A 72,089-nucleotide genomic window follows, 5' to 3' on the forward strand; every position below is an offset into this window, starting at 1 on the left:
TAACATCATTAGATGTTGATATTTGGTTGATTTTAGGTTGTGTTGGAAAGTGATCAAAATCCAACATTGAGACAATATCTTAATCCAACATCAAGTTGACACCAGATACCGACATTTATTCGTCAGGTATGGTCATTAAAATCCAACGTCTGATAGTCGTCATAGTGGTAACATCCAAACAAGGTCGAGCTGTAACATAATGACATTGATTTTTGGTTGATATTAGGTTGGAAAGTGACCAAAATACAACATCGAGACAATATCTTAAACCAACATCATGTTCACACCATATACTGACATTTATTGTCAGGTATGGCAACCAAAAATTCAACGTCTGATAGACGTCATATCGGTAACATCCATCCACACAGCGTTAAGCTGTAACATCATTAGACATTGATATTTGGTTGTTTTTAGGTTGTGTTGGAGAGTGCTCAAAATCCAACGTCAAGCCAACACCTTAAACCAATGTCATTTTGACGTCAAATACTGACATTTATTCGTCAGGTATGGCAACCAAAATCCAATGTCTGATAGACATCATAGTGGTAACGTCAACACAGTGTCAAGCTGTAACATCATTAGACGTTGATATTCGGTTGACTTTCGGTTGAACGTTGTAGATTTTCCAATTTGTCCAAACAAAACGCGACGTCCCCCGTTCATTACTATTAACATCAGTTTGATATTAAGCCATATTTCCAACATGCTGACACTGTTTGGCCAATCACAACACACTTGATCAACCAGCCAATAAGAGCACTTTGGGCTTTTCAGGGGCGGAGCTTTGGAGAAATTGACTACCAATCAGAGCATTTCAGGCCACGTCCACACACATGTATATGTGTGATCAGTTTAAAAAAATAGTCTACACATGCTTGGTTTAGGGTGGCACGGTGGCTTAGTGGTTAGCACTGTCGCCTGACAGCAAGAAGGTTACTGGTTTGAGTCCCGATTGGGCCAGTTGGCATTTCTCTGTGGAGTTTGCATGTTCTCCCAGTGTTGGTGTGGGTTTCCCATTGCTGGGTTGTGGCTGGAAGGGCACCCACTGTGTAAAACATATGCTGGAATAGTTGGCAGTTCATTCCACTGTGGCAACCCCTGATAAATAACTAAGCTGAAAGAAAAATGAATGAATCAATTGTATGCATTCATATGAATTTTTGGCAGTAAGGAAAATACTTATGTTTCCTCGTGAAATCAAGCTGCTTGAACATGTTTTATGTATCTTAGAACGCCTAAGGAACAAGACGGCATCGTATTTCCTCTTTAACAATCATTAATAATTTATAATGCACGACCATAATAGACAGCATGCTATTTATGTCTTATGAACTTGATTCTAAACATCTAAATATCACGTAAATGTGGACGTCACTGGTGGATCATCCCCTCTGTGTGTGTGTGTGTGTGTGTGTGTGTTCTTCCTCCATCCTCTGTCAGTTTGATCCGTCTTCTAAAATATTCAATGCATCCGTCTGTATTGAGAATCAGCCGGAGGAGAACAAACTGTTTTTAGCCTGTAAACACGCTTACATAACAAAAGAGGTAAATGGAGCACACAGGATCTCTACATGAATTGTTTACTGAAGCCGTAACGCGCAGGACATCAATGAATATAAAGATGCAGTTACAACAAAGGTGCACCTGCGCACATATACACACACACGCGCACACACACACACGCACACACACGCACACACACATATATTTGAATAGAGTTAGACGGCAATACTGCTTCTGTACAGAGGAGGAAAGACAACATCAGAGAAGCCTGGACCTAACACAAAGTACATGAAGTAAGAAAACAAAACACAATTTGACATAGGGAGGGACGGTAGGAAAAGCAGAAATACACAGTACAGTAATAACAAGAAATTGAAAAAGAGAAATGCTCCAAGTTCATTAGTAGAAAAGTGTCAAATTTGTAGAAGAAAAGCACTAAGACCTGCCTCTATACTGCACATCGTGTGCGAACAAACTGAAACACAACATAAAAATGAGATTGTATTTGCATGACACCGACATTGGATTCATTTAAAGCTACCTGCAGAGTACTATGACAACTGAACTGATGGATAATTAATTACAGGGGGGAAATGAGCTGCACGATTTTTAGGAAATATTGAATAGCAAAAATGTACATTTTTCAATACTAACTTGTGCCTTTGGATGATGATGGATGTTTGGATGGATGGATGGATGGATGGATGGATGGATACTCTAGACAGATGGATTGATGATGGATACTGTAGATGGATGAATGGATGGATCATCCTGTGTATAGATGGATAGGTGGATCCTGTTGATGGATAGAGGGATGTGGATAATGTGGATAATGTGGATGGATGGACAGATGGACGGAAGGACAGACGGATGGATGGATGCTGTCTATGAATGGATGAGTGGATGGATGGGTGGATGGATGGAGGGATGATGGATGGATGGATAAATCCTGTAGATGGATGGATGGATCCTGTGGATGGATGGATGGATGGATGGATGGATGGATGGATGGATGGACGGGTGAATAAATACTGTAGATCGATGAATTGATGGGTGGATAGATCCTGTAGAATGGATGAATGGATGAATGGATGGATGGATGGATGGATGGATGGACAGACAGATACTGTAGATGGATGGATGGATGGATCCTGTGTATAGATGGATGGATATATCCTGTTGATGGATGGATGGATGGATGGATGGATGGATAGATGGATGGACGGATGAATAAATACTGTAAATCGATGAATGGATGGGTGGATAGATCCTGTAGATGGATGGATGGATGGATGGATAGATAGATCCTGTAGACGGGTGGGTCGATGGATTAATGGATGGATGGATGGACAGACAGATACTGTAGATGGATGGATGGATGGATGGATCCTGTAGATGGATGGATGGATGGATGGATGGATGGATGGATCCTGTAGATGGATGAATGGATGGTTGGTTGGATGTATTGGTTGGATGGATGGATAGATCATGTAGATGGGTGGATGGATGGATGGATAAATGGATGGATGGGTAAATGGACAGATGGATGGATGGAAAACCAAACCGGAAACAAACAAATGTGAACTAAATGGGAACCACTTAGAATTATAAGTGGAGCATTCGGACAAAATAAAGTCAAAACCAGTTACAAAAAGAACCTAAAGATGAGATTGTGTGAGACAAAAAAAAGATCATTGAGAAAACACAAGATGAGAAAAGGGGAGAACATTGTGACACAAAAGTCAGCTGAGGTGAGATTAGAGGCATTGATTATAGTAACAGTCTCAGTCAGCATCCTGATGACGCTGAACTCTCTCTGCATGTGCGTGCGTGTGTGTGTGTGTGTGTGTGTGTGTGTGTGTGTTTACGCTCTGAGAGAGGTCTTGAATCAGGCTGTGAATGGTAGTCCTCCACCCACAGCACAGAGGATTTCTGAATGAACGAGTCTCCTTCCTACAGGCTCCTGACACTCTGCCAAACACACACTCACTGAGCTGCCAGCCACGCAGAACCACAGCCAACCCTGCCCAAAACACACACGTCACTTCCCATCAAAACACACACACACGCCTGTCACTTCCCATCAAAACACACACTGTTAGACATGAACTCTCCTGCTCTGCTTCTCTCCTGGTGGTGACTCATCATCCGCCAGACACTTCAGATCAACATGACCGTCTGCAGCACATGCTTGCAGCTAATAGTAACTTATTATCAATATGCTTTGAAGAATCAATCGCTTTCTTGGCACAAGGTTAGATACCCCAATAGCAAAGAATTCTGGCCCAGATTTGGCATAAAGCTGGCAGAGCAGGCATTCGTCCGGAATACCAGAATACAAGGGTGGTAAACAGGTTCGTGACAAGTAAATGATAAGTAAAGAATTTTCCATTTTGAGTGAACTGTCCCTTTAAATACCCGGATGATGCACTTATTGCACTGATACACAATGTGTGTAATGTTATGCACTTCATGCACTCAACAGTGGGTTCAATTACATTGTTTATTCGTATTTAAGCAAGCAAAATTGCAGCAAAGACTCATTGGAAATACAGCTTAACAAGTTTTTAAATGATTTATGAAGGAATTCAAATGCTTTGATTTGTTATTTCATCTTCATTCACAAGTAGCAGGGTATTTACAGCTTCTGCTAAATGACTAAATGTAAATGTATTGTATATTTCTGTTCGTTTGCATCCCATTCCTTTATGCCCCCACCTAAAATTATTTTCTTAATCCCTTATTACCGCGGCGGCGCCACACATGGCGGTAGTGGTCACTTTGGCGTAGCATATTTCAGGTGATAAATCCACTAGGGGGTGCTCTCTACAAATTTATGTGAAACTGAAATACATTGCTCATGGCATGTTCATTGTATACTTCAGAGACATATCCTTCTTGTACATGTCCACAGGAAGGTGGAGATTGTTGTACATATCAACTCGCAATCCACTGACCTAAACCCAACTAATAGTGTTTTCAAAATCAAACATAAGACAAAAGTCCACTGCATCCACATAGTTTTTTCTTGATTTTACATTGCTTATACTTTTTTAAGAGACTGGCTGTTTCTCAATTCTAAGAACGCAAGGAACGGACTTGTGTTCTTCTGGAGACCGGTCTTGCCAGGTGTCCTCGGAAGAACGAACTCAGGAGACCGCGAGAACAGAGAACGCGTCCTTTGAGATTGAGATGCTGCGTTCTTCCTGATGGTCACATGACCTTTACGTTTTTTAAATGGTAAATTATTTAAACATTACATCCTTCATACAACGATTTATAGTTTTTCCCCTTTTCAAAATATATACTTTGCATACAAACATTATAAATCTTTGTTGCACAATATGAATTTCAGCAAACAAACACCCTTAATGTGTTTATTCCTTTATTAAGATGTCCATGGTAATGTTTACTTTAACCGTTTCATTGAGGGAAAATCCTGAGGTAAATAAGTGATATCTCTGAACTTTAATAATAAATCTAAATAAAATGCTGCGCTTCCCACCTCCAGTCGCAATGACTTCTGGGACTTCCAGAGCGAGTTCGCTGCTCAAGTCTGCATCGGTGCGTCCTCGATATCAAGATCACATCCGGGAAGTTTCACGCGTCCTCCGTACTTGCGGTCTTGAGTATTGGAACTGAACTTGGGCAGCTGATGATGACGTTGCATGAGAACACGAAAACGCATATTGAGAAACAGCCACTGTGTTTCGCTGGACTCGAACCAGAGCACTCTGCATCCCAAGTTCAACACCATACAAGGTGAGCTACCGAGCAAACTGACCGCACCAGAAAAGTTGTCGGTATATTAGTGGCGCAAATATATTCAATTATGAATAATAGACACCATTAACTGTTAATTATCAGAGGTGACCACAGAGGAATGAACCGCCAACTACTCCAGCATGTGTTTTACACAGCGGATGCCCTTCCAGCTGCAACCCAGTACTGGGAAACACCCATACACATTCACACACACACACACTACGGCCAATTTAGTTTCATCATGTAACATGTCTCTGTAAATATCATTAATGTGAAAAGGAACAAAAGTTGTTGTCATCATACTGCCCCCTAGTGTTATTACTACCAAGAAAGTTTAAGTAAGTTTTTGCAGATTCACAAAATCGTAGGCTGAGTATGTATGCAGGGCTTTAAAGCAAAGTATATTTGCTCTTCAGTGATCGTCTATTATCATAAAGTCACAATCAAACTCAAGAGCCTCCACTTCACATGAAAACAGGAGGTCATGATGAGTGTTTAGCAGGCATCTTTACCAAGATCCTTTTGCCGATGAAACATCTAATCAAAGAGGCGTCTGTGTGCTTTTCAAGGAAAATGATCATAGTTTGCACATGAATAGAGTGCTTTGGGGTGCATACTTGTTCAGCTACGCTGGTTCTGGAAGTATTTTTCCTTTAGGAAAAGTATTGGTTAAAGCAGTGGTTCTCAAACTGTGGTGCGTGTACCACAAGTAATACGCAGGCTTCCTTATAGTGGTAGGAATTGGTGAATAATTAAAAGTAAAAATTATGAACACACTTTTAACCCTTTTAAGTGAAGTTTCCCAAACTAATTTCGAGAGGAGCACGTGATAGAATTGACTACAGCTGATCCTTATCACTAATCACTAACTAGCCAATCGGATCACTCTAAATTTAATATAAATATCCAGCCTAAACTTCATTCCTCATCTTCGTTTTTGGAAAAAAAAAAACCATCCTTCCCTTCTCCCTTCTCCCTCCTCCTCAGTTCGGGCGTCACAAGAAATGCTTTTGTAAGGGATCACCAATCTTGATGTCAAACTGAATGATAAAATGAATTCAAGATTATGCATGAAACCAATAATTTTGAGTTTGTACGCCACACAATAACCTTGATTTGCCTGGAGTGTATGTGTGCGTGCATATGTGTGTGTGTGGCCGGTTTTGCGTATGTTGTCTCAGTGACGCACGAGTCAGGTGGCGTGTCTTCAAACGGGCGGAGCTGTCCGCGGTGCTGAGGCAGATCCAGAGCCAAACTCGCTCAAACACACACCGAGAGATGCGCAACACACTCACGACTCCCATTTAAAGCAGACCTCAAGCAAAGGTAAGCGGGTTTTCATATTTAAACACTCCTTTATGCATTTTTGCATCTCTAGTTATCAATGTTATCTCATTACACTCGCGTATATGGATTGTTTAATAAGCAACCTGCTGCGCGCAACCGAGAGATGCGCGTTCGCCAGCAGGAACAGACAAGCACGCGTATTTTAAAAAGTTCTGAATTCATTAAAGTCGTAAACTTCGCAATTGAATATGAAAATCTCAACAGCTCATAAAGCTTGTGTTCATTTTAATTCGACAAAGATGTGATGTTTCAATTATACGCACATTTTAAAAGCAATTCTGATGTTAAAGTTCTACATACTGTATTTGCACTTGAATATCGAGCTTGTGCATCGGAGAGATTTCAAGTAAGCAGATTGCCGTGCCCCGGGCTCCTCGTCGTCTCCGTTTGACGGCACTTTGCGGTTCAACAGCAGTGCGGATCATCGCGCGGTTTCCCGTAGCAACGGGGTATGACTCATTTAGTCGCGGTAGCAATTTAGAAACTAATGAGATTTTCAGCGCAGGGTGCGCGCGCACGCACTGAGTGCTCCGTAAACACTCATCAACAGGCTTTCAACAGATGTCAGAAAATCAGAGAGAGAGGGGGGGGGGGGGGGGGTATACAAACAGGAATAGAGAAAGGAGTGTAGACTGTAATGGGAGATTTAGCCTTGTAAACAATGGTAATGTAATGGTAGCTCTTTGTTACCCTATAACCGATAAACAGTAGACTGGAACAATTCTGTAATCATTTACTCACAGTAACGTCAGCTTACTTTCCTGCTTTGCATAACAAAACAATAAAACAAAAGGAAAAATCAGTATTATGAATGTTTTGTCCATGTACTGAAATTCAGTGAGGCTTAAAACAGTGGAGAGTAAAAGGATCATATCTTTACGAGAAAAACTTTTAACAAAAATTCAAGGTTAAGAATAAAACATAATTTGTGGTTGGGATGCATATGAATAGTCTATGTTTTGAACATAGGTGTGTTTGTGTACATTGAAAGTCAATGGGGTCCAAAACAATGACTAAAAAACATATTGAGTTAAATAAAGAAATATGCAATTTCAATTCGTCCATCTTAAAGTCAAAAACTGAAAAGTCAAATAAATCACCTTAAATTGCCTGAAATGCATGTGTGTGTACACTGAATGTGAATGGGGGCCAAAACAACAAAGACATAAAAGACATTAAAAAAACATGTGATGAGAAAAACTGAATAATAACAAAATTTAAGATTAACCATAAAAGCATAATTTTGGGGTTGCATGCGAAATAAATAGTTTTGATTTTGCATGTGTGTGTGTGTGTGTGTGTGTGTACACTGAAAATCAATGGGGTCCAAAACAACAAATATAAAAAGTACATAAATAAATAAAAAAAAATCTAAAATATCAATTCACCCATCTTGAAGCAAAATTGTTATTGAACCATAAAACAATTTATTTTGAGTTTGCATGCCAGATAAATGACCTTGACTTGCCTGGAACGCACATGAGTGTGTACACTGAAAGTCAATGGGGTCCAAAACAACAAAAACATAATATATAATTAAATGTAAAAAAATAATAAATGTATAAAATATCAATCCACCCTTCTTAAAGTCATAAACTGAATTTAAAAAAAAAAAATCTAATTTAACCACAAAACTTTTAATTTTGAGTTTGCAAGCCAAAAGAATCACCTTGATTTGCCTGGAATGCATGTGCAAAGCCAATAGGGTCCAAAACAACAAAGACATTCAAAAACATGTGATGAGAAAAACTGAATAATAACGAAATTTAAGATTAAGCATAAAAGCATAATCTTGGGGTTGCATGCCAAATAAATAGTCTTGATTTTGCTCGTGCGTGTGTTTGTGTACATTGAAAATCAATGGGGTCCAAAACAACGAATATAAAATATATATTATATAATTAAATAAAGAATATTCACCCATCTTGAAGTCAAAAACTGAAATGCAAAATTGTTATTTACCCACAAAACTTTTCTTTTTGAGTTTGCATGCTGAATAAATCACCTTGATTTGCCTGGAGTGTGTGTATATTGTAAGTCAAGGGGGTCCAAAATAATGAAGACATTAAAAATGAAACCATTTTTTGAGTTTGCATGCCAACTAAATCACTTTGTGTGGAGTTTATGTGTTTGTTTGTACTTTGTACACTAGAAGTCAATGGGGTCCAAAACATTGAGGGGCGAAAAATCATTGATCTAAAGTAAAAAAAACAAAAAAACAAAGTACAACAATAAAACTAATAGAGTTGCATGCCAAACAAAATACCCAGATTTGCCTGGAATGTATGTATGTTTGTGTTTGAGTGTGTGTTTTTGTGTGAGTGTGCCTTTTTGTGTGTGCGCATGTGTCGGAGGCAACATTGCGAATGCTCCCACGCGCAAACATGTGTTGCTTAACAAACTATTGTAACCATGCACACTCGTCGTAACTGAGTTTGTTAATGCAGAAAGAGCCTAATGTTAAACCAGTTCAAGCTATGTGTTTGTTTACATGTGTTTGTGTGTGTATACACTGATGTCAATGGGGTCCAAAACAAGAGGCATGAAAACATTAAGACAGATCTTTGAAATAAAATCCAATTTTCAAATGACAAACTAATAAATGTAAAAAAAAAAATCAAAAAAGCAAACAAACTTGAGTGTGAATATAAATGTCATAAAGGGCGTCACAGTGCACTGTTGCTTCACAGCAAGAAGGTCGCTGGTTCGAGTCCCAGTTGGACCAGTTGGCAATTCTGTGTGAAGTTTGCATGTTGTTTACTCCGGGTGCTCCGGTTTCCCCCACAGTCCAAACACATGCGCTATAGGGGAATTGGATGAACTAAATTGGCCGTAGTGTATGAGTTTGAGTGTGTATGGGTGTTTCCCAGTACTGGGTTGCAGCTGGAAGGGCATCCACTGTGTAAAACAAATGCTGGAATAGTTTGCAGTTCATTCCACTGTGGTGAAACCTGATGAATAAGAAACTAAGCTGAAGAAAAATTAATGACTGACCAAAATGGGTTAAATGGCCCCTTTCCACCTTAGTTTTTTACCCTTAAAGTGCACAAACTAGCCATTTTATCACCTTTTAAAAGGACCACCGCCCAAGAGACAGCTTCAGCACATGTTTTTCTCTCTCATGTAAATCTGTCTGACTGACCATCTCTCCCTCCCGCTCTCAGGTGAAGCATGTCGTCATCCTCGTCGTCATCTCGATGCTGCGCAGCAGGCGTATTCCTCGTCCCCTCGCTGCTTCTTCTGCCCCTACTTCTCTCCCTGATACACCTAGCACAAGGAGCCACACTGAGAGAGCATCGCCTTAGTGGAACTGAACCCGTTTCTTATGGACCCCCATCCCAATTGCGCCCTCCTCCCAGCGCAGAGATGCTCCGAGCTCTACGATACATCCAAAGCCTCAGCGAGAGGACTCCAGCAGATCCTGACCAATCAGATCAAGACGCAGAAGATGACATGGAGAGCGTGCGTTCAATGCTTAAAATGGCATCTCCAACTCGAAGGGAAGAGAAGGACAACACTCAGGAGTTGCTTCAAGCCGTGCTTACGACTCTACAGCAAACCGAAGAACACATGAAAACACCACAGAAGGTCATTGCCGCTCCGAGATACCACCAGTTCGCAAGACCAAAACAACAAGTGAAGGTGGACACAGATGATGGGAACTATGGGAGAAACTCGTGGGCTGAAAACCGGAGACGCTACAGAGAGTATCCAATCATGTTTGAGGACGATCAGCCGCTTAAACGGACCAATGAGAACGCAGAAGAGCAGTATACGCCACAAAAGCTGGCGACCCTACAGTCTGTGTTCGAGGAGCTGAGTGGAATCGCTTCATCTAAAACCAACACCAAACGAAGTGATGATGATGAAGATGATGAAGATTTATACAGGCAAAGGAAGATGGTCTTGGAGGACATCATGGGAACTGATGATTGGACGCCTCTGGAGGAGCAAATGGAGAGCGAGGAGGAAGAAAGAGAGAGGCACGGATTCACACGCAACCTTGAGGATGATGATGAAGATGATGATGGGAAGAGATCCCTTCAATCTGATTGGCTGCAGACACAAAGGGAGGAGGAGGAGCCTGAGGACATGGCGAAGCTTGTGGATTATTACCTTCTGCAAATGCTGGAAAAGAAAGAGCAGGAGCAGCAGAAAAGACAAGAGGAGGATGAGGAGGAGGAGGTTGAGAAAAAAGATGAGGAGGAAGAAAACGTGGAGGAGAGGGAAGTCAAACCCGTGCAGTCTTTATCGGAGATACTCAAAATCTCACAGAAGCTCAGAATTCCTCCGGAGGAACTTCTTCAGCTTCTTCGAAACGAAAACAGGAAGGATTTACCAGGACGTACGGGTTATGCTCACAAAACATTCCCTTCAGCGCCACATCGTCGGCCAATAGAAACGTCAGACATCGCTCAGGACATCCTGAGCATCCTCGAGCTGGCAAGTGCAGCGCAACAAAACCAAAGACCAACGCAAGCAAGAAATGAACGTTATTATGAAAGGCAAACAAGCAGGGATGATTACGACGACACCGCCGGCGAGGAAGATGAGTTAGCTAACTATCTGGCAACCGAAATGCAGAGACACACACGTATGGCGCCACTTCGTGACGAAGATCAACCAGTAAACCTTCAAAACTACTATGAAAAACCACCAGCGGAGCACGAAAACGCGGCTACAGGAATAGACAACAGCACAATGATGAAAATCCTGCGGCTTTTGGATCCGGAAAGCGACGACGCTGACGAAACAGACTCTGATGCTGGAGAAAAAGTCCCTGAAATGTAGATAACTCATGTAGAGGGTGAAATAAGTATTGAACTTGTCATCGTTTTACTTAGAAAACATATTTCTGAAGGTGCTGTTTACTTGAAGTTGTCACCAGATGTCAGTAACAACTAAAGCAATCCATACATACAATGAAATCAAAACTAATTGGTATAGAAGTTAAGTTATGTTTAGTAAAATGAAATAGCGAAGTAAAAAAGTATTGAACACATGAAGAACGGAAGGTGTAATATGCCATGGAAAGACCAGACAGCAGCTGAAATCTCTCAGTAGTCAGTGTAAATTTATATTATCTGCTTCAGAAATTACCAGAAGATGAAGATGAAACCAGGCTGGACATTTCAGGAAGACAATGATCCAAAACACAGCCAAGAAAACTCTTGAATGCTTTCAGAGCTTCTAGAACGTTCCAGGCAATCACCTGACCTGAATATATTAGAAAATAAGAATTAGAGATCAAAACTCACATCACAGTCAATATTTTTAGACAAAAATATATAAATAAATCACACCTGAGCAATGAGTGTAGTTTCATTCTCCATTCAAGAGCCATCTTGAAGCTGTCCTTACCAAAAAAAGCCTTAGTGTATAAGTGTATGTGTGTGTGTGTGAATGAGTGTGTATAGGTATTTCCCAGTACTGGGTTGCAGCTGGAAGGCCAGCTCTTGCATAAAACATATGCAGGAATAGTTGGTGGTTCATTCCACTGTGGTGACCCCTAAAATAGAGACTAACCCGAAGGAAAATGAATGAATAAGTTCAGTACTTTCTCCTTGCGTCATTGCATTATTACACACAATTATCACACATAATATGAAGAGTTCAGATGAGAAAACCTCTAAATGCTGTCTGAAATTTTAATAATAATATTAATAATAATAATAATAACTCCTTACATTTATATAACGGTTTCCTGGGCACTCAAAGCGCTTTACTCACATTGGGGGAATCTCATCTACCATCAGTGTGCAGCATCCACCTGAATGACGCGACGGCAGCCATTTTGCGCCAGACCGCACACCACACGCCAAAATTATAGAGGAAAATATAAAAATATAGAGAAAATGTTCCTCTATAATGAGCATTTTTATCAGGCTCCTGTGTGTATGTTCAGTAATATCACTTTTATGGCACTTTTATTTTCATTTTATGCTCTTTAAAATGAAATATGTCAACATAAACAAAGAAGGCTGAGAAAAATCCGACGGCACTTAGAGGTTTTTGCATCTCAACTCTTTATATATTAGTTTTGTTTCATTTCTTTTTGGATTTTTACCAAAAAAAAATCTGTCAATCATGTCAACAGCACCTACAGTAAAATATTCACTAAGAAAAATCATGACGTGTTCAGCACTCATTTTACCCGCCATATATTTACTGTTTGAAGTTCTGTCATGAAATAAAGTATTTTGAAACAACTATATTCCTCGGTTGCGTTTAGTCAATGTAGTGCTCCAGCGTGTATATATGAATATATAAACCTATTTTAGTAAACCCAGCGAGTTTGTTTCTCCTGGTTAGCGACTCGAGCATTACCTCTTCAACAGATGAACACACAGGACTTTTTTTCCCGCTAGTTCTGCTTTCAGTCCTTCAGTTTCTTGTGCGTGTGATGAGGTCATGTGTGACGTGGCAGAGGTAAATAAAGCATTTGTTCACACCATGCTCCTCTGTTTGTGTCATGTTTCTGTGCAAACTTGGCATGCACGACATGAAATCTTCATCAATCTGTTATTATTTTTTTCTTAAAGAGACAGTACAATTTAAAAAATGAAAGTTCTGCCATCATTTGCTCACCTTCAGGTCATTGAAAGCCATACACATTTGTTTGTTTGTTTTTCCTGCTGAACAGCATGTTTGGTTGTCAGTAACTAAACGCATCTCATCACACAGTTACTGCGTATATAATTACTATGGGAGAAGAGTTGGGTAAGGTAAAAAACTAATAATGAAAATGATTAATAACTGATTACATCATTAAATTGTATTTAAATTACTTTTATAATTCTAATTTGTCTGAAAACTTTTTAATTTGAGCTAAATTAATTTAATTGCTTAATACTTCCTAAAAAAATCTTAAAATCTTCTTAAATCTTAATACTACATAAACCCCTATAAGTGTTGAAAAACTCTTTTAATTCTTTAAATCTGAGTCAAAAGGGGCCTTTTAGCTTGATTTAAAGAATAATACTCGAGAAATAATCATTTTAATATAAATATCGCCTGAATATAAACAGTAATCAACTGATTTCTCATTCAATTTGCTTAATTTTTCTAAGCATGTACAATAAATGTCTTGATATTTGTAATCTTCTTTATTTAAAAAAAATGTAATTATTCTGCTAAATATACACTCACCGGACACTTTATTAGGTACCCCTTAGTAGTACCAGGTTTGACACACTTTTGCCTTCAGAACGGCCTTTATCCTTTGTGGCATAGATTCAACAAGATACTGGAAATATTCATCAGAGATTTTGGTCCATATTGACATGATAGCATCACACAGTTGCAGCAGTTTTGTCAGCGGCACATCCATGATGTGAATCTCTTGTTCCTCCACATCCCAAAAATGCTCTATTCAATTATGATCTGGTGACTTTAGAGGCCATTTGAGTACAGTGAACTCATTGTCATGTTCAAGAAATTAGTCTGAGATGATTCACGCTTTATGACATGGTGCATTATCCTGCTGGAAGTAGCCATAAGAAGATGAGTTCACTGTGGTCATAAAGGGATGGAGATGGTCAGCAACAATACTCAGGTAGGCTGTGGTGTTGACAATGCTCAATTGGTACTAATAGACCCAAAGTGTGCCAAGAAAATATCCCCCACACCATAACACCACTAGCCTGAATCGTTGATACAAGGCAGTATGGAACATTTTTTTCAATCGTTATTGTCCAAGTTTGGTGAGTCTGTGTGAATTGTAGCCTCAGTTTCCTGTTCTTAGTTGACAGGAGCGGCACCCGGTGTGGTCTTCTGCTGCTGTAGCCCATCTGCCTCAAGGTTGGACGTGTTTTGTGTTCAGAGATGCTCTTCTGCAGACCTCGGTTGTAACGAGTGCTTATTTGAGTTACTGTTGCCTTTCTATCAGCTGGAACCAGTCTGGCCATTCTCCTCTGGCATCAACAAGGCATTTGTGCCCACAGAACTGCCCCTAACTGGATATTTCCTCTTTTTCTGACCATTCTCTGTAAACCCTAGAGATGGTTGTGTGTGAAAATCCAGTAGAACAGCAGTTTCTGAAATATTCAGACCAGCCCATCTGGCACCAACAACCATGCCACGTTCAAAGTCACTTAAATCCCCTTCAAAACAGCTTTCTTCCCCATTCTGATGCTCAGTTTGAACTGCAGAAGATCGTTTTGACCATGTCTACATGCCAGAATGCATTGAGTTGCTGCCATGTGATTGGCAGTTAACTCAATTTGTGTTAACGAGCAGTTGGTCAGGTGTACCTAATAAAGTGGCCGGTGAGTGTAGTAGTATAAAAAGAAATCAATTACTCTGCTTCTCTAAATTTATTCATACAAACTGTTGAATTTATGCACAGGATTTAGGGAAAGTAAATTATAATATTAATTATATTATTAAATTTGACATTGTTGGGTGAACTTTCCCTTTAAATGAAAACATACAGGGTTCGGGTTCGCAATAATTATTGGCAAATTAAAATGAGTTGGGCATTTATATTTATTACTGACATTTATAAGTGAACTGCAACTTTATTTTGACTAAAATATGAATATTTGATAACAAAAAAAACATTCAATTTAGGTCAATACATTGAACAGCACCTGCAAAACCTTTTTTATACTGTCATTTTGAGATAGAAACAAGACAGTTCATGATCTGTCCGAGAGTTTTTGACTGATTGTCAGCATGTAGAGGAATACAAATGAGCTCTACTGTCATCTTTGATCAATTTAATGCATCCTTACTAAATTAAACAAGTAATTTCCTCTAAATAAAAGACCTTTCTATAAGATGTCCTTGTTAGTCATGTTCAATGTCCTTACTATAGTAGAAAATGCAATTAATTATGCATCATTACTCTAATGTATAAATCTAGCCCTCATTCTAACCCTAACCACGTTACGTTACCACAAGTACATGCCATTAATTAATTTCACTCAGGAGTAAATGAATAGTTACACTTTAACAAGGACACCTTTAAGTGAAGTGTAAGGAAAAGAAGTCTTACAGTGGCTTAGTGGTTAGTACTGTCGCCTCACAGCAAGAAGGTCACTGGTTCGAGTCCCAGCTGGTCCATTGCTGAAAGAAATATCCATGTAGTCACTCTCCAAATATTCTGTTTTGTAACTGTGTCTTATCTTATTGTAAGTTGTCCCTGTACTAGGCGCCTTGACGTTGCGCCTTGACATTCTTGAGCACTGGATAAAATTGTTCTGCCTAACTGAGCTGAATATTTGCACGTATTCATAACCCATGTAACCCTGAGTATGATGTATAAAAGCTGGGAATACCCCAGTCTTCTTTAGAAGAGAGCAATAAACTGTTGGATTCACATCTCTCAGTTGTTGTTGCCTTCCTGGAGCTCCAGCTTACTGAGGAAACACACAGACGGTCTGCAATTTATCCCAACAACTTGGTGACCCCCGACGTGATGAAGCTGATCAGGTAAGACATGAATTTGGTTTTGACTACCTGATTAGTTTCATCACTGAACTGAGTGTTCAGGAAGCTGGCAAGACATGAATTTGGTTTGACTGCCTGATAAGCTTCATTACTGAACTGAGTAATCCTTGGCTGGGATTTTCCCTGAAAAGCCAAGAAGAGCGCGCTATACAAAAGTAAAACGATCATTCTGTGTGTTTTCTAGTAAGTATTTACTAACATGGGTGGTTCATACCCCAAGCCTGAGATAGGGGAAGGCCCTAAAGATTGGATGTATCGATGTGGGTGGGGATATTACACTAATCCATGGTTAGATAATCTAGCAGGGTGGACTGAGGCACAAGCGATGCATCCCTACCCTAGAGACGGGTCATTTGACCCCCATGTGCTAAAACGGGCTCACAAATTAATTTATGAAAGTGAAGGAGATCCTGAATGGGACCATGATTATATGAAAAAGGGTTATGAAATCTGGATGAAGATGATGAGTGTGTGGAATGATAAACAAAATATTAACCTACCAAAAGAGGTAAAGAAATTAATTCCGAAGCCTCTTACAGGCTCAGCATCAAAGATTGAGGTAAAAAGAAAGGAGACACCCAAAGTGCCTCCAGCCCCTGTTGTTACTGTTCCCTCAGTTACAGTTACTGTTCCTACTCCTACCCTCTCCTCCCCCATTCCTGATGAGAGGCAAGGAAAGGCACATCAGAGGATGCCTCTGTATCCTGTACAAGAATTAGAGGGGCTTCGCACAGAGAAACCAGACCAAGGGGATAATCAGGCTTTCCTATGTGTCTCAAAGAAAGGGGGACATGCTGAAGTAACCCCTCCCTCTGCAACACAGCTCAAGGATGTCATTTCACTGCTTCCTGATATGAGCAGGCCAGTAGAATTTGTAGAAACTATGATACGTGTCTCTAGAAATGCACAGCTTACAGGAGCTGATTATAAATTTATATTGATGAACAAAATGGGGTCTCAATATGATGAGACAGCCCTCATTGATGCAGTTCCTTGCTTGTGCTCTAAAAATGATGAGGTTAAACTACAACCCCAGCAAATGATACGTAGAGTAAAAATTAAAGAAGGGGATTATGAGGAACAAGAATACACAAAAGATGTACCGTACTTTTACTGGCGGGATGAACAGGGTGCTATAGATATCCTGAAGCGACAGCTTACTGCTTACCTTGTGGACACTCGTTGTGCTCATAGAGATTTGTCACACGTGACCAGCTGTAAGCAGGAAAAGAAAGAGACAGTTTCTGCCTTCCTCCAGCGTTTTTCCAATGCTTGTATACATTTGGGAGGATATTGATCTCCCTGAAAGGCAGCCACAACCACTGTTTATTTCCACTTTTATTAGTAACTGTACTCCAGATGTTCAGAAGATACTTAAATTTCAATTATCTGATCGATCTCAAATGACTCCAGAACAGCTCAAGCAAAGGCTTCGAACGATGACTGGCGATGGTCTGTTCGATCAAACTTTGAATGTCGCCCTCCAACAAATGGGGGGTGCACAGCCATACCCTTATAACTGATTTAATAACGGCTTGCCATCTTCCCTCGCAACTGGCCATTGTTAAAACTCAGGGCCATTCGAAGGAACACACTGATGAAGCCAAAGGAAACGCTCTGGCTGACCGACATGCTAATAGCAGCACAACAGCCTTTACCTGAGGACTCTATGCACGTTTCCTTGTTGTCTACAACCTCTGCTTCGGGGATGCTCCCTGACATTGATTTGGCTATGTTACAAGCATCAGCCACTGACGAGGATAAGTCCTTCTGGGACGCCTTTTCTTCCACGTTTGATGAAAAGATGGGTCTATGGCACGACAACACTGGTCGCCTATGTCTCCCACATGTGGCACTGTCATTCCTCGTCCACGAATTTCATGGTGTCACTCATCGTGGACGAAGAGGGGTACATGAAATGATGCGATCTTTGTTTTGTGTCCCAAAATTAGAAACCACCATTAATAACATACTTGACAAATGCCTTATATGCGCTCAATATAATGTATCAAAGCCTGTGGCACAGCACCAACATTTACCAAGACCAATTACACCTTTTTCTGAATGGCAAGTAGATTTTACGCATATGCCCAAGAGGGGACCGTTTAAGTATCTACTGGTTTGCGTAGATAAATTTTCAAAATGGGTAGAAGCTTTTCCTTGCTCAAGGGAAAATGCAAAGGTGGTAACACAGAAATTGATCTCTGAAATTATACCTAGATATGGGATCCCACAAAGTATCGATTCAGATAAAGGAACACCTTTTACATCAAAGGTAACGCAACAATTGGCAACTGAATTAAATATAAATTGGCGTTTCCACATACCCTATCATCCACAATCATCTGGATTTGTGGAGCGAACTAACAGAACCTTGAAAGGAAAGATAAAGAAGGCCTTAAGACAACACGGTCATAAAGATTGGGTAAAAATTTTACCAATAGTACTAGCAGATTTGAGAATGACACCACAAGCAAATTTGGATTCTTTATCACCATATGAGGTGGTCATGGGAAGACCTTTCCCTATCCCATGGCAAGGGGGAATTATGGGAGTGGGTATTGAGCTTTCTAACCACATATCAGAATTCTCAGCGGCCCTAATTCAGAAACTTAATCAGTATTGGGAAAGGGTAACAAAGAAACACCCTGAAATTCCACTTGAGGCAGCACACCCTTTCCAGATAGGGGACAAGGTGCTAATAAAAGATATAAAACCCCAGAAAGATTTAACTGACCCCAAATACGAAGGGCCAGCTGAGGTTCTGGCTGTTACACGCACTGCTGTATTAACTGATCTTTTTCCACAGTGGATCCATGGCACCAGAGTGAAACCATTGAAGTAAATGTCTATGATATGATATTAATCGTTTTTGTTTTGCAGACTACTTCTACTGATAACCCTACTGGGACTGACACAGGCCCACACTGAAGTACACAACTTATTCTGGCAGTATGCTAACTGGACTGCACGACAGACAACCAATGAGTCATGTGTTGTCTGCCAAGAAGTGTTCTCCTCTGCTGTGACTATATCCTTGAAACCTTTACCTTTTACATGTACTAAACTTGCTTTTTGTACAAATGCTTTGGGAGATATTTATGAGTGGCGCCCCACATGTGTTTCTAACAAGAAAACATGGGAGCCTCTTTGCAAATCAACTAGCAGAAAGAATCATTCTGTTGTAATACCTACACCTAGAACTATGGGTTTGAATATTTTGTTGACGAAACCCCAGGGGTTCAGTTTTTCTTTTTGCTTTAATGGGACAAATGGAGGTAATGTATCCACCTTAAGAGCTAAAGATTGTAATATAGTAATTGGCGAGAGGGATCGATTTTCAGGGGTATATTTACCGTGGCGAAAGAATAAAAAATATAGTTCTCTACTAAGTGTTTGTCCACGTTACATCCCAGGCACCTGTGAACTGAACAAACTTAAATGTGCTAATATCACAAATGAGACAGCTGTCACGGCATGTTACAACCTGAACAACACATACTGTCAACGCAGCAACGTAACTTGTGTCCCCACTTGGCCGAGACAGGATGCGGTCCTGGCCGATGACTGGTACTGGTATTGTGGGGGAGAAACCATCTTCAACACTTACCCCACCAATTGGACTGGTCTTTGTACTGTGATCCAATTACAACACATGGTCACTGTCATGCATCTTGCCAGACAATCCAAAAGGGAACGGAGGTCAGTTCCCCAGGACGACGTACCCGACGAACACCGTATGAGATCACACTGGACTAGATTCTGGGAGGCTATGATTCCCAGTTTTGGCGTAGCAGATGCCTTAAAACAGCAAGAGATCATGCATTATAGACTGGCCTCTTTTATTAACAGTACCACGGATGCCATTTCTGGACTAAGAGAGGAGATGAAAGCTCTGAGACTAATGACTATGCAAAACAGACTGGCTCTGGACATGCTCTTAGCGGAAAGGGGCGGGGTCTGCTCCCTGGTCGGAGAGAGCCAATGCTGCACTTTCGTTCCCGCGGATGATGAGGATCTTGGACGAGTAGGACAAGCTGTAAAGGCGATGAAAAGGATATCATCACAGGTGTAAGAATGAAATGAAGGAAAGAAATTATAATTGGGGATGGGGATTTTTAGAAAGCCTGTTTGGATCATTGGCTCCATATGTCTCAATGGTAGTACCGGTACTTATTATTTTCTTATGTGTATGTATTTTTGGTCCATGTCTTCTGAGATGTTTTATGGAACGAATGTATAGGATGGTTAATGCCTTAGGTAAAGGGTTATGAACATTTAGCTATGAATGGAACTGAGGGTAACCATTTAACAAATAGAGTTTATGAGAATATGGTATGATCCAGGCTCTTGTAAAAACAGAGCCTGGAAGAGGGGATTGAAAGAAATATCCATGTAGTCACTCTCCAAATATTCTGTTTTGTAACTGTGTCTTATCTTATTGTAAGTTGTCCCTGTACTAGGCGCCTTGACGTTGCGCCTTGACATTCTTGAGCACTGGATAAAATTGTTCTGCCTAACTGAGCTGAATATTTGCACGTATTCATAACCCATGTAACCCTGAGTATGATGTATAAAAGCTGGGAATACCCCAGTCTTCTTTAGAAGAGAGCAATAAACTGTTGGATTCACATCTCTCAGTTGTTGTTGCCTTCCTGGAGCTCCAGCTTACTGAGGAAACACACAGACGGTCTGCAATTTATCCCAACAATTGCTGTGTGGAGTTTGCATGTTCTCCTCATGTTGGCGTGGGTGTCCTCCGGGTGCTCCAGTTTGCCCCACAGTCCAAACACATGTGCTATTGGATTAAATGGATTAGCTAAATTGGCCGTAGTGTATGAATGTGTGTGAGAATGTAAGCGTGAATGGGTGTTTCCCAGTACTGGGTTGCAGCTGGAAGGGCATCCACTGCATAAAACATATGCTGAAATAGTTGGTGGTTCATTTCGCTGTGACGACCCCTGATAAATAAGGGACTAAGCTGAAGGAAAATGAATGAATGATGTGATTTGAAACAGGTGATGTCAACAGGTGATTGTAATTATGAATCGGTACAAAAGCAGCACCTAAGGAAGGTCTAGTCCAGGAGTGGGCAAACTCTGTCCTGGAGGGCCGGTGTCCTGCACAGTTTAGCTCCTACTCTAATCAAACACACCTGCTTATAGATTCTAGTGATCTTGAAGACACTGATTAGCTTGTTCAGGTGTGTTTGACTAGTGTTGGAACAAAAGTCTGCAGGGACACCCGCCCTCGAGGATCAAGTTTGCCCATCCCTGGTCAAGTCATTTAGGAGCAAATATGGGCCAAGTTTGCCAACAAATACTTGAAAAAATTACTGAAATGTTTAAAAACAATGTTCCTCAAAGAGGAATGGATACATTACAAAGTGGTAAATGCTTTACTGTTAAAACCTGTTTTCAAATGTGTTTCAAGAGCCAGAACTGAAATACTTTACACATTAAATAATGTTTGTTGTATTGTCTGCAATGAAATGCAAGTCAAAGTAAATTCAGAAATCACTACTTTCTTTTTTTTTTATCTGCGTCTTCCATACTGTCTTAACTTTCTCTGATTTGGGGTTGTATGTAATATGAATGTGATTTAGTACTTCTCGCATACTGTTTTTCCAACACTATGAATTCGAACACACTACTCAGCTCAGTGTATATCACGTACAATTCAGTAATGGAGATTTTAGACACACATGAAAAATTGTAACGTTGTCCCTTCAGTGCACTCAGAGCTTCAGTTCACTCACTCTCTTTCAGTCACACTGAAATGGACTACATTGGTGGACTATGTAGGGAATATTGAATGAGGGAATAGGGTTGATTTGGGACCCTGCTGTCTGTTTCTGTAGACTGACGTGATGACTGTTAACGATCCTTCAGTAAGTGGGTTTGCTTAAATACTCCTCCATTGTCTGTCAAAAAACAAAGACAAAACTCAATCAGTAAATTTTGTTTTACTATGCAAGAATTAAAAGATGAGACGTCCAATTTTGGTGCCTGTGCCAAATTAAAATGTTTAAAAGTGGTCTTTTAAACTTAGAAAACATTAACAGTTGAAGACAAAATTATTCACTCTCCTGTGAAATTAAATGTGTATCTATATAGTGTATGTGTGTGTGTGTGTGTGTGTGTATATATATATGTATATATATATATATATATATATATATATATATATATATATATGTATATGTATATATATATATATATATATATATATATATATATATATATATATATATATATATATATATATATATATACACACACACACATTACACACACACTTTTACCAGCCACTTTTTTAGGTACACCTGTTTAACTCCTCGTTACCGCAATTATTTCTAATCAGCCAATCACATGGCAGCATGTATTTAGGCATGTAGACATGGTTAAGAGGATCTACTGAGTTTTAGAATGGGGAAGAAAGGGGATTATTTAAGTGACTTTGAACATGGCATGGTTGTTGGTGCCAGAGGGCTGGTCTGAGTATTTCAGAAACTGCTGATCTACTGGAATTTTCACGCACAACCATCTCTAGGGTTTACAGAGAATGGTCAGAAAAAGTGAAAATATCCAGTTAGGGGCAGTTCTGTGGGTGCAAATGCTTTGTTGATGCCAGAGGTCAGAGGAGAATGGCCAGACTGGTTCCAGCTTCTAGAACAACAGTAACTCAAATATCCACTTGTTACAACCAAGGTCTGCAGAAGAGCATCTCTGAACACACAATACGTCCAACCTTGTGGCAGATGGGCTACAGCAGCAGAAGACCACACCGGGTGCCACTCCTGTCAGCTAAGAACAGGAAACTGAGGCTACAATTCACAAAGGCTCACTAAAATTGGACAATAACAGATTGGAGAAACATTGCCTGGTCTGTTGACTCTCGATTTCTGCTGCAACATTCGGATTATTGGGTCAGAATTTGGCATCAACAACATGAAAGAATGGATCCATTCTGCCTTGTGTCAATGGTTCAAGCTGGTGCTGGTGGTGTAATGGTGTGGGAAAAATTTTCTTGGCACACTTTGAGCCAATTAGTACCAATTGATCATCCTTTCATCGCCACAGTCTACCTGAGTATTGTTGCTGACCATCTCCATCCCTTTATGACCACAGTGTACCCATCTTCTGATGGCTACTTCCAGCAGGATAACGCGCTGTGTCATAAAGCGTGAATCATCTCAGACTGGTTTCTTGAACATGACAATGAGTTCACTGTACTCAAATGGCCTCCACAGTCACCATATCTCAATCCAGTAGAGCACCTTTGGGATGTGGTAGAACGGGAGATTTGCATTATGGATGTTAAACTGAAAAATATGCAGCAACTGTGTGATGCTATCATGTCAATATTGACCAAAATCTCTGTGGAATATTTTCAATATCTTGTTGAATCTATGCCATGAAGGATTAAGGCAGATCTGAAGGCAAAAGTGGATCCAACACATATTAGTAAGGTGTACGTAATAAAGTGGCCGGTGATTGTGTGTGTGTGTGTGTGTGTGTGTGTGTATACTGGTTACAGAACAAAACCACTGTTATTCAATGACTTGCCTAATTAACCTAATTAAGTCTTTAAATTACACTTTAACTTGAATATTAGTATATTGCAAAATAACCAGCAAAATATTATATACTGTCATCAATGACAAACGAAATTAGGTATTAAAAGTGAGTTCAACTTTTCACGTTTTGGAAAAATCTTTGAAAAAGAATTCGAATTTCACAGGAGGGGCGTCACAGTGGCGCAGTGGGTGGCACAATTGCCTCAGAGCAAGAAGGTCGCTGGTACGAGCCTCGGCTGGGTCAGCTGGCATTTCTGTGTGGAGTTTGCATGTTCTCTCCGTGTTGCCGTGGGTTTCCTTCAGGTGCTTTAGTTTCCCCCTCAGTCCAAAGACATGTGCTATAGGTGAGCTGGCTAGGCTAAATCATCCGTAGCGTGTGTGTGAATGAGTGTGTATGGATGTTTCCCAGTACTGGGTTGCAGCTGGAAGGACATTCACTGCATAAAACGCTTGTTGGATAAGTTGGCGGTTCATTCCGCGGTGGCGACCCCTAATTAATAAAGGGACTAAACTGAAAAGAAACTGAATGAATGAATTTCACAGGAGGGATAATAATGTTGCCTTCAATTCTATATTGTCAGAGTTCAAGTTCATTTATTATGTATGTTTAGAAACAAAGCATTTGGCAAAACTATTAGTATAAAATTAATAGGTCAAACTAAACAGGAACGTTTTAAAAAGTGACCTTAAAAAGAGATTTAAAAAATAGTGATTGGGCCATACTTTAGACCACCTTTCGTTAACAGAAGTCAAAATCTAAATAGGAGCTGAATAAAATATACGTTTATATAAAAATGAAGCAACATAACATTGAAATGTAAATCCAAGTTGTATATACTTTCATTGTCTGACCTCCTGAAGTGATTCGGCCTCCTCTATTGATTTGGCCACAGACGCTTTGGATGTTTCCTGCACTTCTCCACCAATGACAAACTCATCCAGGATAAAATAAGCCTTCTCGAAGTTAAAAATGATGTCTAATTCACACACCTGCAACACAGATATCAAAGCAGACACCAATTGCATTAATCGCAAGAGTCACAAAAACACACAATCAAATGTCTTTGTTGTCACTTTTGATCAATCTTATGCATCCTTTCTGAATAAAAGTGTGCATTTAATTAATTAAATTAATTAATTTAAAAAAGGATCCTGACCGCAAGAGTTTTAATAGTTTTTATTTGATACATTTTTTACTTTAAATACATTTTCCTTACATTGCCAAAGTACTGGTCCAGCAGCTCCACGTATCTGTGCAGAATATCCAGCGTGAGCAGCTCATTGTCATCTTGCTCTAAACCACAGCAGAAATACAGACTGGCGTACCTAAAGGTCAGAGGTCAACGTAACCACTCTGAGTACAGGAAAAATACAAACTGACTGCAGTGTTTTTACATGCAACCCACACACAATCAACCCAGGCTTATTTTTGATACATATCCCTATATACATTTCTGCAGATCTCAGGAGCTACGTTTTTTTTTGCAGTTTTTGTTTTAGTGAATCCACCAGAGGCCGCTGTGTACGCTTTTTCAGATCTCAAATTTGTCACATGAGTGCCATTCATGCCTGGTGTTCTTGCGAAAATCCACCAGAGGCCGCTGTCGACTGACTGCCAGAACAACCGACCAATCCACCGACAGTGTTTTCAAAAGCAATCCAGAAAAATAAAAGCCCTCTCCTGATTTTTACCACGTTTTCAGATCTTACCACATTCTCACCCTGTTATTTACTTGTTTACTTTTGGCTTTTGTTTGCTTTCTGAAACCATTCTTCGTCAGACTCAAACATCATCGTCGCTGTCAACTCCTCTCCACATCTTAAGTCCACCGACTGGTAACAGTAGGAAAGCCGTCCACACAGAGGTAGAGGGAAAAGAAACAGGCAGTCTGCGATGTCATTCCACCAAATAGCATTTCTTTTAAAGATGAAATACAGCCATATTTAGCTCTGGCTACACATTTCACGCTCTCCAGAAATGTGTACGGGGATATATTTTCACAATGAACGCGTGTTACTCACAGTTATAGGCTGATCTGGGATCAGTATGCTCTTAAAAACCAGTAAGTTTTTAAAAATATATATGTATCAAGAGTAACATTTGGGATCTTACATTATTTTCTTTGCACTACTTTGTTTATGCTGAAATTAAATTGGTGTAGAAAAAAAAAAAAAAAAAATATATATATATATATATATATATATATATATATATATATATATATATATATATATATATATATATATATATATATAAGTTGTTTAGAAAAATTACAATTACAAAGAAACCGTTTTTTGTGAAAAGTTTTGTGAAAGTTTTTGTGAACTGTGCAGTAGAAAAACAAGTTTTTTTTTGGTAAAACATACCTAAAACAATCTATGTTTTATATAAAACTTAAAATTTGTTCCTCTACTGCACTGCATACATTTACTTAAGAATAAATATAATAAGTATTATTACAATGAATAAATGAATAATAATCATTAAAATGTTAATATGTATATTTTTCCCTTAGAAATAGCTAATCAATTTAACAAATAATTACCAAATAAACAGCAAGTAACACATTAAACTAAATGTTAAATATTCGAGAGGAACAACTGAAGCAGTACACTACCTGACAAAAGTCGATCAAATTTTTAGAAACAGCAACTAATAACTTGACTTCTAGTTGATTATTTGGTGTCAGAAGTGGCTTATATGAAAGGCAAAGGCCTCTAGATTACGCTTATTTTACCAAACTAAAATATGATGATGCCTTGATTTTTTAATGATTTAATTAGGACAGTAAGGTCTGACTTTGCTTAGACAAAAGTCTTGTCACTAAACAGAAATGATGTCCAGTATAGAATATAAAGTCATGCTGCAGTGGAAACAGAGTGAATATTGTGTCTGACTCCCATGAGCTTGGAGGACTGCATCCATACATCTCTGCAATGCCTCAAATCACTTATTAATAAAGTCATCTGCACTGGCTAAGAAAGCGTTCTTGCAGGACTCGATTCTATGGATTCATCTTCAATGCCTCCTCCATCTTACCCTAGACATGCTCAATAATGTTCATGTCTGGTGACTGGGTTGGCCAATCCTGGAGCACCTTGACTTTCTTTGCTCTCAGGAGCTTTGATGTGGAGGCTGAAGTATGTGAAGGAGCGCTATCCTGCTGGAGAATTTGCCCTCTCCTGTGGTTTGTAATGTAATGGGCAGCACAAATGTCTTGATACCTCAGGCTGTTGATGTTGCCATCCACTCTGCAGATCTCTCACACCCCCCTCCCCATACTGAATGCAACCTTAAACCATGATTTTTTCTTCACCAAACTTGACTGATTTCTGTGAGAATCTTGGTAACACTTTACAATAAGGTTCATTAGTTCATGCATTTACTAACATGAACTAATCATGAACAACACATGTACAGCATTTATTAATCATAACTGAACATTTACTAATGCATTATTAACATCCAACTCCATGCTTGTTAACATTAGTTAATGCACCATGAGTTACCAATGAACAACTGTATTTTCATTATCTAACATAAACTAACATGAACAAATACAGTAGTAAATGTATTGCTCATTGTTTGTTCATGTTAGTAAATGCATTAATTAACATTAACTAATGAACCTTATTGTAAAGTGTGACCAAAATCTTGAGTCCTTGCGGGTTCCAGTAGGTCTTCTGCAGTATTTGTGATGATTGCGATGCAGTTCAACAGATGATTCATCAGAAAAATCGACCTTCTCTCACTTCTCCAAATGATCAACTAGAAGTCGAGTTATTATTTGTTACTCTTACAACTGGGATCCACAACAAGATTTTTGTCAGGTAGTGTGTATTCTTGTAAAGCATACTTCAATCATTATTTTTATTTACAGCTAATAAAAAATATTCATAAACGATGTAAAAGTATAATTCAACTTTACAGCTAAATTTCCTTTTATTGATTTGTTTTAATACATCTTCAGTTTTAATTTAAAGTTATTTAATAATGTTGTTGAGTATTATGCCATTGCTATTACGCCCCATTCACACGGGGCGTCAGCGTCAATGCTTCCCAGAGTAGTAGCTTCAGAGTAGTTGCTCGTTGCAGAAGTTGGGACCAGCTCAACTTTTCAAGCGCCGACGGAAGCGTCAACCAATCAGATCGCTGTATGCAAAAACACCAGCTAGACAGTGGCCTATTGCTGACTGAATTTCATAGGCTGACGCTTCTTCCATGACGATCGTTTCAGCCCCAACTTCAGACACGCCTTCAGTCAAGCGTTGACGCTGAAGCCCCGTGTGAATGGGGCGTTAGATTTAAAGTGTGAAAAAGTCTGCAGAAATGTCATTTTATTTGATTTAAGCTAAGCTAGATGAATTTAAGAAATATTTTTTGGCTGAAATAATCAAAGTGCAATTACATAAATATTACATAATAATAATAATTTATGTATGAAGTAATAATAACAATACATTAATACTACAATTATACATAATTTAATTGAATATTATTATTATTATTAAACATAAAAATATATATTTCGGATGAACAGAAGCCCTGATGTGTCACAAGTGAATACAATGTTTGCTCTGCAGGTCAAAGTTCAGCATGCAGGCATTATAAAAGCTTGTCAGCGTCTTCTGAATGAATTGCGATACTTCACTATGCAGAGATATGAACGCTGCATGAACACTCACGCTATTCACTGTAAACACACCCGCTTTAGGGCTGATCATTAACTGGGGTCAAAGGTCAAGTTTAGTGATTCTATGGGAGCGTCAGAGAAAGCAGTGTAGATAAGAGCGGCTTATCTCAGACCTGCGGTAGACGATCTTCAGGTCTCTCCAAGGCAGGAAGTTGCAGGCTTTGGGCGGGCGGGACAGCACCATCTGCGTGAGGTCTCGAATGATCTTCCTCTTGTCCCGATCGCTGAGCACCGTGAACCACTTCTGCAGCCGCAGCTTTCCCTGACGACTGAACAGCAGAAGGAAGCGCATCTGCAGCATAAACAACACACACACTCATCTGTACTCAGAATCACACGCTTTAACTTTTAATGAACATCAAAACTTACACTTATTATTTTCATATGGATATTTAGTAGGGCTTTTTTGGAAACTATCTGTGTACTTCATGATTTTGTCAAAATTTATTTGCTTTTATAATCTTTAATCAAATATCAAAACCTTTCCTTCACATCTCGTCACATGGAATGCGTTTAGGGTGGGGCTTTCAGTCATTTAGGGCGGAGCTTTCAGTATATTACAGTGGGTCTATCAGTCCTTCAGGGTGGGACTATGAGTAATTTAGGTCTAGGCTATCAGTACTTTAGGGTGGGGTTATTGGTTCTTTAGGGCGGAGCTATCATTACATTAGGGCAGGGCTATCAGTCATTTAGGAGAATGGGGCTATTGGTTATTTAGGGCGGAGCTATTAGTCCTTTACATTAGGGTGGAGCAATCAGTCCTTTAAGGTGAGGCTATTGGTCATTTAGGGCGGAGCTATCATTACTTAAGGTGGGGCTATTAGTTATTTAGGGCGGGGCTATTAGTTCTTTAGGGCGGTACTATCGTTAACTTTAGGGCGGGACTAGCAGTCCTTTAGGGTGGGACGATTAGTATTTTAGAGCAGGGCTGTCATTAACTTTAGGGGAGGACTATCAGTAATTTAGGGTGGGGCAATTGGTTATTTAGGGCGGCGCTATCAATACTTAGGGTGGGGCTATTATTTATTTAGGACGGGGCTATTATTACTTTAGGGCAAGGGTATCAGTAATTTAAGGTGGGGCTATTGGTTATTTAGGGTGGAGCTATTATTACTAAGGGTGAGGCTATAAGTTATTTAGGGAGGGGCTATTAGTTCTTTAGGGCAGGATTATTAGTCATTTAGGGCAGGGCTATGAGCCCTTTAGGGTGGGGCGATTAGTTCTTAGGGGCGGGGCTGTGATTACTTTAGGGCAGGACTAAGTCATTTAGAGTGGGGCTATTAGTTCTTTAGGGTGGGACTGTTGGTTATTTAGGTTGGGGCTATCAATACTTTAGGGTGTGGCTATTATTCCTTTAGAGCAGGGTTCTCTTTACTTTAGGGTGTGGCTATCATTACTATAGGGTGTGGCTATCATTCCTTTAGAGCGGGGCTATCATTGCTTTAGGGTGTGGCTATCAATCCTTTAGGGCGGGGCTATCATTACTTTAGGGTGTGGCTATCATTACTTTAGAGCGAGGTTATCATTACTTTAGGGTGTGGCTATCATTACTATAGGGTGTGGCTATCATTCCTTTAGAGCGGGGTTATCATTACTTTAGGGTGTGGTTTTCAATCCTTCAGGGCGGGGCTGTCACTACTTTAGGGTGTGGCTACAAGTCCTTTAGGGTGTGGCTATCATTCCTTTAGAGCGGGGTTATCAGTCATTAAGGGTGGGGCAATTAGTTCTTTAGGGCAGGGCTATCTTTACTTTAGGGTGGGGCTCTCAGTCTTTTAGGGCTGTATATGATTATGAATTACTTAATTTTAAGAAAATACTGTGAACTGTGTATATTTTACCTTTAATGGGGTCTACAAATGGAAGTAGCCATAATTTATATTCAGACTGTCAGGCACTCCTCACAATGTGTGCTGAGTAAAGCACTGACTTGAATATAGCCATTAATTTAACACAAACACAAACGTACGCACATGCATGGGACTACATGCTTGTCGTGTGCAGAATGTCAAACTAAAATAGGACTAGTTAAAGTATAACTAGAAGTAATATGAGTCAAATGTGTTCTGACACACACACACTTGCTCTACATGTACACACTCTCTCACACTGAAGGTCAGACAAACAATATAAAAAATCTGAAGTTTTACTATATAAATATAAATATATACATATATATGTATAAATATAAATATATATATAAATATATATATATATATATATATATATATATATATATATATATATATTTACATATACATATACATACATACATATATATATATATATATATACACACACACACAAACAAATATATATATATATATATATATATATATATATATATATATATATATATATATATATATATATATATATATATAAATATATACACACACAAACAAATATATCTATATATATATATATATATATATATACACACAAACAAATATATCTATATATATCTAGATATATATATATACACACACATACACATACACATAATATCTCCCTCTCACACATATAGCAGCTCTAGAAACACATTGATTTGGCCGTGAGTATCAGACTCTCACCGAGACCCCAGTGGGAATCTGTGTTTGACATTTTAAGGTTGTTGCCAAGAGCCTGAATCCTTGTTAACAGACAATGCACAGATACACACATTAGCCTTAATTGAGCACTGTAGGCTACTGCTAATAAACCAATTCCTTATTGACTGAGTCATATTAATAATACCCCTGAATTATTACCCCTATTTTATTTTTTTCTCCAATTTTTGTTTAACAGAGAGCAGATTTTTTTTCAACACATTTCTAAACATAATAGTTTTATTAACTCATTTCTTATAACTGATTTATTTTCTCTTTGTCAAGATGACAGTAAATAATATTTGACTAGATATTTTTCAAGACACTTCTATTCAGCTTAAAGTGACATTTAAAGGCGTAACTAGGTTAATTAGGGTAACTTTTTGTATAACAATGCTTTAGACTATCGAAAAAAATATATTGTTTTAAGGAGCTAATAATTTTGACCCTAAAATTGTGCTTATAAAATTAAAAACTGCTTTTATTCTAGCCGAAATAAAACAAAAAGACTTTCTCCAAAAGAAAAAATATTATCAGACATACTGTGAAAATTTCTTTGCTCGGTTAAACATAATTTGGGAAAAATATAATAAAGAAAAAAATTCAAAGGAGGGCGAATAATTCTGACTTTAACTGTATATGTGTGCGTGTGTAAGTGTGTATAGTAGCTGTAAAACATATAAAATGTTGTGATATAGAACTGCACTACTCTCAAGAACTGCTTCAGATGTGTGTTTATGTTAAAAATAATACAATTAATTGGAATTAAACATTTAACCGCAACATAGAATAAATGTAGTTATATTATGGGGCAACTTGTATATGCATTGCTTTTTTAATAATTCAAAAGCCTATCAATAACTCCTTATATATTGATATATAAAATAGACCCATCACACTCTTTAAATTTTCTATTTTCAATGTATTTTATATTAGTTATTTCAGGACATCAACTAGTTAAAGTATTGGCAACTAACAAAAGTGATTATATTATATTATATTATATTATATTATATTTTTGTATGCAGAAGTATATTTAAGATAGTATATAATAAAGTATTTGCAACAGCAGCTGCTTTTTAAAATATTTAATAATATTAACATTTTATCCATCAGATTCTTGGTTCACACATTAAAAATGACATGTAGTTGATTTTCTATACAGTGCTCAGCATAATCGAGTACACCCCATTTTGAAAATGAATATTTTTTTCCATTTCTTAGTGAATATAGGCTATGTATTTTGGTGCATTTAAACAAAACATATTTATTAAACAGATATGTTTATTAAAATAATAATTCAGTCACCAAACATATTCAGAAATTGAAAGATAATGGAATTAAATTCAATAATAAATTAAATATTGCAAAAATAAATAACAACCTACAAAATTTCAACTAAATGTTTTTTGCTTCTCTTGTTAAATTTGCATTTAATATTTTTCTATAACATGGACATTTGGGAGTACTCATTTTTGGACTGTTATTGTAAGTTATTTTGTTAGATAATCTCCAGATTTGGCTTCAGTATGGACTAATCTAATGAATATGCACAAATATAATATTGTATAGCTTCCTACTAAAATTTTTGTTTAAAAGATAGATTTGTGAGGGGTGTACTTAAATAGGCTGAGCACTTTATACATATTAAAATTATGCTATATATATTTATATATATATATATATATATATATATATATATATATATATATATATATATATATATATATATATATATATATATATATATATATATATATATATATACTATAACCCAAATTCTGGATGCCGAAAATCTAAAAGTACAATCAATGCAAAAGTCATGGGTTCAATTCTCAATTACTGATTAAATACATACATTACAATGTTGTGAATCTTTTTTAAATGCATACTATGAATTTTATATACAATAACTAATCAATTTAAAAATACAGTATGGATCATTTTACCTTGAATAACGTAAAAAGGAAAGTGACTCTAATTTGTATACTGGCTGTCAGACACTTCTCAATATGTGAAGAGCGATGCAAACACAAATCTGCAAACTGATCTTCACCAATAAAGAGATAAAAGCACCTTTGTCTTTCTGATACAAAAGGAAACACAAACGGCCCTCTTATCTGCCAAACAACAGTGTGTGTGTGTGTGTGTGTGTGTGTGTGTGTGTGTGTGTGTGTGTGTGTGTGTGTGTGCAGTAAAACCCAACAAAAGGTCACATATAAGGACAGATATCCACACAAACAGCTCCACGGAAAGGAAAACACAAGTACAAAGCTCCATCTAAGCCGTCTGACAGTCTTATTTCAACAGTTCAGAAATGTGTGTGACGTTAACATTAAAGCAAGATAATAAACAATCATCAACATTTGCTCATTTGTGACCTCACCATCCTGAGACTTGCAGAAATCCTACAGGAGTCTTCGCGGATTCATGTCTAACTGAAGGGCGCGTCTCAGCAGTGCTCCGGCTGGTGCACAGGTGTGGACCAATCACAGGCGCGCGCATGCGAAAGGGGCGGGGCCAAGATATGCGCGTGTCCGTATAATCTTCGCACCTGTTAGGTAAACCTAGTCAGATGTAGCCTCCCGATCCCTGAAGCTCTGCGTTGGCTGTGGAAATTCAGAATTCATCCAAAACAAGCGAATATGGCTGGCTATGATTGGCAATGCATATTCGGTGGTGTACTAAAAAAATAGGTAAATAATAAACTGGTCAGGTGTGCAGGGAGGATGACGTCATCCTTTCCACTACAGTCGGTCCTCCTGAGATGCTTTAAAGTACGCTTTGACCATTAACAGTTAGTCATCTGGTATCCTCCTGTGGTCCTCCAGACACACAATAGCATTAGCCTACAAGACTTCATCTTGCTTTTAACGTAACATGTTGTTTAGCTTTCCAAAAACAGTTATGCTTTGTGTTGCAGACAACAAATTATGTATATTCTGTCATCAAATTATTATAATAAATTATCATATTGTTATGTTATGAAATCTCAAACACTAAATGTAAGCGCAAATAATTTAACCGTTTGTTATTGTTGCGTTTTTTAGCATAAGCTATCGGCTACTTTGAAATAGGCTAGTCATTCACAGCTCACTCAGAGACTATTTTAAATGTATCATACATCTTGTGCTGTCTTTTTTTGCCTTATTATACGCCTCTTATTACAATATTTATGGCTAGTAAAGCATAGTGTTAAAATATTGTTTGCACCTATTTCATAGCGTAAATTCGCGGTCATTTGTACGTTCGAAACTTCCGGTGACAATTGCGTCCAGTAGCCTGCAATGATAAATTCGTGTGGTTCGAAAGACCCACCCCCAACTAAGAAAGTCCAAAATTTGGCCCCTATATGAGCTCATTTGTCCCATTTTTGACAATATGCCATCATAAATTGTGAAAATAAAGGATAAAAGAAGACTTTAAGATAAATATACTTTTTAATGATTATTAAAATGGACAAATTATTCTGACTGGAAATGAGCTGGCTAGTTTGTTATTTGCTTTTAGGCTACAGTTTTTAGTTTAAAACAAGTTTTAACAGATCCCTATGTTTTCTAAATGATGGATGATAATAAATTAGCATTTTAAATTTCATATTTCTTTGTTTAAACATTTTCATTTAAAATTGTAATCGCATTTATAAAACTGTAATAACGTAATGCACATTTGTAAATAAACATTTTTTTGTAAACGTAAAATAGTACGGTAAGCATTTGAGAAAAAAATGTAGCAAGTACTTTTTTTTGCATCAAACAGTGTGGTAATGATAACCATCCGGCAGGATCTGAACCTTATAATTAAGTAGTAAAAAATGAGCCTAATGACTGCGAAAAGGTCCACTTTTTGAGAAAAAAGAAGAACCACTCATTTTAATAGGCTGGCTATACGGGCATGTGATTGGCTATATAATAGTTATTTCTGTGTGGTTTTTTTTTAATCTATTATTAAACAGTATGTTAATACTGCACATTTTTATTAACAGTTTGTTTCTGCTTGTTTTGACCAAAACGTTCATTTATGTTCATCAACAAATCTAAATCATTGATTAAAAAAGGTGATATGTTCCTGAGTTTCAATAGTAGGCCTTTATATAATAGAGTGCATTAATTTACATAAAGAATAAATAAATCAGTAATTTTGATCGCCACTGAACACCAGATGGTTAAATAGAGGAGATTATACACACACAAACTTTCCTACTTGGCATGTGAAAGTCGGAGATGTGTAATATCGTTTATTACCGGTAGAGGGCAGGCACCGAGGAGCTCCGGTGGCGTGGCTCTGCCGCTCTGCGTGGACTCATGTGACCCCGGTGCCCGTTAAAAGTACCGGCGAGGTGCCACGAGCTCAGCGGGCAACCGGAGCGGCAGCGCGGGGGAGAATCATGTCTCTGTACCGGAACTCAGCATGGTTCCTCAAAGGACTCACCGAATTCACCAAGTAAGAGCTGCACTTATTCACAAATCACCTTATAACAACACTAACAAATATTATTACACTTTATTAATGCACATTCAGGTGTTCATGTGTCTGATCAAATGCTTTTATGCAGTATACAACTTTTTAAATGGTGTTAATTATTCTGTCTATCTTGTCACACCAAGTTTTTTAATATGATATAATGTAATATATATTAATTCTTTCATTTTCTTTTTTGGCTTAGTCCCTTTATTAATCTGGGGTCGCCACAGTGGAATGAACCGCAATAATAAAAAATAATATAATATAATATAATATAATATAATATAACATAATATAATATAACATAATATAATATAATATAATATAATATAATATAATATAATATAATATAATATAACATAATATAATATAACATAATATAATATAATATAATATAATATAATATAATATAATATAATATAATATAAAATACTATAATATAATATAACATAATATAATATAACATAATATAATATAATATAAAATACTATAATATAATATAACATAATATAACATAATATAATATAATATAATATAACATAATATAATATAACATAATATAATATAATATAATATAACATAATATAATATAACATAATATAATATAACATAATATAATATAATATAACATAATATAACATAATATAATATAACATAATATAATATATGGAAATTTTATTATAAATTCTGTAGTTTGTGTGGGATTATTGTGTGTAATTGGGCTGAAAAACAAATCAAATCTAAGGTCAGAACTGTTTTTAATTCATCTAAATATGTTTTATATATTTATCAAATTTGTCTGAAGGCCTGTAGTTAAGAAAACCTAATGTTTGTAACCCAAAGCTGGGTCAAAAATGGACAAATCCAAAGTTGGGTCAAACTTATTTTTCAACTAAATTGAAATTACTTTTTTTTTTATCCCAATTGTCTTTGTCCATTTTTGACCCAAAAACGTTGCAACAACCCAGATTTTTGTTGTTGTTGTTGAGTGAATTAAGTAAATGGTTTAATGGGCTCTCTGTCGCAAGAGTTATTAAATATTATTAAATTTATTTTGACTTTAAAACAAAATCATATTAATTATTTGTCATCAAAACTCTACATTAAAATGCTGCATATTTAAATTACAGTGGCAGTAAATTCAGGGTGTCTGCAAGGTCTTAAAAAAGTATTAAAAGTTGATAAATCAAGAGAAATTTAAGGCCCTTAAAAAGTATTAAAAAGTCTCCAATGCTATTTTGCAAGGTATTTCATTTTATTTCATTTTTGATAATGCAACGTATAGTTTGTGCTAAAGTTTGCCTGAATTAAATCTGTGAATATCAGGATGCTGTGTAGTTTATGAAATCAATGAAATCCTACTAGATTTGACATCATGCTACTTTATTAAGGATAAACCATTATTCCTGCAGTTCTATAGACACCAACCTGCTGAATTAGCTACATTTTATAGTTTTTTATTCAGTGAATAATGTTATAGTTTTGGATTAGTTTCTTACATTAATATATAGTAAATATGCTGTAGGTTAAAATCTCACCAGTGTTTTCAGTTGGAACCTAATGTGGTTTTAAGTTCCTACAATGTTGGAAAGAGTCTTAAAAAGGTATTAAATTTCACTCTCTGATTGCTGTACAGACTCTGAAATTACAGTAAGAGTCAAAGATGCACTGTAAAAAATTAAGCGTTATTTTACAGGCAATTGTCTGTAGTTTTTTTTTTTTTTTTACGAAATTTTCCAGTTTGTGGAAACCTGTTGTTTTACAGATATGTTCTGTATTTAAAAAATAATTTATTGTTTACATTGTTTACCTGTAAACAATAAATTTACAGTTATTGCTTGTAATGTGGTATTACGTTATTTTTCTGGTTTTTAAAGGAAATTGTATGCATTTTCCGAGAGTAACACGTAATTTTATGTTAATATTTACAGATTATTCCAGCAAAAATAGGGGGAAAAATTCAGTCAAATTGTTTTTAGTGAAGATAGTATGAAGATTAACAAAGCCAAATAACAGCCTATTGTTTGTAGGCTGCATATAATGCACTGTAAATATGAAATGTTTATTTTACTACTCTAACAATGTTGCCATGCGAACTGTGACAGCTAGAAAACTACACGAGCTACTTTAACGAACTACAACTCCCAGCATGCACCTCGCACACCCCAGTTCCTAATTCCAACTGATTACACACACAATCAGAAGATTATGGACTGATTTCAAGGACTTTAAACTCAGCACACACAGTCACACCGTTTCTGAGTCTTAAACTGTTTAGTGAGCATTACGACACGGTTTCCCTTAACTTTGCCATGTTTGACTCCTTTACTTTGTTATTTTGTTTGCCGCCTTTACGTTTGGGCTTATCTGTGCACCTGTTTTGTTCTGTTTTAACCTTTAATTGCGAGATGATTCTGTTAATAAGCTGCTATTGAATCCTCAACTTTGTTGTGCAGGCGTCCTCACATGACACTAACCTTGTTTTTGTTGTTAAACGATGAGCAAGTGTGTTATTTGTAAAAAAAAAAAAAAAAAAATACAAAATTAGATTGATAACAGTTTTGTATTTTCTCAAGAAAATTATTTTGGAGTTTAACCTGCACATCCTTAAAATATTAATTAAACTATATCAGTTTATAATTATATTTACAGTGTTTTATGACAACAGCAATTATTTGTACTCAAGCTTTTTTCAATGATTCTTTAAAAGCTTTTTTCTTTTCCAGTTTTAAAGGTATGTTAAAAGTGGGAAATTTTTATAGAATATTTAGAGATTTCATGCATAAATGAATCTTTATAATTGCATTAATTACCTGCATAATTAATTATCTTTATAATCACATGAATTAATCTGTATAATTACAGTAATAACCTGAATAATTGCAGTAATAACAAATCACAAATAATATCTGTATAATTACATTAATAAATTATATACTTTCCCAGAGATGGGTTGTGGCTGGAAGGGCATCCGCTGCGTAAAAACGTGCTGGATAAGTTGGTGGTTCATTCCGCTGTGGCGACCTCGAATTAATAAAGGGACTACGCCGACAAGAAAATGGATGAATTATATATTCACAGTAATAATCTGTAAAATGGCAGTAATAACCTGTACAATTACAGTTAAAATCTGTAAAGTGACAGTAATAACTTGTAAATATGGAAGAAATTACTGTTTTTTTTTTGTTTTTTTTATACAAATTATCTACATTTTTTATTCTGCGTATTTTTACAATAATTTTCTGCCGCCCCTGCAGCCATAAAATTTAATTTTTTTCTGCAGGTTTTTTTTTTAACAGTGTGATTGCCAGTGATGCAAAAATAGTTCAAAGGTTACTTCTGAATGTGTCTAATAGCTCCAGATTATGAAATAAAAATCTAAAAATGATTGAGGCCTCAAAAATATTAAGTTAAATCAATGTAACTTTACTAGTAAAAACTGATTTCAAGTGTATAGAAACCTGATTAACTTCACTTTTTTTATTAAAACAAGTTATAGTGGCGTTAAAAAATGTATGTTGTCATGTAATCATCCTTTAGTTACAGTTTAGTACACACTTACACTGTAAAGCCTTATTTTAACACATTCTGTGCGCTTAGCCCAAAACACTAATGCTTTTCATTTTCCACGAAATCCAATATGATGTGCAGTGATCTCAGTGGGCTGTGCATCTCCTAACGCATTGTCACCCGGCTCGACCTCTCACATCCCATAATGGGACACACACATCAGCCTTAACAGTGCAGGCATTTAGCGAGAAAAGCTTGTTTTTCCCCCCGTCACCTCCTCGCTCCTCTTCATCCCTCCGCCTGGCCTGGCACGCCTGGACAAAGCCAGCCTTTGAGAGCTGCTCGAGGGCACGAGCGCTGCTGATACCAGGAGCGGTCTATCAGAGGACGCACTGATACACACTCACTGATGCACACACGCACATTATCTAAGCGGTGACGCAAGGCCACTCATTAGGACAGACCTTCATTACTGCTATCAGGATATTATTAAGTTGAGCTTACATTTTTTATCATACAGAAATCAGCACAAAAGCATCGAAAAAGTGCATAGAGCATCCTTAGGATTATGGGAAGGTTAACTTAAAATTACACTTACAAAAAAGGAACATGGTTTTATTAGTAAATAAGTATGCTGGTTTATTTTTTTAAATTGAGTTTATTACCCAATTTTAAACCAACGGTTGGGTTTGTCTACTCTAAAAAAATGCAGGGTTGCAAATAATTAATTTATTTATTTATCGATTAAGTTAACACATTTAAGGTGATTGAATGTAAAACCATTAGTAATAATAGTCCCTAAAAAATCTCAAAAAATTTTCAGCGCATTACTGTAGTTTCAGAAAAAGTACTGTACTTTGAACAAGCATAAAAATAATTTTAAGTGCATTTTACCTAAATTTGGGTTAAAACAACCCAGCATTTTTTTATTGTCGGAATTCAAGGAAGGTCCGGATAAACTGGCGGCAAATATACAGTTGAAGTCAAAATTATTAGCCCCCCTGAATTATTTTTTTCCCCAATTTCTGTTTGACGGAGAGAATATTTCTCCAACACATTTCTAAACATAATAGTCTTAATAACTCATTTCTAATAACTGATTTTATAGGGTAATTAGGTTAACTAGGCAGGTAAGGGGATTAAGACAAGTTATTGTATAATGATGGTTTGTTCTGTAGATTATCGGAGAAAATATAGCTTAAAGGGGCTAAAAACTTTGTCCTTAAAATGGTATTTAAAAAATTAAAAACTGCTTTTATTTCAGCCGAAATAAAACAAATAAGACTTTCTTCAGAAGAAAAAATATTATCAGACATACTGTGAAAATTTCCTTGCTTTGATAAACATCATTTGGGAAATATTTAAAAAATCTATGTAGTTTTGTGTAGTAGAAGAAGCCACTGTGGTCTTTTTTCTTCTCTAATAAATGGGCTGTGCCTCAGTAGACAAAATACAATGAATTCAATGTGACTTTAGCATGCATGAGACATTATTTGAGGGATGAGAGATGCTCAAGACAGCTTTGGAGGTAATAAAAATCTAATAATATAATCTAATAATCAAATAATAATAATACTGAAGCACTGTCGCCTCACAGCAAGAATGTCATTGGTTCGAGCCTCGGCTGGGCTAGAGTGCATTTCTGTATGGAGTTTGCATGTTCTCCACCGTGTTGGCGTGGGTTTCAGGCCCGTGGCCAGCCTGGTCAAAGGGGCGGTTCTTTTTTCTCAAAAAGTGGACCTTATTGGAGTTACACACGTCATTTTATATTTAATTATGAGACTTAAACACATTTAAGCACTATTTTTTATCTGGATTAGCTTGTCGGATGGTCATCATAAACACACTTTTTGATGTACCAAAAAATTTCCTAAAGATTTATAATAAAGAAATATTTATTTTTAAAATACAAATTTATCACATCATATTAAAAAGATATCCCATTTTAAATAAAAAAGCCTAGTCAATTATTAGGCAAATTATAAATAACAAACTGGCCAGCACATTCAGCTTTACTCAGTCAGAATTTCACCATTTAAAATAAAATTCATTATTAATTACATTTGAAAATTCATGCAAAACAACAATAGCCAAAATAATATTCAAATTAATTTACATATGATCCGCTTTTGGTGCTTCACACCTTTTTATTGGTTATTTTTTAGTTTCATGAATAAGGTTCAAGATTTAGAAAATAAAGTTACTTGTAAACTGTTTTCTCTATTTTAAAAACCATATAGTAGTAAAAGATGACGTCACTTACATCATATTGTGTGTTTTCTTGCACAGCTGGATGTTGGAATAATTGTTTGCATTGGTCAAAACTGGTTAGCTGAAGTCATGACAAGCCAACACAGAATTCGGCTTGGTCTCAAAGCCTTTTCGATGGGTTATTATCCCTTATTGCAATGACATAGCAGGCAAAATAGGACAAATGAGCTCATGTATGAGACAAATTCTGCACCTTTGTCAGTGAGGGGTCTTTTGAACCACCCGAACCCCCCTGGCTATGGGCCTGTGTTTCCTCCGGGTGCTCCGATAGTTTCCCCTACAGTCCAAACACATGCGCTATAGATAAATTGAAGGAACTAAATTTGGCGTAGTTTATGGGTCTGAATGAGTGTGTATGGATGTTACCCAGTACTGGCTTGCAGCTAGAAGAGCATCCACTGTGTAAAAAAGATGCTGGATAAGTTGTCGGTTCATTCCGCTGTGGCGACCACTGATGAATAAAGGGAGTAAGCCGAAGAAAAATGAATAAATTAATATTTTTTATGTGCGTTTTCTAATTTTATGCACATCCTGGTGTTTCCATTAAGCATTTATGTGATATATTTATACATAGAAAAAGGTGGATGGAAACACTCCCCTCTCACCCGTTCCAAAACAAAAGATCATATGTTGAATTAAGCTGGTTGCTGTCACCCATTGACTTCCATAGTATTTGTTTACCTACATTGGAAGTCATTGAGCAACAAGCATACTTCAAACTAGCGGAAAGAAATGAAAATAAATGAGGTCATTTTCATTTTTGGGTGAACTATGTCTTTAATGTTTACATAACTAAGAAGAAACCTTTTAAAAACTGTCTTTAAAACATGTATAGCTATGTGCTTCCATTTCCCTGTTCTCCATCATCAAAAGTGTGAAGATAAATACTTTACAATATGCAAGAAGCAAGCTTATTAGTTAACAGAACTAATCCAGCAGTGTTTCTGAGAAGCAAGTGTGCTGTGACCCTGTGACATTTCCAGACTAATTACCCGTGTGTCTCAGGGGGGCGTTTCTGTCGGCGTCTAAAAACTTTGTAGAGAAAGACCTGGAGACGTCGATGGCGGGCCGATCCTTCATGATCACCGGAGCCAACAGCGGCATTGGGAAAGCAGCCGCCATGGCCATCGCCAAGAAAGGTGTGTGTTAACCCTTTTATGGGGCAAAGAACCATTTATAGTAACTTCACTGTTTAAAATGCTGTATGCGACTCTGGAGCACAAATTCTGTAGCCAAATACACATTGTTTGGGTCAAAGTTATAGATTTATTTTAATGGCAACAATCATTAGAATATTAAGACCACGCTCCATGAAGACATTTTCTACTGTAAATATATCAAATGTACTTTTTAATCAGTAATATGCATTGCTAAGAGCTTAATGTGGACAAATTTGAAGGTGATTTTCTCAATATTTTTATTATTTTGAGCTTTCAGAATACAGATTTTCAAAGAGGCCAAACACTGTGCTATAGTATAACAATCCATTCATCAGCGGGGAGCTTATTTATTTAACTTTCATGTGATTTATTAATCTCAATTTCCTAAAATTTGCACTCATGACTGATATTGTGGTCCAGGGTTAAATATGCACTACCATGCCTATCCAAGTTTTAGGAACAATAAATAATAAGTTGACTTCTAGTTGATGATTTGGTATCAGAAGTGGCTTATATGAAAGGCAAAGGCCTCTAGATTATGCTTATTTGACCGAAATAAAATATAATCATGCCTTGATTTTTTTTTTATAATTTAAGGAGGACAGTAAGCTCCAGAGAAAAGAATTAATATTGTGTCGGACTCCCATGAGCTTGGAGATCCATACATCTCTGCAGTGACTCAAATAACTTCTTAATAAAGTCATCTGGAATGGCAATACGTCTTTCCTCAGAAGAAAAAATATCAGACATATTGTGAAATTTTCCTTGCTCTGTTAAACATCATCTGGGAAATATTTTTAAAAAGAAGAAAAAAAAAATCAGAGGGGGCTAATAATTCTGACTTCAACTCTATATATATATATATACATATATATATAATGAATTATCTATTTAATATTTAATATTATTTATTTAATATTTAAATATATATATATATAAATCTATGTAGTTTTGTGTAGAAGGAGAAGCCACTGTGGTGTTTTTTCTACTCTAATAAATGAGCTGTGCCTCAGAAGACAAAACACAATCAATGCAATGTGACTTTAGGATGCATGAGACGCTCTGAGGTTGCAGAGAGATGCTCAAGATCCCTTTGGAGGTAATAATAATCTCATAATAATAATAATACTGAAGCACTGGGCGGCGCAGTGGGTAGCACTAATGCCTCACAGCAAGAAGGTCGCTGGTTCGAGCCTCGGCTGGGCTAGAGTGCATTTCTGTATGGAGTTTGCATGTTCTCGTGGGTTTTAGGCCCGTAGCCAGCCTGATCAAAGGGGGGGTTCTTTTTTTGCAAAAAGTGGACACACCTCATTTTGTATTTAACTATGAGATTTAAACACATTTTAAGCACTATTTTTATCTGGATTAGTTTGTCGGATAGTCATCATAAACACACTTTTTGATATACTAAAAAAAATCCTAAATATTTATAATAAAGAAATATATATATATATATATTATTTTAATTATAATAATTTATTAATTATAATTATTTTATAATTTTTTTTAGTTTATTTGTTTACAGGGTCAATGCACATTAATAAACATTACTGTAAAATGTGCCAGAAATAGCCAAGAATGGCTATTTTTCATCCGTAGACCCCTTACAGAATGTTAAAAAGTCACACCTAAAATAGAAGCACAACATTAAACATTAAATACACTTTCATATAAAAAATACAGTTAAAAAAGTTTAAAAAAAAAAAAAAACAGAACAGACTGATGGCAGTAGAGGACAAAAAGCCAAAAACAACAGTACACGTGACGAGAATACAGTACTAATGCTGACAATGCTAATTTGCCAATAACCAATTTTTAACATGAGACTGAAAAGAACTAAAAGTTATTTATTTTTAAAATACAAATTTATTACATCATATTAAAAAGATATCCCATTTTAAATAAATAAAGCCTATTGTCAATTATTAAGCAAATTATAAATAACAAACTGGCCAGCACATTCAGCTTTACTCAGTCAGAATTTCACCATTTAAAATAAAATTCATTATTAATTACATTTGAAAATTCATGCAAAACAACAATAGCCAAAATAATATTCAAATTAATTTACATATGATCCACTTTTGGTGCTTCACACCTTTTTATTGGTTATTTTTTAGTTTCATGAATAAGGTCCAAGATTTAGAAAATAAAGTTACTTGTAAACTGTTTTTTCTATTTTAAAAACAATATAGTAGTAAAAGATGACGTCACCAGACCAAATTTGAGTTTATAAAAAAAAATTCAAAAAGCGCCTCTTTTGTAAGGTGTTTATTATAACACAGACAACATATACAGATATTTTAAACACTTTTAATAGTGTTTTATGAAAATTCAAAGGGTTTGCTTTACAATGATACCATATTTGTGCATTTACACCTCTGCATGTGGATTTGGGAAGCTTTTACGTTTAGGTTGGCAAAATCCAGGCGGAAATCCCAAAATATCCCAAGAACTGGTTCTAGTTCCGGGAAACCACCCCATGTATTTTAGTACAACCACTTATTTTAAGTGTATATTCTAATAATCGCAGGTCAATTTAAATATGTTGCTTAATTTTTAAAGAAATGTTACGTTGAATGACAATTGATCTTTATTTCTTCCATGTTTTGACTTTATAGTTTCACAACAGTAATCTGAAAGATTAAAGCAGAGCCTTTCCTTGCATTAAATATAGTTTCCATCTATATCAGATCACTAGCGTTAATTTAATGTGATGCCACAAAGTGCACAGACTGCAAATAAATCACGCTAGACCTTCAGTTGGTTATCTAATTCAATGCATTTACACTTTACAATGTTTTTCAATCTAATTGCATTTTTTGAGCTTGAGTGATACTAAACTGACCTGTTTTCCTGAAGGTGGTACAGTCCACATGGTCTGCAGGAACAAAGACAAGGCAGAGGAAGCCCGAGCCGAGATCGTCAAAGAGTCTGGAAACAAAGTAAGAGCTCATATGAGAATGAGCAGGATGTTTGGGTCGCTGTTTAATAGGTGGAGCTGATAGAAATATCACTGTGGATTATTTAACATAATTGTTGTTGTTTTATTGATGTGCAAGCTGACATTATTAGGCGCATCACTCACTTTGCAAAAAAAGTGATGCTGTCAAATGCATGTAATCACATCCAAGATAAAGGTTTGCATTTACATAATATTTATGTGTTCTGTGTATATTTATGTATATATGTATAAATACACACACATGTCAAACGTAAATAGCTGAATTATTAGTGCTGGGCAAAGATTAATAGCAATTAATCAAATCTAAAATCTTATTTTTGTTTGTTTTATATTATATGCTGTCTAGCCCAAAATCTCAACTTGACTGTGTGTATACTGTGTATATTTATTATGTGTAAATACACATATGCATACATAAAATAAAATAAAAAATAGTTAAAAATAAAATAAATTATATAAAAAATTGAAACATCTATGCAAAAATGTTTTGTTTTTATATATGTATTACATATACAGTTGAAGTCAGAATTATTAGCCCCCTTGAATTATGTTTTTCCCAATTTCTTTTTAACAGAGAGATGATTTTTTTTCAAGACATTTCTAAACATAATAGTTTTAATAACTCATTTCTAATAACTGATTTATTTTATCTTTGCCATGATGACAGTAAATAATATTTGACTAGATATTTTTCAAAACACTTCTATACAGCTAAAAGTGACATTTAAAGGCTTAACTAGTTGACTAACTAATGTTAATTAGGTTAACTAGGCAGGTTAGGGTAATTAGGGAAGTTATTGTGTAATGATGGTTTATTCTGTAGGCCATCTTAAAAAAATTGCCTAAAGGGGCTAATAATTTTGTCTTTAAAATGGTCTTTAAAACAATAATAACTACTTTTATTCTTGGCAAAATAAAACAAATACGGCTTTCTCTAGAAGAAAAAATATTATCAGACATACTGTAAAAATTTCCTTGCTCTGTTTAACATCATTTGGGAAATATTTAAAAAAGAAAAAAAAATCAAAGGGGGCTAATAATTCTGACATCAACTGTAAATATCTGAATACAGACTCTGTGAAGTTGCAAGCTGAGCTGCATGCATGTGCTCACCTAACCTAGCCTCTAGCCCTCACAGTGATGTCACTAGCTCCATTGAGTGCATTGTGTCTGACATTGAATCTCTAAAATATGCAGACTCAGCTTGCAAATCCAAGTCTGCATCCAGATACTATTGAAATGATTAGCCTGATTCCTGTGAATTTATTTCTCCAAATATTTACCAGGTGCTGTTTAACATATTTTAAACAAGTTTTAATGACCAATTTTCCTATATAACATTGTACTTGTTATTTTGCTAGACACAAGGATTCAGCTTAAAGTGCAATTTAAAGACTTAACTAGGTTAATCAGGCAAGCCATTGGACAGCAGTAGTTTGTTCTGTAGACACTCAAAAAGGATCCCAATAGTACTGACCATGGCAGTTTTTACATTTTTAATAAATAATTTTCAACATTTCTTAAACAAAATGTTGGCTCTTCTAACATCTTTGTCCGCTTGCAGGAGATCTATGTGCATATTCTGGATCTGTCCGAGACCAAGAAGGTGTGGGAGTTTGTAGAGTCTTTTAAGAAAAAGTACAAAACCCTCAACGTCCTGGTGAGACGAAATCACATTTACACTATTATTGTTCAAAAGTTTGAAATACGTTTAATCAGCACGACATTTATAATGTTGCTTAATATTTCCATTTCAAATAATAAACGCTGATCGTTAAAGATTAATAATGGTTGAAATATATTTCTTGATCACCAAATCAGCATTTCTGAATGATTTCTGAAGGATTATATGACTGGTAAAATAATGCTGAAAAAAGAGTTGCATTTTAAAGGATATTTAAATAAAAAAAAGTTACAGTAAATTATAATATTTTGCTATTTTTACTGTATTCTTAATTGAAAAAAAAAATAATGCAGCCTAGATTTGTATAAGACCCTTAAAAACGTCTCAAACTCATACTGACCCCAAACTTCAAACTGTATATTGACAGACACTGAAGGTATTACTCTTTGTTTTGATTTGATCCTGCTTAAGATCAATAATGCCGGCTGTATGATGACTAAAAGAGAAGTGAATGGTGAAGGTTTGGAGAAAAGCTTCGCTAGCAACTCTCTGGGTAAGTGAATGGATATACATAAACAAATAGAGCTTAAAAGGTATGTCTAACTACTTCATAATAAAATATCTTGCTGTAGTCTTTCCTTTATGGCAGCTGGGAGAGCTCAAACACACCGCAAGTTAAGAAAGCCTATGCAAATATAAAAAACATTGTACAGTGCATCCGGAAAGTATTCATTGCGCTTGCATTCCACAGCCTTATTTCAAAATGGATTAAATTAATTTATTTCTTCAAAATTCTACACACAGTAACCCATAATGACAATGTAAAAAAAGAGTTTTTGAAACTGTTGCAAATTTATTGAAAATAAAAAACCTGAAAACTCACATGTACATCAGTATTCACCGCCTTTGGCGTGAAGCTCTAAATTGAGCTAAGGTACATTCTGTTTCCACTGATCATTCTTGAGATGTTTCAGCAGCTTCATTGGAGTTCACCTGTGGTAAATTCAGTTGATTGGACATGATTTGAAAAGGCAAACATCTGTCTATATTAGGTCCCAGGGTTGACAGTGCATGTCAAAGCACAAACCAAGCATGAAGACAAAGGAATTGTCTGTAGACCTAGTCTTAAGGCACAAGGCTGGGGAAGGTTACAGAAAAAACTTCTGCTGCTCTGAAAGTTCCTATGAGCACAGCGGCCTTGTTACGTGTTTTATGATGTTAAAGTGGGATGCTGTAACATTTAAGTGAGACAGGTGTAATGTGTGCGACAGATCAATAATGAGGCAAGGTTCAGTTACTCTTATTTAAAGCTTTTTACTCAATAATTGAATTGAAACATGTAACAATAATAAATGGGAGGGGGGAAAAGAAATAAACATTTATAATTATTATCTTTAAACAAAAACAACGAGTGTAAGCCAAATCAAAGAAATTAACAAAACAATCCTTAAATCTAATGTCTAAACTAGGCGTCAAAAAGAAACACAAATAAAAACCGAGATCTTCAGTGTATACGACACCCGAACTAAACTAATCAAACTACAAAACTCAAAAATACACAGGTGGCAAAACACTTAAACTAATCTAACAAAACATCAATCTAAACTAAAACAAAACAAACCGGATAAGTCCGTCAAAGCTTAGTTTAGAATCACACAACAACCATCATATTATGTTACTTAAAGCCAACGAAGTTCGAAAAGCAAACTCGAATTATCACAGTAACTGAGATAAATCACAAAATAGACGAAGCATTTGCACAAACAAATTGCTTGGAGCACAAAGGGTACGCCGAGGCAGAGCGCACCCCACACACTGGTCTGACAGGGCTTTAAATCCTTGCGGCTCGTCCTGGGATTGGTGGAACCGGAGAGCGTCATAATGATAATGGACAGAATAATAAACCAATAAGAAACCTAAGGGTTGAGCAAACAGAGAGGAGTGTGAAAAAAAGACTGAAAGAAAACATAAATCATAACAGGCCTCCATCATTCGTAAGTGGAAGATGTTTGGAAACACCAGGACTCTTCCTAGAACTGGCCGGCCATCTAAGCTGAGTGATCGGGGGAAAAGGGCCTTAGTCAGGGAGGTGATCAATAACCCAATGGTCACTCTGTCGGAGCTCCAGCGTTCTTTTTAAAAAGAAGAACAACCATCTGTGCAGCAATCCACCAATCAGGCCTGTATGGCAGAGTGGCCAGACGGAAGCCACTCCCCAGTTTGAATTTGCCAAAAGGCATCTGAAGGACTCCCAGACCATAAGAAACAAAATTCTCTGGTCTGATGAGACTAAACTTGAACTCTTTGGAGTGAATGCCAGGAGTTACGTTTGGAGAAAACCCGGCACCGCTCAGCACCAGACTAATAGCATCCCAACAGTGAAGCATGGTGGTGGCAGCATCATGCCGTGGGGATGTTTTTCAGCAGCAGGAACTGGAAGACTAGTCAGGATAAAGGGAAAGATGAATGCAGCAATGTACAGAGACATCCTGAATGAAGACCTGCTTCAGAGTACTCTTGACCTCAGATTGGTGCGGCGGTTCATCTTCCAGCAAGACAATGAGCCAAAGCACACCACCAAAATATCAATGGAGTGGCTTCACAACAACTCGATGAATGTCCTTGAGTGGCCCAGCCAGAGCCCAGACCTAAATCCTATTGAACATCTCTGGAGAGATCTGAAAATTGCTGTACATCGCCACTTCCAATCCAACCTGATAGAGCTTGAGAGGTACTGCAAAGAGGAATAGGCAAAAACTCTTAAAGACAGGTGTGCCGAGTTTGTGGAATCTTATTCAAAAAAGAATTGAGGCTGTAATCGCTGCCAAAGGTGCATCAACAAAGTATTGAGCATTGTCATTATGGGGTATTGAGTGTAGAATTTTGAGGAAATAATTAAATTTAATCCATTTTGGAATAAGGCTGTAACATAAAAACATGTGGAAAAAGCGAAGCAGACAGTCATGAAATGGCCTTCACAGTGTCCAGACCTGAATATTATAGAGGCTGCATGACATCAACTGGACAGAAATAGAAAGACACTCTAAATCTAAAGAAGAACTCTGGAAAGTGCTAAAACAAGCCTGATATTACACCGCACATTATTTCAGACAATGTCAGGACAATTAGAACAAAACAGTGCCAAGGGAAGCCACGTTAAACATGAAGAGACTGGATTGATAATATAAACAAAGAAACTTGATTGTTTATATATTTTGCCAAGGATTATATATTATGCTTAGGACTTGTGCATAGTGCTGTATATCATTGATTACAAGCATCACTATAATCATACAAAAATAAAAAGAGTACATTTAGATTTTATTCACACTTCAACACCTCACCATCTGATCTGTGTGTGTCGTCCAGCGGTGTTCATCTTCATCAAGAGTCTGATTCCTCTGCTGGAGAAGAGTCCTGACCCACGTGTGGTGAGTAAAGCAGATTCAGCCAGCAGAGACTAAGGTCAGACAGGTCGAGTCAACATCTCTCTCCTTTTGCAGATCACCGTCTCCTCTGGCGGAATGCTGGTGCAGAAACTGCGCACTGGAAACCTGCAGTCGCAGAGAGGCAGATACGACGGCACTATGGTGTACGCGCAGAACAAGGTAGGCCTATTTGCAAACATGCAGAGTCAAAACATAGATCCACACATACACAAATATTGCAAGATCTGATGCATTTTGATACTTTTTTGAACATCTGACATCAATACAGAAAAACTATATATTTTTACAATTAAAAAGAACACGATGTTTCTATATTTAAGTATTATATTAATATTATGAAGCTGAAATTACCCCAGTGTCATTAGTTTATTGCTTAGTGTCACACGATCCTTCAGAAATAATTACAATATGATGATTTGGTGCTTAGTCAACATTACTGATTATTATCAGAGTTGGAAAACATGATGCACTTTAATATTTAAGATTTATTCAGAAATGTTCAATAGTATAGAACAGAATATATATATAATGTTAGACATGTCTTGGTTTCTGGCCACAGCAAGCCTGCCCGGGGGTCCAGTCACCTTCCCTGGGTTTAGTCTCAGCCATGGAGGGCCCCCTTTCTCGCTCACTTCTAGGGTCTCTGGCCACAGTAAGCAAGCTCAGGGGCTAGTCACCTTCCCTGGACTTAGTCTCAGCCCTTTAGGGCCCCATTTCCCACACGCTTCCAAGGTCTCTGGCCAAAGCAAGCTGGCCCGGGGGCCAGTCACCTTCTCTGGGCTTAGTCTCAGCCCTGGAGGGCCAATTTTGCCAGCCCCTTGCAGGGTCTTTAGCCACAGCATGCCGGCTCGAGGGCCAGTCACTTTCTCTGGGCTTAGTCTCAGCTCTGGAGGACCCCCTTTCCCACCCATTTCCAGGGTTTCTGGCCACAGTGAGTGGGTCTGGAGGCCAGTCAACCTCCCCTGGGCTAAGTCTCAGCCATGGAAGGCTCCCATTCCTACCTTTTTCCTGGGACTCTAACCACAGCATGTCAGCCCGGAAGCCAGTCTACTTCCCTGGGCTTAGTCTCAGCCCTGGAGGGCCCCCGCTCCCACCCCCTTCCAAGGTCTCTGGCCACAGCAAGCCTGCCCGGGGTCCAGTCACCTTCCCTGGGCTTAGTCTCAGACCTGGAGAGCCCCTTTTGGCATCCCCTAGCAGAGTCTTTGGCCAAAGCAAGCCGGCCCAGGGGCCAGTACCCTTCCATGGGCTTGGTCTAAGACATAGTGGGCCCCCTTTGCCACCCCCTTGCAAGGTCTCTGATCACAGCAGGCAAGCCCAGGGGCAAGTCACCTTACTAGGGCTTAGTCTCATTTGCACCCACAGAACTGCCGCTCACTGGATATTTTCTCTTTTTCAGGCCATTCTCTGTAAACCCTAGAGATTGTTGTGCGTGAAAAATCGCAGTAGATCAGCAGTTTCTGAAACACTCAGACCAGCCCGTCTGGCACCAACAACCATGCCACATTCAAAGTCATTTAAAATCACCTTTCTTTCCCATTCTGATGCTCAGTTTAAACTGCAGCAGATCCTCTTGACCAGTGGTCACCAAACTTGTTCCTGGAGGGCCGGTGTCCTGCAGATTTTTGCTCCAACCCTAATCAAACACACCTGAACAAGCTAATCAAGGTCTTACTAGGTATACTTGAAACATCCAGGCAGGTATGTTGAGGAAAGTTGGAGCTAAACCCTACAGGGACACCGGCCCTCCAGGACCGAGATTGGTGACCCCTGGTCTTGAACATGTCTACATGCCTAAATGCATTGAGTTGCTGCCATGTGATTGGCTGATTAGAAATTTGCATTAAAGAGCAGTTGGACAGGTGTACCTAATAAAGTGGACAGTGAGTGTATATGTGTGTGTGTGTGTGTATTTTTCCCTTCAGATAGTTTCTAAGGCCCCGTTTACACTACTGTGTTTTAGTTTGAAAACGCAAAAGTTTTGCTACGGTTACACCATCACGTTTTGGAAACGATGGACAGGCCGTTTTCATTCTAAAACGCTGCTGCTCCGTCTCAGTTTGGATGAGGGAAAACGGAGACATCTGAAAACGGAGGCGGTGCTGCCGAGATTTGCTAGCTGATTGGGGCTTTTGTGTCATTGCGTATCCTTCCCTTATTCGCACATGACTATAAAACATGACTTTAACGCTACCGGAAGACAGCAGACCAGCATTCACTGTAAACAACAACATGGGCACAGAAATGGGAGCGTTGTTTGCACTATTGTCTGTTTTAGGCACCATTGTGCAGTTATTCATTTGTTATGTTTAGTAACAACTAGACCTTGTCGTCTGTCCACAAAAATACCTCTCTTGCTTTCTTTGCCATCATGTTCATTGTTCAACTGGCATTTGTTGACTAACAGTAACCAAATGCCGAGCAAGACGCATGCTTTCTGTTTATACTAGAACGCAAAGGCCCAGAGTGCGTGAATGGTCACGTGATATGCGTTTTTGGTGGCATAGTGTGGACGGAGATATGTTCAAAAACGCTAGGTGAAACGCTAGTGGACGCGGATCGTTTTTGATCTAAAACGCCGCTTTAAAACTAAAGCACTAGTGTAAACGGGGCCTAAATAAACATGTATTTTTCTTATGATTACCGTGGTGTGCCAAAAGAACCAGTTAGAACTTAAATAAAAATCAATTTAAAAAAAGAATGTAGAGAGAGATAGACATGTAAAAAAGAAAACAAACACAAAAATTAACTTTCAAATTAATAATTGAGTCTTTTCATTTATAAACTAGAGCAGTATGTCAGTAATATTTATATAACATTTGAGCAGTAGTTTAGATTTTTAGTGTGCCTCATGCAGGTGAGTGGTCTTTACAAACCACCTGTAGGAGACCCTCTTTTCCTCTACATATACACTAGACACCTTTATACTTCTTGATCACTTCTAAATGTGATCCACATAGGAGAGTGGGCTTGACAAACCACTTGTAGGACACACTCTCTTCTGATTTATTAACTTGACTTGTTGAAGCATTTATACACTGATAAAGTGCTTCTTTTATCCTCACTTGTAAGTCCATTTGGATAAAAAGATCTGCAAAACGAATAAAGGTAAAATTATTGTAAACAGTTATAAATGACTTTTGTTTTAGTATCTATTCAACACTTCAGTAACACAGAGGTGACTTTAGTATCTACTTTGTGTGTTTCAGAGGCAGCAGGTGGTGATGACGGAGCAGTTCGCTAAAGCTCATCCCAGCATCCACTTCTCTGTCATGCACCCTGGATGGGTCGACACGCCGAGTAATTACACACACATATACACATCATAAATCTGAATGCAAAAAAAAAACTAAATGAACATTTAAGATAGTTGGCACGTACCATTTTCAATAAATAATCTGCTCGATGTTAAACGGAGCTTGTTGTCTGTGAAATAACAGGTTTCAACGTTCATAGCCTGCATGCACTGTTGATCTGAAGTCTGATTGTTTTGATCTCCCATTCTTCAGCTATTGCGAATGCGATGCCTGATTTCCACAGCTCAATGAAGGAGCGTTTGAGGACACCAGAGCAAGGAGCAGATACAGTGGTGTGGCTCGCCGTGTCTGAAGCGGCTGCCAAAAACCCCAGCGGACGCTTCTATCAGGGTGAGTGCACACATAGACAGACACACACGGAGAATGCTTCCAGAGGATGCTTCTATCATGATTAGCAAACACACACAATTACACACACACACAGACATGGCAAGAACCCAAGTGAAAGCTTCTATCATGATTAGCAAATACACACGACAAGAACCCTATTGATCACTTCCATCATGATCAGCAAATACATACACACACACACACACACACACACACACACAGTACCCCATATATTCATTCACTCATTTTCTTGTCGGCGTAGTCCCTTTATTAATTCGAGGTCGCTACAGCGGAATGAACCGCCAACTTATCTAGCACGTTTTTACGCAGTGGATGCCCTTCCAGCTGCAACCCATCCCTGGGAAACACACACACACACACAGAACCCAAGTGAAAGCTCCTATCATGATAAGCAAATACAGACATGGCAAGAACCCTATTGAAGACTTCTACACACACACTAGCCCATAAATATATTAAATGAATATATATATATATATATATATATATATATATATATATATATATATTCACTAAATATTTATATATACAATATATATATTCAATATATATATTCAATTTATATACATACATACAATATATATATATATATATATATATATATATTGAATAAATAACCCCAAGTGAAAAGTGAACTCATGATTAGCAAATAAACTCCAAACACACACACACACCAAGAACCACATCAAACGCTTCTGTCATGATTACCAAATGCGCACGCACACACACACACACATAGGCAGCATTGTACAGTAACTGTAAATTAAGTTTAGAAAACACCCGCTAAAATATAACTCAGTGTAACAAAAGTTTAATTATTACAAAAATATTATTCGGAACATTTAGATGAAGAATCATTTGTTTAGGATTTATAAAGCGATTTTCACTCCTTCAGAAGGCAGCCTATGTAGGGCAGTACACTAGGTTTTGAAAACTAAATAGCATCCTTCCCACCATCCCCTTTAATAAGACATCCATCTGTTTCAATATAAAACAAGTGAGCCATTCAAGAGACAAAGAATGGATGAAAGACGCTGATGGAGGAAAAACTCAGGAGCGTTTGAGAGAAGACAAAGAGTGTACAAAGGAAGAAGAGACACGACAGTGAAACTGAAAGAGAGAATGAAGGAGCGAGAGATGAAAAACAGGAGTGTGTGAATGTGTGTGTGTGTGTTGGCGGAGCTCCAGTGCAGCTGCAGTGGGCGGAGCTTCTGTGCCAGACACAGCCAGTGACTCAAATGATCTTAAGATCTAGGAAACCATCAGACAACAGCAGTAGAACATTAAAGAAGATTTCTTCTAGCGGAAACTGTGAGGTGATTCATAACATGCAAGCCAATGACTACGGCTGCTGTTATTCAGCCGTAGCCCAATTCCAGTTCTACCACTTTGGGGTCACCAAACTTGTTCCTGGAGGGCCGGTGTCCTGCAGAGTTTAGCTATAACCTTAATTAAACACACCTGAACAAGCTAATCAAAGTCTTACTAGGTATATTTGAAACCTCCAGGCAGGTGTGTTGAGCAGGCCCGGATGAATTCCAGGTGGGCCAGTCCGTTTTTTGCCCGCGAGGGCCGGTGTCCCTAGCTGCTTGCACTCTCAGCAGTCGCACTTTGTTAATTTATTTGCTTATTTGACTATAGCCTCGCTCTTTTATTTATTATTTTGCCACAGCTCCGCTTTTTTTATTTATTTTCTCGCTGCCCCGTGAGCAAACTATAAAAGCAGCAATTTAGTGAATATAGGAACTCAAATAATTAATATTGATGAATATTATACCTGCTCAATGAAAATCAGATGCTTCACTACATTAATAAATCTGACATAACTTGATCAGAAATCTAAAAAGGGGAGGAAAAGATCAAGCCATCAATAGCAGCAGATAACAGTGCAATACTTACTCTTTATCGCGAATGCATCAGCTTGACAGTGCCATCGTGGTCTAGTGGTCAGCACATTGCGTTACAGCGCAGCCCACCCAAGTTCGAACCTCACCTGAGTAAATTGTAATATTTTTTTTCATTTTTAGTTTTAAGACTTATAATACTGTTTAGGTTACTTATGTCGGGGTACATATGATAGGACTGGATATCTTTAAAGAATTAATGGTCTTGTGTTTATGAAAAACATTTGAATTTCTAAAGCAGCTGTGTCCTTGAAAAAGACAGTGTCAATAAAAACTGAATTGGAAATGATGTTATTTTAATATAGTCAGTCGATATATATATATTGAATAAATAACCGGGCTCGTCTAAGGCTTGAAACTCCAGGGCTGAAATGGAGTCCCACTCCGGCCTTGGTGTTGAGGCAAGTTAAACTCTTTAGGGATACTGGCTCTCTAGCTCCAAGATTGGTGACCCCATACCCCTTAGAATGGTGTCCAAATTCTTTTTTGCTAGGTGGTGTAGAGATAAATGAAAGGGCCATACCGCCCTTCAAACTGAGGCCCCGTTTACACTAATATGTTTCAGTTTTAAAACGCTGAGGTTTTGCTACGGTTATTGCCAACCGTCCACATTACGCCAGAGTTTCTGAGTGCCGAAAACCGATCGTTTTTAAAACACCGTTTTCATTCTAAAACACTGCTGCTCTGTCTCAGTGTGGATGGGGGGAAAACTGAGACGTCTGAATTGGAGGCGGGGCTGCAGACATTCGCCTCTCTGATTGGGGCTTTTCCTCAATATTAATTAGCCTACACACAGTTCAGTCCTGCATCCTCTCCTTATAAGTTCAGACTTCACAAGTTTAATATGGAAAACAAACTCCCGAGGACACGTCGGGTAAATCTTCAAAGGGAACCGCGTACTTTATAACCTCATTCAGATCATCCTGGCTACGTTGTTTCACTTTCTTAACAATAAAATGAAAACATGATTTAAGGAAGTGCTATTTTCATTTTGATATCAGCAACTTAACAGACAGCAGAAATGTTGAGGCGTCATGTAGCTAAACATTTATATGAGCGTCATCTTCACTGTATTCATATTTTTAACAAAACAGAGCCTATAACGTCACTGCCTCCTTCCATTCTCATTGAAAATACGAAACTGTTTAGCTGAATGTCAGTTTTAATAATCAATAATGGCCAGTGAGTGCCGCCTCTCGTGATTCTAAGCTCTTTGGTCACACTCAGATGCAAGTTGATTTTTCAATATGGATTCATGTGCACACTCATATACCCTCATAAAGTCGACAGACGCTCATGCTCACTGCATTATCCTGATCGGGATGATGGGTAATGCAGTTCTTCAACAGGAATCTGAAAGCAATCAGACATGAGGCTTCAGACAAATGCATCCCCTAACATCAGTGCTTTGTTTGTGTGTTTTACGTGCATTAGATCGGAAGATGGTGTCGGCTCATCTTCCTCTGGCTTGGACACACAGCTCACAGCTGGAAGATCAGAAATTCATGAGCGTCATGGAGGATCTGGCCAAGGGCTTCCAACCTCACTAAATACACTCGCATGAAAGAATCGCAGCACAAATAGATGTTAAACACTAACACACACATTTGACCAGCATACATGCATTATTCTCACCTGTAAAAGCAGTGTGAATGTACTCACCGTGCCTCACCACCAATGTTTAGCTGTAGATTAAACATCCTCCAGATCTCTGAAAGTTTGAAGGTGTGAACAACTGTTACGCTTAATAAATGCTTTAAAATATTCGTCTTTTACCACAGTGACTACTTCGTTTTTTAATATTATCGTACATTTCATTTCTCTCCAATCACTGGCCGCATCAGGCGCAGGAACGATTCTTTTGACACCATGTGATCAATCTCAGCCAATCACAGTGAGCTCTCACTCTCACTGTGCCGGTGACTCCAACGAATCAGGTCAATCTGGTGGGAACCCGCTCTGACCGGAGTCACCCAGCTGTCAATCACTCACTCAGCCAATCAAGTGGTGAAACTGACCGAACAGGACACTTCCTGCTGTTTGGGGGACAGTGATTGGACGATTCTTGGGTGGACTGACACCTGATGTTCCAGAGGAATGGGGAAGTGATGTGTGTGTTTTTTTTTTTAATCATTATTTATTCTCACAATAATGAATGATTCCATTTCTACATATATCGATTGGGTTATTAATATTTATGACACGACTGTACTCTGATACTTTTTGGTCAAATGTTAATAAATGTCTTTGAAAGCGTGTTAAATTCACTGTTGATATATGTGGGAGTAAAAAGAAAATCTGCTAAAATGTGTGTAGACTATATACTGCAATACTTTGGTGTTTATTCAAATTATTTTACTTGTATACATTGAAAAATGTGCTAAGCATTTGCATTCATGTTTCTATTGCTAGTTTTGCAAGCCTGCATTGAATATTTGTGAGTCTATCGAGAAAGTATGATTTTTGAGAAAAATGAAAAATCAAGAAATATTCAAGAAGATCCATTTTTAAACCTATGACAAGTAGATTGTGGACATTCAAACGAATTAGCCACTTATTATAAAAGCATTTCAATAAATTTCCCCCAGGAAAACATTTGCATGTCTCCAAAAACTTTGCATTTGCTCAAAATAAATAGTAGGGTTTTTTTTGTGGTTTTTTTTTTACTGTGATCTGACAATTTTCTGCACCAAACTTTGCATGAAACAAGAAAACAACTCACAAAATGTAAAATAGTTGCAAACTGCAGAGAGATTGTGTCAATGTTTTTCTGTGGAATGCAAAAATAACATTTCCTTTTCTTCAAAAAAAAAAAAAAAAGCAAAGTGGGCAAAAGCAAGTGATATGGAAGACTTTAACCATTAAATGATAAAAAGAAACTAGATTGAGGACAAACTTTATGGTGGCTTAAATAGCTGAGTCTGAAAGTTTGAAGTGGTTTTAAAGTGTAAATAGCATATTAGTATGATTCTAGCTTGAATTAGCATGCTGTTAGCATGATTCTACCATGAATTAGCATATTAGCATGATTCTACCATGATTTAACATGTTGTTAGCATGTTTCTAGCATGAATCAGCTTGTTTCTAGCATGAATTAGCATGTTGTTAGCATGAATTAGCATGATGTTAACATGTTTCTAACAAAATTAGCATGTCAGTAGCTTGTCAAAACTATTAGCATGTGTTAAAATAGCTAGTCATATTCTATGGAACAGTTGCTAGGGTGTGGTTAGTAAGTCTAAAGGTCATCAGTGATTGGCTGCTGGCTAGACTTAATTGAATAAGGCCTGACTTTAGTGTGTAGGACAGTCTGATGCAAAGTTATGACCTCACAAAGGTTGACTATGTTAAGTCAATGGCAGTCTTTTACAATAGAAGTCTATGGGACAGTTGCTAGGGTGCCATAAGTGGTTGCTGGGGAATGGCTAGTAAGTTTAAAGGTCATCAGTGGTTGGCTGCTGGCTAGTCTGAGTTAAGCCTGGTTTATACTTCTGCGTCAAGTGACCGGCGTAACCAACGGCGCATGTAACGTACGTAGCTGTGCATTTATACTTCTTTGCGCTGTTTCTGTTGTTCTGCATTAACACTTCTATAACGCTAGTTGGCAGTGAGGTGTAAAAGCTCCTCTGTGTCGAGTTTCTTTGCTGCTGTTTTGTTCTTCATGAACACTTCCTGAATGTACAAGCGGCTCAAACTCGCTCATTTTGAGGCAGGAACCGGCGGCCGTGCAACAACTTTAACTATGAGGTAAACACAAAACAAAACTTTCCATCCCGAGCTCCTTCACGGACTCCACACTTGTAAACAATCGCTCCATCGGGCTCTCAGTCCTGCCCAGACTTGTCAGCGCTACCAAGCCGACCAATCACAGAGCTTGTTCTACGCGTCGTTGCGACGTGTAGTTACATTTTTGAGAGGTGCGCGTCAGCGACGCCAACGGCCACGGCGTAGGGCTATGCGTCAACGCCGTAGCATACGCGTGCGTTTGACGCTGAAGTATAAATCAGCCTTTAGATGAGGCCATTATTAAAGGGCCATGAAACCCCCTCGTTTCAGCAGGGTGTTTTCACACCTCTACTTTGGAAAAAGTCAGAAAAGTGGGCGTGTCCAGCTCTGTTTAGGGGGGAGTGTCGGAGGAACTAAAGTGGGAGGGTGTGGGAGTGTCTATTTGGGCACGCGCGAGTTTCAGTCAAATTACACACAGGAGGAAGTGATGGTGTTTAACCAACATGGACATCTGTAGTCGAATTATTTGCCAAATTATTAAATGTTGGACTTTAACTGCAGTTTGGCTCTTTCATTCAGGGAGTTCATTCATGCCTCGCAACAAACGTGATATTTGATTCGAGGATCTGCTCTAAGCGTGTATTTTTCATGCAATGTTTGATACCGCACGGCGAATGAGAGAAAAAAAACTCAGCATTTCCCGGAAACTTAGATGCACACAGCAGGTAGTGTCAGAAAGCCGCGTGTGTTATTCCGGTGCTAACATGTTTACACTCAGTGCAATAGTAAACTTAATTCGATACGAACAAACTGAATAAACAAAGAGCACTGGTCGCTCACTTACCAAATCTGTAGAGACAGCACAATCACCAGCAACTAGAGCCGCGTCTTTATGAAGAGAATACTACAAGTGAATCCGGATTTCAGCGTTTGCAGATGAGAACAGCTCTCAGGTAAACAATAATCCTCCTTAGACGCGTAAGTTATTGTTGTGGCACGTCGCGTACACTGTTAATCCACACGTGATCCAGCTGCGCTCTCACAGAGAGAAAATGAAAACGAAACTTAATGGCAGCAAACTATAAAAGCAACACTTCACGCTTGTTTTGCCAACACAACGTGGCGTCTCTGTGGCGTAAACACGGTGACACTAATGAATATTAATGAAGTTGCACAATAGAGCGCGCTGATTGGTTTGAACCAAGCTTTACTCATGCATTAATGCATCACACTGTAAGACGTAATAAGACTCACTCTGGCACAGACGCCCAGTCTGCACGCTGGAATACACGCTATTATGTCATGGCCGTGACGCAGCTTCAAAAATTCGTTTCAAACCAGAAGTACGAATTTGCTTAAAATAACGCAAAAACAACCAATTTACACTTTTTAGTGAAATATAGGTGTCCTAATAGTGTTTTTAGCAGTGTGGGACACATATACGACTGTCAACAGCTCAAAACATGTGTTTTGGTGTTTCGTGACCCTTTAAGTCTGTAGGACAGTCTGATGCAGAGTAATAAGGTCACAAAGTTTGACCCAATGTTAATTTGGGAATTTTCCGGGTCGTTTTTCGGAAAACCGAAAGTCAAATCAGTTAGAAAAGATATAGCAACACGAGTCAGACCAGTTTGAAGGTTTGACGAAAGGTTTGAAGTATGTAACTTGAAGAGGGATAGGAGGAGATGCACTTTAAATTAGTCTAAGAAGAAGAAGAAGTTTAAGTGAGATAACAGTATGTCTGCTTTTCAAGCCACCATAATAAGCAAATAAAACCATCTAAGGATTGAAGTTATTAGGAGAGAGATGTGAATGGTGAATGCATACCTCGACTCTTGGGCTCAAATAACAAAAAATAAGGTCAAGAATCTTGGTGTGACTCTGGAGTCAGATCTGAGTTTCAACAGTCATGTCAAAGCAGTCAGTAAATCAGCATACTATCATCTCAAAAACATAGCAAGAATCAGATGCTTTGTTTCCAGTGAAGACTTAGTAAAACTTGTTCATGCTTTTATCAGCAGCAGGGTGGATTACTGTAACGGCCTCCTTACGCAAACCTTCCTAAAAATAGTCAGACAGTTGCAGCTCATCCAGAACGCTGCGGCCAGGATTCAGACCAGAATCAGAAAATCAGAGCACATCACACCTGTCCTCAGGTCTTTACACTGGCTCCCAGTTACATTCAGAATAGAGTTTAAAGTATTATTACTGATGTATTATTACTTGTTTATGTAAAACATTTTGAATTACCCTTGTGTATGAAATGTGCTATATAAATAAACTTGCCTTGCCATTATAATTAGGGTGCGAATTACAAGGGGGTTTAGAAGTGATTGACCTTCCTAATTAACGCTTGAACTGGCAGATCTAGAGCACTAGTAGACATCGTTAGTGTTCACAGGACACTTTAAGGTAAATTTGTGTTGGTGTCAACATACGGCCTAAAATACAGTAAAATTAGATGCATAGTAGGGTTGTCGCGATACCATTAGTTCATCTTAAGATACTATACCAGCTAAAGTATCACGATAGCAAATAGTATTGCAACACTACTCAAATTATAAAGAAAATTGTCAGAAATACTATATTTTAAATGTCTACTTGGATTTAATTCATAATTCCCCATTTATTGAACAAAAAAAAAAACAACTATTTGCACGTCACTTCACCTAAAATGTATTAGTTCTTTGTGTTTATTTTGTAGATAACTGACCAACAAAAGTAAGTTAATGACGATATTACCGTTTACAAACTACAGTGGCACTGAAAAGTATTTTAGAGCCATAGTATCACGATACTACCACAGTACCGATGCAACCGTAATGCATAATGTATAGTTTGACCTACAGTCACCTCTGAAACAACTAATCAGAGGATATTGTCAGTCAGACACTAAATATCACTTAAAACCCTAAACACTTAAATGTGTTTTATTAATAAATTAGATGTAATTTAAATAAATACAAAAATGACTGAAGCTTGTATTACACAAACTACAGTAACATTACTGAAAAAGTTGACCCGGAACTAAATTTACCAGTATTTTGTATTAAAGGGCCTGTTCACACATACAGACCTTTCTGGAAAATTGAAGGTAACTTTCCGGAAAAGTCTGTTTGTGTAAAAGGGGCTAATGTGCAACTCGCACACTAGGGTTGGGTGATGTCGACTAATTTGGCATGGTACAATGTCTAATGTGAAACATCACGAATTAATCAGTGAATTAATTATTTAAGAAAAATTTATTTAAAACTAATCAATTATTTGTAGCCTCCCGTCTTTGTTTTACCCACCACCAAATCATATATAAATAAAGATAAGTTACACACAAATTACCACCTGTCAATCACTTTTTCTGTGGGACTCAGTGGCATGAATAGGCAGATGATCTGTGTCAACAGCCCCTTTCACACATACAGACCTTTCCAGAAAATTACCAGCAATTTTCTGGAAAGGTTGTATGTGTGAACAGGTCCTTTTTGAAAATACCAGTAAATTCGTTCTGGCTATTTTCCGGAAAGAGAAGTTGTAACATTACCGGCAATTTGCCGGAATGCTGCGCTGTGTGAATGCAGAAGGAAGATTACCGTAATAAGCGCGTGCACGTCTAGAACGGGCTGACGTGAGACGTCTGCTTTAGCCAATCACAACAGTCAGACGCATTCACGTGCGCGCGGTTTATGAGAATAAAAGCCTTTGAATATTTTTCCAGACACCTTTAGCTGCTAGATGTTAGTCAGATAATGTTTCTGTTACTTCTTAATGCTGTGTAAATAATTATCGATAAAATGTTTATGATGATCCGTTGTTTGTTTACCTTCAAGCTTTGCGTGTGCCCGTGAGCGCCCATAGCGCCAGCACACGCATATCATGAACATCTCGACATGCGAAAGTGTTTCCCTATGTTTTTATTAGAGTTGTACTCAATACTGATCCATCCGAAGAGTTTGTAACGTAGTCCAATGTTTACAAACACAAGCGCAGACGTTTAGAGGTCATTTCTGGTTAATGATGTCAGAATTTACCGGCATTTTGCAATGGATGTGTGAATGCTCTTTTCCGGAAAATTTCCGTAACGTCCTCGCCTGTGTGAACAGCGCTTTTTTGAATATACCGGTAAAGTCGTTCCGGAAATTTACCGGTATCACTGTGTGAAAGGGGCTAATATAATGGCGTCAAAAAACTGGGTTGGTATAAAAGGTGCACAATCAACAGGAACCAACCAATAGTATCTGAAGTTTTAAATAAAAGCACTAAGTACAAGTGTGAAAGCGAAAGATTTAAGCAGTGTACTGATGCTGTGACGTTACCTGATAAATTCAAAAGACAGAAGAGTCGTTAGATAGAGACTAGATTAATTAAAGATCACGTTTAACAACTATAGTGAGACGAGATCCAGCGGTACATCCTTGATAAACTGTCCGACATGCACTGCTCTCTGGGCTCACTGCTGGAGCTCAGACGCTCAGACCATGACTGAGTTTGTGTGTGTGTGGTCACGTGACGTGCGTTTTCAGCAAATGGAGAGATCTTTTCAGAAATGCTAAGTACAAACGCCAGTGTGGATGTGAATTGTTTTCGCTGTAAAATGCCATTTTAAAACTAAAACGTATGTGTGTAAACGGGGTCAAAGTGTGTATTTTTCACGAGCGGGTTGCTGCTGCCAATGGAGCAGGCAGTTTATTGGCATCGTCTATCGACCCAACCCTGTCACACACTGATTATAATGTGAGATTAAACTCAATTCTAATTAAGAAAACATTGAATTAAAATGTTGAGAAAAAGCAACTATCAGTCACGTTTTGAGCAAACTATTTGTTCAATTTAAAAGAAGTTTAAAGGGTCTCGAAACACCAAAACACATTTTTTGAGCTGTTGACAGTCGTATATGTGTCCCACACTGCTAAAAACACTATTAGGACACCTATATTTCACTAAAAAGTGTAAATTGATTGTTTTTGCGTTATTTCAAGCAAATTCGTACTTTCGGTTTGAAACGAATTTTTGAAGCTGCGTCACGTTCATGACATAATCGCGTGTATTCCAGCGTGCAGACTGGACGTCTGTGCCAGAGTGAGTCTTATTACGTCTTACAGTGTGATGTATTAATGCATGAGTAAAGCTTGGTTCAAACCAATCAGCGCGCTCTATTGTGCAACTTCATTAATATACATTACTGTCACAGTGTCTAGATGACAGAGACGCCACGTTGTGTTGGCAAAACAAGCGTGAAGTGTTGCTTTTATAGTTTGCTGCAGTTAAGTTTTGTTTTCATTTTCTCTCTGTGAGAGCTCAGCTGGACTCACGTGTGGATTAACAGTGTACGCGACGCTCGACAACAATAACTTACGTGTCTAAGGAGGATTATTGTTTACCTGAGAGCTGTTCTCATCTGCAAACGCTGAAATCCGGATTCGCTTGTAACGTTAGTCTCCTCTTAATAAAGACGCGGCTCTAGTTGCTGGTGATTGTGCTGTCTCTACAGATTTGGTAAGTGAGTGACCAGTGCTCTTTGTTTATTCAGTTTGTTCGTATTGAATTAAGTTAACTATTGCACTGAGTGCAAACATAGCACCGCATTTTGTGACCGGAATAACACACGCGGCTTTCTGACGCTACCTGCCGTGTGCATCTAAGTTTCCGGGAAATGCAGAGTTTTTTTTCTCTCATTCGCCGTGCGCTATCAAACATTGCATGAAAAATACACGTTTAGAGCAGATCCTCGAATCAAATATCGCGTTTGTCGCGAGGGGCATGAATGAATTCCCTGAATGAAAAAGCCAAACTGCAGTTAAAGTCCAACATTTAATAATTTGGCAAATAATTCGACGACAGATGTCCATGTAGGTTAAATACCATCACTTTCTCATGTGTGTGTATTTTGACTGAAACTCGCGCATGCCCAAATAGACACTCCCACACCATCCCACTTTAGTTCCTCCGACACTCCCCCCTAAACAGAGCTGGACACGCCCACTTTTCTGACTTTTTCCAAAGTAGAGGTGTGAAAACACACTGCTGAAATGAGGGGGTTTCATGGCCCTTTAAACTATAGTTTCAAACTTTAGTTTACTATAGTTTGAAATAGAAACCATGGTAACTGTTATGATTTAACTTTATGCAAAGAGCTTAGGATGACCAAGAGGCGACAGTGAAAGCGATCGGCCGTCCATTTGATCTCATTGCTGTCGCGATGGCAAGCAGCTGCTTAGTTTTTAATTAGTTTATTCAAAAAGCGCATGTTAAGAATTAATTTCAAAGTAGTTTCAAAAGGAAAAAAAAAACTTTCCATAAAATAAAAAATAAAAACAGAATTTTTTCCATCATTGACTACTATAGGATTCATTGCAATCAAAAAAAAAAGAAGAAATAAATACATTTACCATGTGAGATACACCTTAGAACTTTATTTATTGTATTATTTAGCTCAATCTCTGGGCTGAAACGATCAGCCAGCATCAAGACTTGCGTCAGTTTTCATATTAGTGATTTTCATATATAAAATACAGATGTTTGAGCATTGAAGCTCGATATATAGAGAGAATAACACTTCATTACTCAACTACTGAAGTAAAAGTAAGAATTAGAAAAGAAAGGAGCATAGAAAATCAGATCTTTAAGTCATTTAGAGTTATTTACAGTTTGATCAGCGCGACAAGCTTTACAATGCTTTCAACATCCGAACAGAAATAAGTTGATAAGTGATTTTACATAGTGGTTAACCTCAGCAAACGATGGGAATCCCTGAAGTGTCAATTTCAGCAAAACAGATGTTAATTAATATACATATTTTAGGAGATTCACCACAGACTCGCACGCTTTTAGAAAACTAACAAACCGAAAGCAAAACTCCCTCAGTTCTCTAGTGAGAAATTACAGTCAGTCACACACAAAAACCCCGATGTCAAGAACAAAATATGCTGTGTGACACCGCTGCTCCCAACAACTTACATTCATATCCTTACATTTCACATGAAGCCAAAAGAAAACAAAACAGAGCACGAATTTATGAACAAAGCACGCAATGAGACGTTATATCAAAACGGAGATTGTGAAGCAAGCGCTTTATACAGGCAGACATTAGCAAACACTCACACAGTCGCTGTTTTTGTACCTCAGATCGCGAACACACACACACACACACACACACACACACACACACACACACACACACACACACACACACACACACACACACACACACACACACACACACACACACACACACACACACACACACACACACACACACACACACACACACACACACACACACACACACACACACACACGTGTAATTCAGTGCAAGGAGACGAGGCCGAGAGATGAAGAGAGAAAATCAGACTATAGAAATGTCGAAAGTATGTCCAAAAAAAAATAACAGCGCTATAATTTCTGTAAACAATAACAACTCTTCCCTGCTGAAAAATCCAGCTTAAACCAGCCTAGGCTGGTTGGCTGGTTTTAGCTGGTTGACCAGGCTGGTTTTAGAGGGGTTTTGGCCACTTCCAGACTGGTTTCCAGCCATTTCCAGCCTGGTCTTAGCTGGTCAGGCTGGGAGATGACCAGCTAAAACCAGCTTGACCAGCCTAGCTAAGCTGGGAGTCCAGCCAAAACCAGCTAGATCCAGCTTAAACCAGGCTGGTCAAGCTGGTTTTAGCTGGATTTGGCTGGTAATTTTCCAGCCTTACCAGCTAAGACCAGGCTGAAAATAGCTGGAAACCAGCCTGGAAATGGCCAAAACCCCTAGCCAACCAGCCAACCAGCCTAGGCTGGTTTAAGCTGGATTTTTCAGCAGAGTTCTCATTGGCCAGCGTGATGTTCGTTAGAGTTGTATGCTAACTTAACATTTTAAACATCACAGCCGTTACAGCGCCTCAGTTTGAATACGAAGCTATACGTTTATATATAATTATTATTAGCCTATAAACAGAGATGTCAATCCACAAATATCAATTCTGTCATAGTTTACTCGAGCAATAAGCATTACAGGGATAGTTCACTCAGACATGCATTAACCTTCCAATTGTTTCAAACCCGAGTTTCTTGCTTCTGTTGAACACAAAATAAGATATTTCAAAGAATGTTGGGAGCCACTTACATCCATTGCATTTTTTCCTACTATGGAAGTCAATGGCTTCCAACATTCCTCAGTCAAAATGTCTTCTTTTGTGCTCAACAGGATGAGGAAACTCACAAGTTTTCAACCACTTGAGGGTTAAGAAATTGAGAGTAAATTATAATTCTGGGGTGTTTTTATTCATTTAAAAGGTGTTATTTCACTTCATAGTGAAATTTACTAATTAATCAACATTAATTTACTCTTTCTTGTTTAAAACCTGTTTGAGTTTCTTCTGTTGAACAGAAAAGTAGTTATTTTGAAGAATGTTGGAAAGGGGTAGCCATTGACTCCATCGTAAGGCTACCAACATATTTCTAAATATTTTCTTTTGCGTTCAACAGAAGAAAGTATCTCATAAAAGTTTGAAACCACACAAGGGAGAGTAATCTTTCAGGTGGAATCCCTTTCAATTTGATTTCTTTATGAAAAAATTTGGGTGAACTTTGCAAAAATAGTGACAGAAATCTCTCTTATTTGTTTAAGATATCATCATTCGCATTTTAATGTAAATAACTTGTGAAGCTGGAAAGAAACAAGGGTGAGTAAATGATGACCGTTTTCATTTTGGAGGGAAAAACCCAGCTTTGTGTCAGGAATCATTATCCTTAAAGGGGTAGTTCACCCAAAAAAGAAATTTCTGACACCTTTCACTTATCCCAGATTTCTTCCAAACCACACAAGGGAGAGACATTTTTTGGGTAAAATACCTTTAACTTTGATTTCTTTACGAAATTTTCTGGTCACCGTTTCTCTCTTTTGTTGAACACAAAAGAAGGTATTTGGTAAAATGTAGAAAACCTGTAGCCATTGACTATCATAATATGATTTTTTTTCTACTATGGCTGTCAATTTATATTAATTATTCAAAGCAACAGCAGAACAAAAAACTCCTGGAATTACATGAAGGTTAGGAAACACTAAATAAAATGTCATTTTTAGGTGAACAATAGCTCTAATATGGAGTAAATGATGACCACTTTCATTTTGGTGGGAAAAACCCAGCTTTGTGTCAAGAATCAATATTTCGAAAGAGGTAGTTTCCCCCCAAAATAATATTCAGATGCCTTTCACTTATTCTAGATTTCTTCCAAACCTGTTTAAATCTCTCTTTTGTTGAACACAAATGTAGATATTTTGAAGAATGTTGGAAAGGGGTAGCTTCGACTTCCATAGTAGTTTTTTTATGCTACGAACATTATTCACAATATTTTCTTTTGCGTTCAACAGAGGAAAGAATCTCATAAATGTTTGAAACCACACAAGGGAGAGTAATTTTCTGGGAGAAATCCATTTCAATTTGATTTCTTTATGAAATTTTTGGGTGAATATCTTCATTTGCATTTTAAAGAAAGACAACGTCTGGAGCTGGAATGACAGAGGGTGAGTAAATGATGACCATTTTCATTTTGGAGGCAAAAAACCCAGCTTTGTGTCAAGAGTCATTATCCTTAAAGGGGTAGTTCACCTAAAAAAGAAAATTCAGACGCCTTTCACTTATTCTGGATTTCTTCCAAACCTAATTGAATTTCTCTTTTGTTGAACACAAAAGAAGGTATTTTGAAGAATTTTGGAAAGGGGTAGCCATTGACTTCCATAGTAGAGCTACTAACATTTTTCTAAATATCTTCTTTTGCATTCAACAGAAGCAAGAATCTCATAAAGGTTTGAAACCACACAAGGAAGAGTTTTGTTGGGTGAAATACCTTGCATTTTGATTTCTTTACGAAATATTCGGGTGCACATTTCTCTCTTTTGTTGAACACAAAGGAAGGTATTTTGTAAAATGTAGAAAACCTGTAGCCACTGACTACCATAATATGATTTTTCCAACTATGGCTGTCAATTTATATCAATTATTTAAAGCGTCAGCTGAACAAAAAACTCCTGGAGCCACGTAAAGGTTAGGAAACACTAAATAAAATGTCATTTTTGGCTGAACAGTTGCTCTAATATAGTCATAAATACTACTATAAATGTTTGTTCTTATTATTTTTCATTTTTGAAAACAATCGCTGATCATATACAGAGCACAGGGCTCATTTTATAAACCGTTCTGGAGCTCTTACCCTCATTAATTTCCATTGTATGGAAAGAGCAGCGTTAACATTCTGCTCAACATCTCGATTTCTGTTTCACAGAATAAAGCTGGCAGTATAGATTTAATAACTAGTAAATGTTGACAATTAACAAATTTGGCAAACCATGGCTTTGATTTGTCCTTAAATAAATGACGATTAATGCTATAAATAGTGTTTTACAACAGAACACTACAACACATCACATACTAACTTAATCCGTTTAATCAGAATCATTAATTACGCTACATGTAATGACCCTCACCTACCTGACCTGAACCGTCTGTCTCAAAGTTTGAACTTCATCACGCTTTTGTTTGTTTTTGTTCGATTTTTTTTTTTTTTTTTTTTTTTTTGGAGGGAATTGTTTGTTTGAAAAAGTTCTATGGTTGCTATGGAACACTTGTTTCCATGGTAACATGATTGGTGGTTACTATGGAAAGTACTAGCATTCTTTTTCAAGAAATGGAGAATGTGTAAACAAGAAGGATGGATAAAGAAGAAGCAGGATTTTGGATGAGAAACGAAGCGTGTTGTGTTTGTGTGGTACTTACAGATAGATAAAACCTTCAGCCACAAACACAGAAAGAGCGCAGATATTGTGCTTTTAGAAGTACCTTGAGTTCACGTCCGCTCAGATTGATCAAATCAAGGATCATCCTCCTTACACACACACACACACACACACACACACACATTTAGACATAGTTGGAGTGTTCATTTTTGACGGGGAGGTGAGTGTTTTCATGATGACGACACTCCTTGAGGAGTCAGCTGGCAAAGTGTGGGCGGGGCTGTCAGAAGCAGCCAATCAGCGGTGAGAGAATCCTGCTGCTACACTGCTGCCCACCACCTGCGTCATGTCCCAGATCTGAGGACGAACCAATCAGACGTTAAGTATGGAGGACCAATCAGATGTCAGAATTAAAATAATATCATTGTTATTATTATTAAATTATTGTACAATTATGAGCAAATCTGATAATTTGTGAATGAGTTAATATGAATCACAGACTGCATAATATTTATGAAACCATTAGAGTTTTATTTAAAATATTAATTATTTTCTTTTATTTAAAAAGAACCATAGATATTTACATTAGATTTCGCCTACGCTATTGGTGTCTATTGGAAGGAATGTGTCAATAGAGCTGCCATTTTAGTACAGGGTAGCGCTCCTGGAGGACAAGCCATCCAGAGCCAAAGATACATAAAGATATATACATATACTGTATCTTACATATAATTAAATTAAAAGTATAATTAATAATGATTAATAGTATAAATATTAGTATAATATTTTGTACATATAATTAAATTAATAGTAATTTATTTCAAGTAAAAAAGGTCATCACATTAGAAATTAAAAAAGAATTTACACATTTTTTTATTATTATTCTAAATTACTATATTAATATAAATACTATAATAACTAAATACAATTCTGGAGAAATGAAAAAATAAAATTAATACAATAAATAAAATAGTATAATAAAATAATAAATGTTACAGTTTATATTATATTTAGTATGATAATAATACTAATACTAATACTAATAATATATTGTACTTAATATTAAATACATACCTTTAGTTCTGACAGTGTGAGCTGTCACCGGGGAGGATACCTTTTGAAAAGGTCCATATTAATACCTCAAGGGTACATATTAGTACCTAAAAAGTACAAAAGTGTTCCTCTTAAAATTTTCTGGTACTAATATATGCTTTTGAGGTACCAATATGGACCCTTTAGGTATAAATGTGTACCTTCTGAAAATTTCCCAACTTAGAGACAGCTCATGTACCTTTATTTCTAAAGGTGTACAATATAATAATCATATAGATAATATTATACTTAATTTTTATATAATATAATTTTATTATATAATATAGAGTCAGGAAGGAGATATTAAAACTCAAAACAAACATTGTTGTACTTTGTTGTATGCACTGTTGGATTATGTGTGCATGCCACAGGTAAAATCAGTTGAAGATCTGGATAGTATATGCATATAAAAGTCCACATACTGTATTACTATTGAAACTGAAGAAATAACACAATACAATAATTGCATGTTACTTTATATACAGTCGAAGACAGAATTATTAGCCCTCCTGTTGATTTGTTTCACAATTTCTCTTTAACAGAGAGAAGATTTGTTCAACACATTTGTAAACATAGTAGTTTTAATATCTCATTTCTAATCACTGATTTATCAAGACAC

General features: G+C 37.5%; 4 protein-coding genes and 1 long non-coding RNA gene across 11 annotated transcripts in view; 3 read left to right on the plus strand and 2 right to left on the minus strand.

Moving 5' to 3' along the window:
- Positions 1-6,511: 6,511 nt before the first annotated feature.
- scg2a (secretogranin II a) lies at positions 6,512-13,074 on the plus strand. Of its 2 annotated transcripts, XM_073923322.1 has the most exons (2): positions 6,512-6,597; positions 9,783-13,074. In XM_073923322.1, the coding sequence occupies exon 2, from the start codon at positions 9,790-9,792 to the stop codon at positions 11,407-11,409; it is 1,620 nt and encodes a 539-aa protein (XP_073779423.1). In that variant the 5' UTR covers positions 6,512-6,597; positions 9,783-9,789; the 3' UTR covers positions 11,410-13,074.
- A 2,711-nt stretch (positions 13,075-15,785) lies between these two features.
- On the plus strand, positions 15,786-20,704 carry LOC141377925 (uncharacterized). Its single transcript, XR_012391097.1, has 2 exons — positions 15,786-16,053; positions 18,955-20,704. It is a non-coding gene; the product is annotated as an uncharacterized lncRNA (long non-coding RNA).
- On the minus strand, positions 20,381-45,263 carry ap1s3a (adaptor related protein complex 1 subunit sigma 3a). Of its 4 annotated transcripts, none has more exons than XM_021481407.3 (5): positions 33,316-33,383; positions 28,458-28,636; positions 24,868-24,976; positions 24,489-24,640; positions 20,381-21,994 (listed from the first exon to the last, which is right to left on the minus strand). In XM_021481407.3, the coding sequence occupies exons 1-4, from the start codon at positions 33,316-33,318 to the stop codon at positions 24,491-24,493; spliced, it is 441 nt and encodes a 146-aa protein (XP_021337082.2). In that variant the 5' UTR covers positions 33,319-33,383; the 3' UTR covers positions 20,381-21,994; positions 24,489-24,490.
- dhrs12la (dehydrogenase/reductase 12-like a) lies at positions 33,164-58,204 on the plus strand. 3 transcript variants are annotated; one of them, XM_073923244.1, is made up of 11 exons: positions 33,164-33,625; positions 35,180-35,372; positions 42,180-42,313; positions 45,197-45,279; positions 46,864-46,959; positions 47,395-47,476; positions 50,293-50,354; positions 50,427-50,531; positions 53,579-53,669; positions 53,879-54,016; positions 57,376-58,204. In XM_073923244.1, the coding sequence occupies exons 1-11, from the start codon at positions 33,595-33,597 to the stop codon at positions 57,489-57,491; spliced, it is 1,131 nt and encodes a 376-aa protein (XP_073779345.1). In that variant the 5' UTR covers positions 33,164-33,594; the 3' UTR covers positions 57,492-58,204.
- A 12,004-nt stretch (positions 58,205-70,208) lies between these two features.
- Positions 70,209-72,089, minus strand: part of wdfy1 (WD repeat and FYVE domain containing 1) — a gene marked incomplete at its 3' end in the record, with an annotated part of 31,245 nt that continues 29,364 nt past the window's right edge. Inside the window, 1 exon segment of the mRNA NM_001007057.2 lies at positions 70,209-70,735. Coding sequence (NP_001007058.2) covers positions 70,676-70,735 — 60 coding nt within the window.

The sequence above is a fragment of the Danio rerio genome, chromosome 15, assembly GCF_049306965.1.
Source record: "Danio rerio strain Tuebingen ecotype United States chromosome 15, GRCz12tu, whole genome shotgun sequence".
Taxonomy (NCBI): domain Eukaryota; kingdom Metazoa; phylum Chordata; class Actinopteri; order Cypriniformes; family Danionidae; genus Danio; species Danio rerio.

Coding starts and splice junctions, on each gene's coding strand:
- dhrs12la (XM_073923243.1), top strand. CDS start 34,950: ATGTTCATCAACAAATCTAAATCATTGATTAAAAAAG. Junction 50,355..50,426: donor AGAGTCCTGACCCACGTGTG/GTGAGTAAAGCA, acceptor CTCCTTTTGCAG/ATCACCGTCTCCTCTGGCGG. Junction 50,532..53,578: donor TGGTGTACGCGCAGAACAAG/GTAGGCCTATTT, acceptor TGTGTGTTTCAG/AGGCAGCAGGTGGTGATGAC.
- ap1s3a (XM_009291950.5), bottom strand. CDS start 45,212: ATGTGGACTGTACCACCTTCAGGAAAACAG. Junction 28,637..45,182: donor TACCACCTTCAGGAAAACAG/GTCAGTTTAGTA, acceptor TTTATGCTGCAG/ATGCGCTTCCTTCTGCTGTT. Junction 24,977..28,457: donor CTGAAGATCGTCTACCGCAG/GTCTGAGATAAG, acceptor TCTGACCTTTAG/GTACGCCAGTCTGTATTTCT.
- scg2a (XM_073923322.1), top strand. CDS start 9,790: ATGTCGTCATCCTCGTCGTCATCTCGATGCTGCGCAGCAGGCGTATTC.